Source organism: Pinus tabuliformis, chromosome X (genome assembly GCF_031772625.1).
Source record: "Pinus tabuliformis cultivar Carrire ecotype Pingquan chromosome X, CPIR1, whole genome shotgun sequence".
Taxonomy (NCBI): domain Eukaryota; kingdom Viridiplantae; phylum Streptophyta; class Pinopsida; order Pinales; family Pinaceae; genus Pinus; species Pinus tabuliformis.
Window position 1 is genome coordinate 1,283,073,280 of NC_142308.1, and position 72,089 is coordinate 1,283,145,368.

Consider the following 72,089-nt stretch of genomic DNA (forward strand, 5'->3'; position numbering starts at 1 on the left):
CTACTATGGACAGCACTGCTCTCACGGTTTCCATTCTTGCAACCGGTGCGAAAGTCTCCTCATAATCTCTCCCATACTGCTGCTTGTACCCTTTGACAACCAGCCTTGCTTTATGCCTTTCAATCTTGCCTTCAGCATTGCTCTTGGTCTTGTAGACCCATTTCACACCAATGACTTCTTTGCCTTTCGGTAGCTCAACCAAGTCCCATGTTTTGTTTCTCTCTATGGCATTTATCTCCTCATCCATAGCTTCTACCCATTTCCTATCTTTAATTGCATCCTCGAAATGAATAGGGTCATCAACATGACAATAAAAGGCAAATAAGGAATTCATTCCTTCATCATAAATGTCACTTAGATTTCTAAATTTCTTACCTCGTTCACTTGGTGTGCAAGTGCTTGAAGATGCACTTGAATTTTCTCCTTGTGGTGTGCTTGGAGAAGCACTCTCATTTATCCTCAATGGTGTACCTTGCTGTCCTTGTGTTGTCCTCAATGGTGTCCCTTGCTGTCCTTGTGTTGGCGCTACTGTTTGGGGATTCATTTCAGCCACTTCCTCTTCATCTTCATCATGAGACAAACAGCTCTTGACATTCACTGTTTTCTCTATGCTTCCATCCCAAGCTTCCTCTTCAATGAATTGAACATCCCTGCTGACAAAGAACTTCTTGGTAGATGGGATGTACAGCCTGTAGGCTTTGGATTCATCACTGTATCCAATGAAGATGCATTTCTCCCGTTTGCTGTCCAACTTCCTCCTTAGCTGATCCGGAATGTGTGCATAGGCCACACACCCAAAAACTCTCATGTGGGTGACTCCTTGCTTTCTCCCACTCCATGCCTCTTCTGGCACCTTGTTCATGACTGCTTTTGTAGGACACCTGTTCAATATATAAACTGCACAATGTACAGCTTCAGCCCAATACTCATTTGGCAAATGCTTTGCCTTCAACATGCTCCTTGCCATATCCATGATGGTCCTGTTCTTCCTTTCAGCAACTCCATTTTGCTGTGGGGTGTACCGAGTTGTAAACTGTTTATGAATTCCATTTTCTCTACAAAACTTTAGGAATTCATTTGAGATATACTCACCTCCTCTATCAGTTCTCAATACTTTTATGTGCAGCCCGCTTTGGTTTTCAACAAATGCCTTGAAGTTTTGGAATTTCTCAAACACTTCACTTTTGTTTTTAAGGAAATATATCCAAGTCTTTCTTGTAAAATCATCAATGAATGTCAAGAAATATAGGCTGCCAGCTAATGATGGAGCTTGCATTGGTCCACACAAATCTGAGTGGATAATCTCTAAGGGTGTCTTTGCCCTTATGCTTTTCCCTGATGGAAAATTTTCTCTGTGTTGTTTTCCCAAAATGCAGCCTTCACATAGGCTGTCCGGTTTCTCTATCAATGGTAATCCCTTTACCATTCCCTTTCTGCTCAATAAGTTTAGACCTCCAAAATTGAGATGCCCAAATCTCAAGTGCCACAACCAATTTTCATCTTTTGGCACGCTTTGGAAGGCCTCTTGGGTGACTGCTGTCATTTCCCTTTTGTTCTTCATGTCTGCCCTGATTCGGAGAGGGAACATCATGTTCCTTGTCATCTTCACTTCAGCAATGCATCTTTTGCTGGGTGGTATATCCATGATGGTGCACACATCATTTTCAAAGTAAACATTGTAACCCTTTTGGATAAGTTGTCCAACAATCAATAGGTTACATCTCATTCCGGGGACATAGTAGACATATGTTATAGTTTTCTTTTTTCCTTGTTTTGTAAATATTTTTACCTCCCCTTTACCCATAACAGACACTTTACTATCAGTTCCTAGTGTGACCTCTGACTTCAAGTTTTGATTTAAGGCTGAAAAGAGGGCTATATTCCCTGTCATATGGTTGCTGCAACCTGAGTCTAAAAACCATATGTCCTCACTATGTGTTTCAGCCATGTTACAAGCTAACAGGACATTGTCTTGACTGCTGTTTTCTCTTGTAACATTTGCATTTTGTCTGCTGTTCTTATCATGTTGTTTCTTTCTACAATCACTAGCATAATGTCCATACTTTTTGCAATAATAGCATTGAACATTAGATTTATCATACCTCTGTCCTTGAGCCTGATACTGATCTATTTGTTGGCTGTTGCCTTGACCTTGGTTCTGATTTGGATTGCTGCCTCTTCCTTGTGCATTTGATGGGCTGTTCCTTCCACCTCTGTTCTGGCTTCTGCCTCTTCCTCTCTTGTTTCCTCTGCCTTGACCTCTTCCTCTTCCAAAGGACATCTGGGTCTTGAAGGCTTGCTCAAGAGATGAGTTTTCATTCCTACTCAACCTCTGCTCATGAGTTATCAGTGATGCATGTAGCTCATCAACTGAATAGTTTGAGAGATCCTTTGTCTCTTCAATGGTGGTGACTATGGCATCGAACCTTGAGGGTAAGACCCTCAATATTTTCTCCACAATCCTTCTATCTTCAATTGTTTCTCCATGAGTTCTCATTTGTGTGATTACACCAATCACATGAGTGAAGAATGATTCAATGTTGTCTGACTCCTTCATTTTCAAGTTCTCAAAATCCTTTCTCAGCAATTGTAGTTTTGCTGTCTTCACTCTCTCCATGCCTTGATAGGCTGTCTTAAGAGTTTGCCATGCTTCATTTGATTTTTTAGCTGCTGCTATCCTTGGAAATATACTCTGGTCTACTGCTAGATGCAACAATAAAATGGCCTTTGCATCCTTCTTCCTATTGCTCTTCAGGAGATCTCTCTCTCCCTAAGTTAATGCATTGAACTCAGTTTCATCTGTTGGTTCTTCAAAACCATCTTCAACTATTTCCCATAAGTCTTGAGAGGCAAGCAGGGCTGTCATAGTTATTGACCAGTAGTCATAATTCTTCCCATTAAACTGTGGGAGCTGGGTGTTAAACAAACCCATACCAGTGCTTGTGCTGGCCATTCCTTGTATTTTGATCTATGCCTCTAAATCCTTGACTGTGTGTTTAAACACTGACTGTTTCAATAGCAACACAAAAAAAACTTTGAAATACCTGAATCCTTTGATGTCTGAGTCTTCTGTCTGCCTGAGAAGTTTTGCTGCAGCTACAAACCTTCTCCCTTCAGCTTCTTTGTCACCTTCAAAGAGCCTAACCTGGCTCTGATACCACTGTTGGGTAGTTTTTGATGGGGAAAATACCAAAAACCAAACATTCAAACACACAGAGGCAATGCTCTGTTTCTACCTTTCCAGGATCCTTTTGTGCACAGGAAGACTTAAAAAAAATTCACTGAGAGACAGAGTATTTCACCACCATTAAAACATTCTATTCATTAAAAACTGATACAAACTTCATCCTCTTTTACTGAGAGGGATTTACCACTGTAAAATCATTTTCATATTCACTGCTGTGAAAAACAACTTACTGCTGTAACAAAAGTTTACATGAGTTTACTGCTGTAAAACAAAATTTACATTCACTGGTGTGAAAAACAACTTACGCTCCACCATTTTCTTTATGCACTGCTGTGCAAAACCACACATGGTTTTTTTTGCTACTCCTCCATTCTACGATGGCCAACAACAAAAACCTTATATCCCATGTGCCAAACAAAACAAAGATGCAGAGCACATTTTTCACTGCTCTTCGTTCCTCTTTCTACAATAGTCAATGCACGAGCCCTTTTCATCTTTTGAAAACAAAATAAAAAAACACAATTACTCTTACGTGCCGTAAATAATTTTAACACCCATGCCTTTTTTTAAATGCACCATACCTCCGATACATATAAAAACATTAAAATTTAAATCACCTACCAATACTTCTACGGGCACATTAACTACATTATTATTGGCGGTCAACACAAAATTGAATTCACTCCACGCAAGGCTTTTAATATAGGCTCGTATGCATCTTCAATCAATCAACGGACGAAAATACGGGAGCAGATCCTACGGTGGAGAGTTGATATCGAAAGACCTCACTTGAGTGAACGATAGCTCCCGATATGTCAGAGTTGCTTACGTCAGGTGAGAGCCACGTGACAGCACCAAAACGCATCGGAGGCCAATATACGGAAACAACTTTTCGTGGGAAGGCGGTGCGATATGCCCTGGGCGGTTTGTGGTTTCATGCTGGTGGTTTTGGGTGAGAACGCACGGCTGCGTTGAAATTATAACTTCAACAGTAATGGAGGCAGGAGCAAGGAAGGCTATTGCGTCCAGAAGGCAGGAGCAAGGAAGGCTATTGCGTCCAGAAGTCATGGAAGGCTATTGCGTTCAAAAGTCAGGTGCGTTTAAAAAAACACAAATACAACCCTGGTGTGATGCTGAATTCCGTCCGGTAGTAACTGGTTTCTCTGCCTTTTCTTTCTGGCCTTTGCTTTTTTGCTGAATGCCATCCTGCTTTGCTATTACGATTCATCGACTCAACATATATTCATGACTCTCACAGTTTGCACAGTTTGTCTTTACGTGTATACATTACATTACAGTTTGAGAGCAGTGAACTTTGAAAACTTTTGAAGTCCAACTTAAGTCCAGCTTTATTTGACAGCGTTTGAAGTCCAGCTTTATTTGACAGGTATGGTCGTGAGCCCTGCGAAATTACAAATGATCAAAAAATTTATTTAGCAGGATTGAATTGTACCAATTCTACTTTTTCCTGCAGCTACATTCTCTGTGCAATACATTTTCATTATGTTAATTCAAGGCCTTTATTTAAAGAAATATATAGAAATTGCAATAAGCTGCTCTTTGGTAATGCTAGAAGTGATCTGGATAGGACTGATTTTCCTCCAAAAAGAATACTCTGCCACTTATTGATTGGGATGCCCAAATTTTCTCTTGAAATCTTCTTTGAATATTTCTAACAAAATCCGGTCTCTGTCGAATTTCAATTTTTCCTTTGATGGTTTAAAGTTATTTTAAAATCCAGAATTTCTTTACCATTTGCGTGTCTCTGCCAAAGTTATTTGGCATTCCAAAATGCTTTATCTTTATCCTTTGAATCCTAGGATTTGAATGCCTTTGTAGATAAATCCTTAGTCGACTTGTAGCTACAGTAAACGTTGACAAATAAAATCTCATAAGGCTGGAAAAAATCTTGCTAGGCTCAAAAACAGAGAAAAACACCATGAATTATAAATAAATGGCAATTTCCTTTTTGACTTAGGTAGCTTCCCTCACGGACTTAATCACATTGGGTGGCTATGTTGAAGAAGCTAGTTCCAGCTAACGTAGTAGTCTGGGTTTCACCACGAACTGTTGAAGCACCTGTAGAAGAATCCTAATAAAAAGCAAAGGTAGCAACAAAGCTAGTTCCATAGTGCGTGGCTTCAAATGGGCAAGGTAGTAGTTTGATTTTGAGCCATCCTCCTTTTCCTTTGAGCATTATATAGTAAACTTTGACAAATAAAATCTCATAAGGTTGGAAAAAATCTTGCAAGTCTCAAAAACAGAGAAAAACACCATGAATTAGCTATATATGGCAATTTCCTTTTTCACTTAGGTAGCTTCCCTCACGGACTTAATCACATTGGGTGGCTATGTGTAGGAGATTTATGGTGATATATATGATCGATGCCTCAACTTATGCTGTTTGGCTTATGTGAATGCATTGATGAAATTATTCTAAAGTGCTCGCTATTAGGCATTTGCAGTAGATTTATGTGAATGTATTGATGAAATTATTCTGTGTCTAGGGATTCAATTCTATATAAAGAATTATTGCCTCTACCTTCTACGGCTTACTCCAGTGCTTCCTCTGGGGCCAATGCCTCTGTTGCTTACTCTGGTGCCTCCTCTAGGGCCAATTCTCAACTGTAGCTCCGGCTGCCTATGCCTATCCAACTCTATCTGCGTTCATGTATTCCACCGACCATAACTGACTGCTGGCAACGATTATGATAGCAGACGGCATAGTGAACTGCTTTTAATATTGAATTTATAGGTTAAGGAGAATGAGATATGATGAACGTTGAGCAGAAAAGTGAATGAGAGATGATGAAATTAATGCTTCAATTAGATGGATTGTGTTCTTAATTTAGAGAATATATATGTGATAGAATTATGTTCTTAATTTAGAGAATATATATGTGAGAGAATTAATATTTGGTGGTATAATGTACAAAAATAATCACCAAAAGTTTGCGAATATCTTCCCAGAAAATTCGATTGCTTTGTTTCAACTATGTACAAAGATATCAGACCTTGTAGACTGAGCTTTCTCCAGCGCTAAGCATCCATTTAAGCTGATGTTTATGGCAAAGGCAATATTTTGTGAAATGTCAATAGTTTGGAACCAAGGGTAAACACATTCAACAATCCCTATCTCTAATATGGATGCTTTCTTCAATGTAAGATCTCTTAAAACAGCCACCGATTCTTTGTATATGAAAATTCCAAACGACTCTGTTATTGCTATGTATATGTAATTAATGAATTAAGATCTCATTTTTATACAGCTTTATCTTTTAAGCTCAGATATAACACCATCTAAATCATATTCAACGGGTAGATTATATTCATTCTTAGCCATGGCTGTAATGGTCTGAAATTTATTATTATGCTGTTGTTTATACTTGGCCATTAATTTTTATAATCCTGTTTTATATATTATTTTGGCGCATTGTTTTCCCAAGGATTGTTTGCTTCAGCACTGTATTTTCGCTGAAAATTGTTCAATGAATAATCGCGTGCCTGATATTAGCTATATCTGAGTGAGTGGAGGGGTTGTGTCGCCCTACTAAAGAGTTTACAATGTTGTTGAGGCCTGAAGGTTCAATGGTAAATTTACATGGATCTCATTATAGATGCTTCATTTAATTTTGTTTATTTCTACAGTTGACTGCCATATTAATGAGTTGATTGTCAATTCCCATTTTCTTGAGTTTACAATGTTGTTGAGGCCCGAAGGTTCAATGGTAAATTTACATGGATCTCATTATAGATGCTTCATTTAATTTTGTTTATTTCTACAGTTGACTGCCATATTAATGAGTTGATTGTCAATTCCCATTTTCTTGATTTTCAGTGGGTTGGTATTTGTTTAGGAATTTATTTTTAAACATAGCCTTTGCATTTTAATGCTCATCTAAATATCATATATTCGATGTGTTTCTTTTTGTTGCCATTATAAAAAGCAAATATGAATTTCAGGTTCTATTTTATAAAGAAACTTTTAGTTTCAATTGAACCTACATAGAACAGTGACTCCGTATCAGTGAATGGTTGAAGATAGTTTTAGACTAGAAATAGCAAGCTTGCATTTGGGTCTTCAAAAAAATTTGTTTTTTCCCAAGGTCATGGGCATAAGAACGAACTTTATACCCAGGGACTGTTCATGCTTCTACCACCCCGGCAGGGACTACTGATAGGCTGGTCTGTAGGAGCAACACTGGGATATGCTCAAGCAACCGCCAGAGAAGCGTTTAATATCATGCATTGGTGATGGAAGCTTTCAGGTGCAGATGCAAGGATTTTTATATAAAATTCTGTAATATTTTATTTAATGAATAACAATGAATCTGTATTTCAAATATTAAATTCCTTGGGTTATTTGTTTTGTCCAAAAATCAGTAAGTTTTTATCCCTAAATGTATTCTTCGACCATTTACTTTATTTTAATTCATGCCGTCTCTACATTTAATAAAAATAAATACATGTCGATGCCATTAGAGACATGCTTGACTTTTTCATGGTTTTTAATTAAATATGAGGTGGTTCTAAATGATTTAAGGACCATTTAGAATGATTAAGGAGTAATGGAGCGACCATTTACTTTAAAATGAAATACATATGGATGCCATTAGAGACATGCTTGACTTTTTTTCATGAACTTTAATTAAATATGAGGTGGTTCTATATAATTTGAGGTACATGATTTATGCCCGCAACCAGACCGTCAACGTTAACGACGTGCTCTTTAAAGTTTGGGATATGAACGGTGGCTTGAGTCTCTTTCAGTCCACCTGAAAGAAGCTTCTTTGATCCGGACAGCACATACAACTCATATAATTTGCTTGATGATATGGTAAAAAGCTCTAATACATAATTTCAATATATTATTTTTTGGGATAAAATTGTAAATTTCACTGCTTTAAAAAAAAGCATTCTTTTTAATGCATAAATAATTTTAGCGGGGCCATTTGAATTCTGCGAATTATGGTTGAAACTTAAAATTTCTTCAAATTCTAATTGGAACAAATCAACTAAAATAATTCGCAGTTTTGTTGTTATTGTCAGCTTTTCATCGTTTTTTCTCAGCCCTAGAAAATGCAGGATGCCTAAGTACTCTGTACCAGGTATTTGTTTTGTTATTTAACAGCACCCCTTCTTTCTGTGCAGGTTAAGACGGAAGAAGAGGCTGTAGAGGCTATTAAAACTGCCCTAGGACCCAAAAAGGATTGCTTATGCTTCATTGAAGTTATTGTACACAAGGATGATACAAGCAAAGAGTTGCTTGAGTGGGGTTCCAGAGTCTCGGCAGCAAACAGCAGGCCGCCAAATCCTCAGTAGGGAGGCTTTGAAAAGACTAGCAATTGGAAACACTTTTTTGCGGCTCATGTCTGAGATGTCATTCTTTCTCTGGTCTGGCTTATAGGATCATGTTCGAATTATTTATATCTGAATTTACTTTCTTATATCCGAGGTCAAGTTGTGGTCACAAACATAGGGCTACTTTTTGGTCACTGGTTAGCATGCTTAGTGTTTAGTGTCAAACTTAGTCGGAGCTATTTTTGCAATATAATTAAAATAACAAATGCTAATTTTTCGGTTATATAGGGAGGGTCATTCATGTCTGAGATGTCATTCTTTCTCTGGTCTGGCTTATAGGATCATGTTCGAATTATTTATATCTGAATTTACTTTTTTATATCCGAGGTCAAGTTGTGGTCACAAACATAGGGCTACTTTTTGGTGACTGGTTAGCATGCTTAGTGTTTAGTGTCAAACTTAGTCGGAGCTATTTTTGCAATATAATTAAAATAACAAATGCTAATTTTTCGGTTATATAGGCAGGGACTACCGGCTGCATGCAGCACTTGTTTATTGTGGTTTTACTATATTTGTAATAATGTGTTAACCTATTCTATTTTATTTATAGTTGAATGAAGCTCAAGTGCATCCCAACCACTGTATTATTATTAATATTCTTTGGTTCAGATGTGGTAAAATTCAATTTTGTATTTTTTTTTAGCGGTAAGTTATATCAGTAAGTAGTTTTTTATTGTGTTTCTAATGATATTTATTTTATTTATTGATAAAAAAATGTTTTAGTAATGGAAATGGTATAGCAATAAAAGTAACGAATTCCTTAATTATAAGTTGAAGAGATTTATTTAGTTGTTATGATAAAATTAAGATAAATTCTGATATAGTTAGGTGTTATCAAATAATATAGTTGGGTGTTATGAAATGACATTTTGAATGGTTTAAAGTAATGAATTCCTTACTTATAAGTTAAAGATCATAATTGTGATTTATTTAGTTGTTATGATAAAATTAAGATAAATTGTGATATAGTTAGGTGTTATCAAATGACATGGTTGGGTGTTGTGAAATGACATTTTGAAAGATTTATCTCCGTGTAGGTTTCTCAAGTAACAAGGCTGTGGAAGTTCGTTGGAGGGAGAGGTTATTTGGATAATAAGGAGGTGGAAACAATGCCAACAATGCGTAGATATGGAAGTGGAGTAAATGTTAGAGAATTATAACAGAACAAAGTTAGTTGGTATTCAACTTCTACTGAGTTATTCATTTTCTTTAGTTGTGTTTGAAGTTTTTCAAGTTTATTTATTTTATTTAAAAGTATATTCAGATAAATAAGGTAAGACTATGATTTTAAATATGAATATACTTTCACATATTTTTTAAAACATATTCTAAACTTCTTTAAGGTTATTTTGAACAATTTGAGATTGATATGTTTTTTGGGGTTATTTATTGTGAAATTCTTTCAATGTGAAAGTGTAGAATTGAAGTTTATTTTAATTAAACAATCTCTTTGCTTTTCCCTCTTGCATGTAACATTTTCTATTATATTAAAATGTCAAAAAATAGATACATCATGTCATAGTAGCATATTGTGGTAGATAGGAAAATTCAATGAATCTTTTTCTTATGAGAGTAGTGACTATTAGAATAGAAAGAATTTAGGTAGTGGCAGCTATTTTCATTATTTATATTTTCTAGCATGTGTTCTGAGTTCTTTGAGTATCATGAATGAAGAGACCTCTCTTCATTAGCACACACATAATATCATGTGGGTGTAGTGTAGAAGGGTTGGTTTATGCTTGCAGGAACTCCACCTTATTTGCCACCATCATGTAAATGGGAGGGATTTCATGGCTTGATATTAGCTCCTTTGCTTCTTCGGTAGCATCCCTCTTGACCCAGACTTATTTTGTAAATTAATTGTAATGAAGTTTGTTGATGGCATTGTATTTACTATGTCCAGATGGATGTTACTATTTGCAACTTAAATGTTGGATGAATCCAAGAATGATGTATATGTAATATAAATATTTGTTTAATAAATATGTTGACACTATCAACTGGGAAGATGTCAACTAGGAACATGGAAGCACTGATATAGGCTATGATAACAGTAGTGAGAGAAAGATGAGGGAATTGCAAGAGTTATCTTTCCAAATCATTGCCATAAAATTTTAATTTTAATTTGAGCCTTTTTCTCTCTACCCAAGAAATAAATGATTTTGAAAGACTTTGTAATTGGGTTAGTTTCCCTCACAAATATGAAAGTTGGGTTGGTAGGGACAATATTGCTTTAGAATTTAATTAAAGGAATAGGTTGGGTACATTATTTAGATTTTGTAATTGTTCCATGGATTTCCTATTACAAAGAAGTAAATATGGGACTCTACAACAACAAATTCCATATATTATGGATAAATATGGAAGGGAGTAGATATCCATAGGAGAAGAGACATATGGTTCCCTAAGTAATTAAATTCATGAGTAAAATGTCATTACTATTTAGTGGAATGATTACTTAAGAATTGTTGGTGTGTTTTAGGCTCTCTAAAAATGAATTTTGCGTGGCTATTACTCATCAAAAATCTTTGGAAGTTATTTGAGTAGTGGGGATCATGAATTGAAGCATATTGGGCCAGTATGATAAGAAATGGCAAGGAAATTATTGAGGGAACTATAGGGTACTGACCCATACCTCAAAGACATCTATGACTAGTTGAGACCCTATGCTCAACACAAATAGTTCTTTGATGTTTTTTCTCTTGTTAGCTTCACCCAACCTATTTTTCTATGTATTATTGACAATTTCCCCTTATCGTCTCAGAACCTTGTTAGGGTTTGGCCAGCTATAGAGTATGAAGTTGATGTGAAACTAAGACTACTGTTAGGTGGAAAAACCTCCGCCTAAATCAATTTCCATCTTGAAGATTTTAGTTAAGTGTTTACTTTACTCATTTGTTTATTTTCAATTTTCTCTTAAATAAATATGGAGAAAGTTTTACATTAATTTGCTAACCATGAAAATTTGGATATATATATATATATATATATATATATATAACTTGCATGTGTGTGTTTGAGTTTTTCATCTTTCAACATGAATGAGTGATATCGCCTATTTCTTAAGTTTTGGTGGGCACACATTTACATGTTTACCCCTACCCGTTTATAAATATGCTTATTCAAACATGAATCTATCCATTTTGGTGCGAAGGACTTTCTAGATTATAGTGGGCAACAACTCAAGAGGATAAAGAGCATGGGAAGTTTGAATATGGTGAATTCTAATAATAATCCATTATATGAGTGAAATTTCCTTTAATTCATTACCTATATAGGAATATTTATATGCATAAAGTCACTTACATTCATGATGTTCTTTGGTATGAAAAGAAAGGAATTCCTAGATTTTTACCCAAAAAATGATAATTTGAATCATGATGCAAATCCTATTTTTCATAGATTTTATGGAGCCATAATCCCCTCTAATATCTCATGCAAATCCACTTAGTTTTGTTGTAGAATTTGAACAAATCTACTATAGAGTAAGGAGAACTTGTTAGGTTTTTTTTAGATAAAAATGTTAAATTTAGTAAATGGTTGATGGAATCATGTGGGGTCAACATGAGCTTGACTCCATGGGAAATGGGTGAAATGTTTCCAGTTTTTAAATTTTGGATTTCATGGAAGCAACCTTACACACATTGGAAATTGTTTATATGGGTAATTTATCATTTCAATGGTGGTGTTAATTAAATATATTATATTATGTATTCCTATTATTCAATCTGATATATATGAGCTTAAATGTATTAAATTTATAATTAAAGATTATTTTAATTAAGAATTTTGATGGTGTATATTGAGTTGTGCCCAAATATGCCCAAAAAATTGTCAATTGTGGATTGGAACATTGCTGTTGGGTTTTAGGTTTTCTAAAATTTTATTTTGTAGGTTTATTGGTCAGCTAAGACCTTTGGAACTTATTTGATGAGTGAGGGTCATGAATTGAAGCATTATTGGATTACTATTATAAGCATTGGGCAAGGAAATATCAAAGGGAACTATAGAGCCGTGAAGGGATAGTTGAGAGGCATCCAAGACTTATCTAAATTTGAGACCCTAGGATTAGCATGAAAAAAAAATTGTTTGATGCTTATGTTTTGGTAAAAAAAAAAATTAACTCAAATACAATATACTGTGTGAAGACTTGTTTACTAATAAATATATGACACATAATACATCATAACCATGAATCTGTTATAATTCTACACATAATTTTACCTACATTTATCCATCATCCATCCCATGTAAGCTCCAACAAATACTATTTTCCAATTCAAAGATCTCTACAGATTACATACATGGTCTTCTTCCTCTTGACGCGTACTTGATGCTTATTGAATATTCACTTTGCAAGTGTTAGAGTGATCAATTCTAACAACTCGCATTTACATATTGTGACCAAACTCAAAGGAATCACTATAGTATTTCAGAGTTCTCTCACTAGGAACTCTGAAACGGATAGCTGGAATACTTCATCGTTGCATATTTGTACCTGGTGTAAGTTGTGTGACACTGGACCACGGGAGACTGAATGCTTTGCATGCAGCCTATCGTCAGTCTGATGAAAGACGTTTTACTAATGCTGCTATTCATATTATTTTTATGTATAATATTTCACATGCAAATTTGCCCAGCTCGTCACTGCACATTTGGATTTTCATCTCCTTCACCTCCCATCTAGGAACCAAATCTGATAGGAGTGCATCTCAACCGAACAGGTCTATAAGTATGCTTTTCTTTTACACATACCCGAATCTATGTAGATAATTAGGCACAACTTTCCAAAAGGGACTATTCCACATTGTGCAAGTCAGCCACAGGCATGCACTTATGACGTCTCCATTCATTTATTTGCCATAAATTCTAGCCAGAGTTGAACCCCTAGATCTCTGATCACTAAATTGCACTACGTCGCATCTAATCGCCGAATTACAGTATGTTACACCCCACCAGACGTCACTCTCCATGTCCTTGGGCTCTCCCGTGAGGCAGTCAAGCCAAATGGACCTCTGTCATATACGAGACTTCGTCGTATCATGACCACCGTTTCTCAGTTGCGTATCTGCATGACCCGCAAATCCCCACAGATCACTAGACTGACTCTTGAAAACATATGACACTCTCTTGTAACGTTCTCTTAATAGATCCCAATCAATCACAAAAAACAAAAACAAAATGTTCTCTTAATAGATCCCAATCAATCACAAAAAACAAAAACAAAATGTTCTCTTAATAGATGCCAATCAATCACAAAAAAACAAAAGCAAAAAAACTGATGGACAAACAAACCAAAAAATATGAAGGATTAACTTCACAACACAAAATCATCACACAAACACTATTTGCATATGCCCGTGGACCTCCCACAAGGTAGTCCGCCTAGCGCAGCTTTGATACCATTTTAATTTTACTGATCTTTGATATCAATTTAATTTTACTTATAGCAAATATTTTATTAATAAAATATTGTTATTGTTTCTCTAACCTTATATATAAATACTTGTAATATTTGTAATGTTGTTTTAAAATAAGGAAATTATGGTGGATTTATTCACTTGGTTAAGAGAATATCTCAACCAATATCTAGATCTAAACAAATCGTGAAGAATAGGAACAAACTTCTTAACTTAGAAGACATAACACTTAAGGCAAAAAAGTGAATTATATTTTCTAAGCCTTTCTTCATTATCCTCTAAAACATGAAAATATAGAATGACTCCATCTACTTCTTACTATGTAGGATAATAAATCTATAATCCAAAAGGTCAATAAAAACAAAAAGTAAGATGCAATTACTCATCAAGATCACTAGTTATTCAATTCTTACTCTTATTGAGGACATTGATTGTTTACTTTAACTTTTAAGCCATGCAAATATGCATGCCACAATGAATTTATAGCATAATCCCTATTTCATAGATCTCATGATATTATGAATTATGTTATCTTCTCCATATTTTACATAATAACCTCATTGAAGCATAAAAAATGTTGATCCAAGCATTAAGGTTATAAAGGATGCACCTCCCTACTCTTGGGGTTGCATTAACACAAATGTAAAGATGTAAGGAGAACTCTCAAATATTGGACACAAATTATTGAGAATGTCAATGTTTACCAAAAAAAAAAGAACAAAATGAAAGAGTGTGATAGATAGAGATGCATAAATTTAGGGAAAGAAGAATGAACATAGCAAGGAACTGATGATGCAAAAAATTGAATGAATATATGATTACAATCCTTACTATCGTAATCCCACTTTCTGGTTTTGTGATATTGACAAGGTCTATTTTCTCCAAGTTCATACATAAAATTAATCAAGAAAATACAAGTTATAGCTCATCTTAATAGTGTTTTATTATTCCAAACAAAATTATTGATAACTTTTGTATGAAGAAAAGAAAAATATGCACTATGCTTACGATGAGCTTGACTAAACCTATACAATATTAGCTTTGAGAGATTATATCTAGTGATAGAAAACTAGAAGAAATCCTATGTGGTAGTTATTTGTGTTAAAATGGATAATTTACTAGCATTACTAAATGTATACAAATTTTGGTAGTAGATAAGCATTTCATGAAAACCCTCAAATATTAAAATATTTCTTATCAAGACACTCATTTTCACTCACCTGGTCATCTAAAAATCACATTCCCATACAACAAAAATACCATTATGGTGGGAGGAACTCATCCGGTTATGAACATATCTAATATTGGAATTAATATTTAACACCCCTCTGTTGTATGTAACACCCTATTGTTATCTTGCCAGACCTAAGCTAAGACTGAGTTGTAACATAAAACCTAGGTCTAAGGTGTAACAATTAAAGTAAATACTTTATTATTAAAGAAATAAAGATAATTTAATTGCTTGGAAAATGAGACACCAAGATATGAGATTCTTTCCAAATGAAATCCCATTGCTGAACGAGAATGGATAATTCCTTCATGATAAGGCTTCTCGATCAAATTCTAGATAACCTTAATGAAATGAGAGATAAATATCCATTAAGTTACTTAGATCGAGAAAGATGCTAAGTTCAACGAAAAAATAAAAGCCTTACATGAGAGAAAGGTAAGCTTTTATGGGAAAAGAAATAAAAGCCTTGCAGGAGATAAAGGCAAGCTTTTATGGGAAAAGAGTCGCGAGAGCGAAAGGGGACATTTTATGGGAAATGCCTAGGCAAATGGATAAAAAGGATCCATAAAAGCGGGATGTCGTTAAAGGGGACCATATCATGAAAGAGGGCATTAAATAACCATTGAAGACATCAACAAGGGGCAGTTGATCCATGCAAATAAGTCTTGGCTTGGGGGTAAAGTGGAGGAAGTGAGTTCTAGGTTGGGTGGCAGTCCTCGATTTTCCAAGTGACATTATTTCAGCTAATCTAGTTTTCTTCAATTGCATAGGATGTTCTAGATGTTGAATCCTTACTCTCTATGGTATTGTACCTTTAAGAATAGGAGTATAATTGCATGTGTTATCCTTGTTTATAAGATGATTGAATACTTATGCATGTGACAACTACTAAATATAAATTTAATCGAAGTTAAATTTATTGATTGGAGCATAGTAGGTTGTTTTTAGTATTGTGTTAAGGAGGTATGTGAAAAATGGTACCAGAGCTCTAAGTTCAAAAATTGCAGCCTACGGGCCAACCTACATGTGTAAGATTTCTTATTTACTTGAGATATGATAATATGATTATAGTATAGAATAAATGTTATGTAGGTTTTATCTGTAGATGTGCATAGCTGTTATTTATGGCTATGCATGCAACTTATTAAAGTAAATTAAGGAACATTAAGGTATTCAATCAAACACTTGAATAAGAACTTAGATATATAGGTAACCTGGTGCAGACGATTATTGCCACCATAGTAATCACACATATTAGCTTATATCCACAATCATCTTTACGATAAATAGATAGATTCAAGGGTATGGTAAAGGTTACTGGATTAGTATTATTGTGAACCTACTTGAGCATGGTATAATTCCATTTAATTTTTAAGATATTAGACTCATAATGAATATGAGGGAAGATGGTTGGGTGAAAAGAACTTTTGACTTATAATAAAGACATGACTCATGCGTGTATTTACTCCATAAATCATAGAGATAAACTGAAAATCTATTGGCTCAAACCCAAGAAGGAATTTCAAGGGCATGAGCACCCAGTATATTAAGAATCACTGCAAAAAATACTCGCCTACGAAGGCTAGGATCAGTTACAAATATTCATAATATAAATGCTCCTTTCTTACCAAAGCTTTTAACTAATAGTGAAGAAATTCCCCCATTTAAATCTCGTCAACTAATTTCAACCTATAAAGGACATTAGTGTACTTGGTTGCAGAAATTTACTAAACCCAAAGGATGACAGATTCTTTGCTAAAAATGTGTCACAACGATTATCTAGTATGAATAATGAACATCGTGTTCCTCCCTATAGTCTCAAGACCACAAACTGGTTTAAGTAAATGGATTAAGAGTACTAACAAGTAAAAAAGTGATATACAATCCGAATGGCCCATATATACCATTGGATATTCTCTAGGGTCTACAAAGCCTTAAACACAATTGGTGAATAGAACATTCAGACAACGAGATTTGTTGCGAGCTATTTGGTTAGATGGATATAAACACCATAATTGAAAATGTTGTTGAAGTAGGTGATATACAAGTAGATAAGTTTCCCGCATTAGGAAGTACTCACAATATTTCATGTATGTCTACCTTGTATTATTTGGTAAGCATGTCTAGGTGACTCTAGATTTGGAAAATCGTGAAATAGTATGTTGGTAAGATACAATATGTTTAAAATATATATAGGATGAATGAAATCATTTATCAGTGGAGGTTGCAACCAAATATTAGCTGGTTCAAAATATGTTTAGTAAAAAGAAAACAAATCATTGTTGTTTATATGACACGATCCGTGGAAATTCTTCCATGTGGTTGACCCTGAAATCATACTCTTCTATACAGAGGGTGGCAGGGTTTCGGGACCCATGCAATATGATTTGAATTTTAGCAATGATTGGACGAAAATCAATTTAACATTCACTTCACTCTGTTGTGCTTATTGGCTCAAAGAGGTGTCATTCCACACCAGATCGATTAGCTAAGAAATCATGTGACTCCAGCAAAGACATCCACGACGATGGGGCTACCAACCTATTTCTCTATTTGATAGACATTCATGCCTTCTACAACCATTTCCTCTTCGAAAATTGCTCTCGAACTGAAGTATTGCTGGTCATATACCTCCAGAACCGTATAAAAACCCCACACCATTGAGATTTATGGCAAGCTCTATTATTACCACTTTAGGGAGCATTTTTTATGGGTTAAATTAAAACACAACATTCCCTTTCTGATTTGGTTAACATATAAAATCCCATCTATGACTGTTGTTTCCCTTTCGATCCACACTGCCACCTTTTTACTTGCCTTATCCGTTGATCTGGAGGCGTTCGATTGCTTATTGAGTTTCCGACAAAAGAATTCAGTTGGTATAATGGTTGTCCTTATTGTCACACCCATAAAAGAATTTAATTTTTATAGTTCTTATCCTTACTTGCATGTGGACAAGTCGCATTGAGAATGTATCGTTAATATCATCTTCTCCTTGCGTGGAGGTTACGCGTACATGGTGTTTTCTCGATTGTTTAGCCACTAGATCAATTGGTCTTTATTCGATATAAATACTACTCGTACCCATTGAGTTTCATCTTATTCTGTATTGGAACCATATTGGGGGTCTTCTGCTTTAGAATTCTTCAACGGGTGGCTCATACATACCAAAGCTAAAGCTGGCTATTAGTCCCGCGTTTTTTGAATAGGTAGCCTTGTATACACAACCTCCCATGTAGGTTGTCTGCCTGCATATAGAAATTTGCAATTGCAGGGCAGAGACGAGTAATAAGAAATTTTGTTTCATGACATTTGGCCAATGTCACGCATAATATTGTTGCCAATCATGTTGGCTGTCAGAGCCTCACTACTTTCTCATGCCCTCTCAATTCATAGAGATGGTCATAGATTCAATTCGTCTCCCCTTCTTTCATTCTCATCCACGTCCACTAGAAAACCAAGTTCAAAGGAATTTGCAGCCACGAGTAGGGCCACGAATGATCACACTCCTTCTATGAGGTGAATTTTATGGCACGCCACTGCCACCACCAACGAAACAAACAACACTGTGGCATCCAGCGAGGAGGGAGTGGGACAGGGAGAGGAATCGAGATCAAATCCAACCAAGATGCAAGTAGAGGAGTATGAGGTGGTGGTGGAGAAGCCCATTGGCCTCAAGTTTTACAAGGGCCCTGACCGTGGCACTTACATTGATCTTATTGCTCCTAGCGGCAATGCTGAAAAGACCAAAATGGTTACAGTTGGTGACAAAGTTATTGCTACTAGTGTTGTATTTGAGATAGAAATATGGCTTGCGGCTAGATATGGCCGCACAATGCACACTATTCGCCAATGAATTGGGCATTTACTAATGAGAATACAAAAAAAATATACACTTCTATTATGTTTGGTCCACTGTAGAGGGAGAAATAGTGAGGTGCTTCGGGCTTTTAGTAATGGAAGCTGAGGAAAGTCCCCGGGCCAACCTTAACAAAAAATGCAAGCTCAAAAGAGAAGATCTATGATTTGTAGAACATTTGGTGCTCCCAGTGGGCAAGTCTAAGACACGAGTGGAGCCTCACATTCTAGATGATGCTCGACGAAGCAGCTGGCCATGCTCACAGTGATGCCGTAGGAAACACTCGAGTCACTGGACATGTAGGCTATTTCCATCACCAAAGGTTTTATGAGCCTAGAATTATTTTCTTTTTATGGACACGATTAAATTTTATGAATAGGGATGTATCTATTTCAATCATTCAAAAGCCATCATAGTTCCTCCTTAGGTAAGAAGTCTCTTCTTACAAGTCCAAATTTCAATGATTTTCATTGGTATAACTGGCCGAAACGGTAGGGATAAGGATGCACTAATTAAATTATACATGTGTGTATAATTTTATATAAGCTATTTTTTTATATATACATAAAGCATCCCATTAGAATATGAATACTTTTTGCTATTTTCTCCTCAATGTTGTTTGATTGTCATTAAGCTTTGAAGGTTGCATGTTCATCCTTTCTTGTTTGCATACAAAGAGTGTTCTGGATGAACCAGGATAATGTGCAAACTCATTTGTGTGCTTACATGCATTTATGCTTATTACGTGCTTGCGATGCACTGCATTTGTGTGTTTTCAGGAATGGATAACTAAGATTTTCACTAAATACCATGATTTAAAATTGGTTTAATTTTAGATGGTTATAGTCGAGCTTGATGAATGAAGAAATTTGTAATGTTTTAAGGTATGATTAGTGTATTGAAAGTTTGGATGATGGATTTTAGTTGTGTGGTCATCATGGTTTATAAATATGAATGCAAGTGTTGAAAGGAGTAATGGTGGATAAGGAAAGTTTGAATCCTATGCCATTAGGTCTTTTCTCCTATACTGTCATCGTATTACTTTGCTCATATTAGGATTAAATTATGAGTTGTATGATTGTTATGCATAATCTATCCAAGCACATAGCTTAATGGAATAGATTTTATACTTATAAAGATCTTAAGAAAGTTTGAAATATGAAGGGAAGAAATGTTGAACTCTTATGAGGTAACTAGAAAACACAAATAGATAAAATGATAAGTGCTCTTTCCATAGATCATGGCCAACATGAGGAAATATTAAAATACAAGTATATAAATGGAATCTATATAAATCACTGGAAATAAGTTCATGACATTCTATCAATAGTATCAAAATTTCTTGGTTAATTACTTTGTTTTCATCCTAGAAAAGATTCTAAAGGTTTTCCTTATTTGTATCTCCTCATGAAGTTTTCCATGAAGGACCATTAAACTCATGAAAGATAGGATATTAGACTAGGTATTTTGGTTATTTAAAATTGTCTTTCAATTTATTATTTTGCGTTAATTGGTGCATCTACATGTGATGATGAAGATCATTTTAGATGTGGTTTTTCAACTAGTTGAACCGTTTAATTCACCCTTATTGGGGAAATGTCCCAAATATACAGTGTTGAAGAGAACTAAAACTTACCGGGTCATTATTAAGATATTAAGTAGAAATATGCATATTTAATTTGATATGAATAGTTTGAAACTTATAGGTTTATTTTTGCATAAATAAATATCCTAATAGTTGTAACTGAAATATGCAAGAGACACAAATTATATTTCCAATCTAGACTGAATTTGTGTCATAGTTGTAAAGACTTTAAGAAGCCCCCCTAAATTTATAAATATAATAAATGGGCGAATCTCCATGGTATATAGGAAAAATGGAAGGTGATTTTATGAATAATATAATATGTATATATAATTTTTTGGCGAATCTCTCACCAGGCATGGCGAATATTTTACTTAATTATAAAATCTTGTAAGATCTTGGTATTACCTTATCATAAACCTGGAGCTTAAAAATTACTATTAGTAATTTATAAAAATTAATAAAATTAATAGTTGATTTTTATTTTATTTTTTGTTTTAACCAAGCTAAAATGTTTAACATAAATTAAATTACAACATCCAATTTTACTCTTGATCCACTAGACGGATCAAATATTTTTTCACTCTATGCTAGTTTGCATATCACAATATTTGATAGCTCTCGGAGGTTAGTAGATCCAAAGTAAAGATGGATCTATGCTAGTTTAATTTCCCCATGTAAATAGGCTACATTCCAGGTGAATACCATGTGCCATTTTGGTGAATACCATGGGTCAATACCGTGTGCCATTTTTATTTTTATTAGGGTTAATAATATTTTTTTTGCATGGTATTAATAACAATCTAGTCCATGGTATAGTATTTTGCCCATAGGTTTCACCTAAATATAACGCATTTTTTGAGTGTGCCGTAAATATAAGGTGATTTATGGAGTAAATATAAAAAAATGTTTTATTTGTTTACCATACCTCTCATTTATTTATATTTTTATTAATTTACCATACCTCTTTTACAAATATGGTATTTGGCCCATGGGATTAACTTAAATAAAAACTCTTTGTTGAGCCTTCATAAATAGAACGAGGGTTATGGACTAAATATAAAAAGAGGTTTTATTTATTTACGATACGTCTAGTTTATTTATATTTTTATTTATTTACCATACCTTTTGAGTAAGTATAAAAAGACGTTTTATATTTTTATTTGTTTACACCCTTGCATGTATATAAGGTGACTTATGGAGTAAATATAAAAAATGTTTTATTTATTTACCATACTTCTCACTTAAAATGGACGAATGGAAGGTTGTAACTCCTAATTTCAAGGGCTAAATTTACCTTTTTTACCCTCTCCCTTAAAATAAGGTGGGCTATTTGAGGTGATTTGTAAAAATGTACTATGATACAAAATATTCGCCCACTAAAAATTTAAAACCCCTTAATTTCGCCAAAGGGCGAACATTCGCCCCTAAAATTTTCTATATGTAAAGTGTATAAACACATGTAATACAACTCACTGTATAGAAGTTGGAGAAGACATCATACATTAATAATTTTATGACTCTAATAGATAAACCAATGGGTCTGGCACCCAAAAGTACATCTAGAATAAATACACGATGGGAGTGTAAAAGAAACTCCTAGTGCTTCTCGATTAATAGTAGTAAAACATTATTAAATACAAGCTGAAGGGCACATTCTCAAGTTCACTCAAATTCTAATGTGTCAATTATTACAACCCAAAGTATGCAACCTCAACTCCAAAACCTTGATGTGCATATCAATCCAGATATGGATAGGTTTCTTTTAGTAATATCTCACAAATAGGAACCTTTCAAATCTGCAGCAAGAAGAAGATACTTCCAGTAGAATGATTGCAAATCTTATGAATGTACTTGTAGGAGTTGATAAGACTGAAATGATTTGTATGATTCTAATATATATAAACAAATTATACAGGCTTTATGAGAACTGAAATGAAAGATAGATTAGATATGGTGATGCTGGATGTATTTGAAGCTAGAAATAAAGCAACTCAGAGAATCCTAATGACTAACAATAATTGCACACTAGATTCGGAAGATGACTTGTCTAAATTAATTAACGAATTTTTGTTAAAGCAAAAGGCTTTGTATTATTACAGCTTATGATGGTCTACCGATCTTATTCTAGTAGTAAAATAATGCATGCATCAAGTAAGGTGTAACATATAAAGGTTATAGGTGACGAAGAAACAGGATAACAAACCATGCAACAACTTGTTGTTAAATAAATATGATGCTTCAACGATATTGGATGGCTAGGTGGTATTGGTAATCTTGATTATGGCGCACAATGAAAATTGGTTTCGATAAAATATATCTAGCAAGCTATTCCAATTAATGCACAAGTCTACAATATGGGATGCATATTTTGTATGATTATTTCTTACCAAGCAATATTAGAGAAGCTTATGTGTCAGAGTGCATTGATAATGTTGTCTGGTTGTGAATGTGACAACGTAATATTTTTTGCATAAACTACTTTGGAATTTGTTCCAAGAAATGAATTATACTCTACCAAGTCATGATGTAGTGATAAGGTGGGGTGTCAACATGTAAATGACCCAGGTTCACACCTTGTTACACATAGTGCCTAAAAACATAAAGGGTATGGAATTGAGAACATTGTAACCTTCATTTATGATTTATGTATAGATGTATGTACATACATACTCATTATTTGATAAGGTCACAGTCCAACCAGGCATGGAATAGGGTTAGAAATAGAAAACATGAATTCATGAAAAGAAACCATTGCAAGGGGATGAAATCATCTGGTATAACTCAACTATGGGCAAGGTACTTTTGAATACCAATCAATTATTTTCATGGCGAAAGACAAGGTAAATGTTGTTAGTAAACTTCAAATACAACATGGAAGTCCATACTAGACTAACTATCATAGTCAATAGCTTTCTTTATGATGGGTCGTAGGTCATATTCCGGTGTTATTATGACCTTTTTTGGTGAAAGAGTCAATCCAAAAACCCAAATTTATTGGTATTGTGAAGATGTATTATAAATTTCTTACCTTTGAGTTATCATTTTATCTCATGGATGAAATTTTCTTGCAACCAAAATATTTATGGACCAAATTATCTCAATAAAAGCAGTTAAATACTTTGACATGAATGCTCTGGTTGCAAAAGTTGAACAGGTCCATTAATTATCTATTCTCCAATTGAAAAACTGAGCATGGTTTGACTAGACTTAGTTGAAAGTAGTGTGAATAAATCATTAAAGGAATTTTTGGCATTGACTTGATGCTATATTAATAATAATAACATTTATTGAAAACATTTTTATAATGTACATGTCATGTATATGATGCTATGGACGTTTGGTATTGTGTACACATTGTACAGGTAATACTATGTACATGTGGTACATATGGTACTGGTGTAGACGCAGGTATTGCATGATGTTGGATGACGTGTATAGTTGTATGTGTGTGATGTTCACTATGTGTATGTGCACATGGTTGGGAAGAAGACACTGGGTGGTTGTCTGGTGTCGCAGACTATCCAGAGTGTGTATAGAATAAAGAAAAAGGTGGAATCTAAGGATTGATTAAAGAATAAGTATCAACATTTTATTTCAGTTTTAATATGCATGTGATTTATGATTCTAGTCTATGATGATTGCATGTGATTTATGATTTTTATGGTTATGTTTTGAGCTAACATGATATGATATTTCTATACATGTTAATTTGGTCAAATATGTGAGTCTGACCTGTTGTGACTAATGCAGGGAGACTGCAAGAGGCAATTGTTCAGCAAGAACATAGATGCATTGGAATAACATGCATTTCCTTCTATTATTTAAATACAATGAAATTTAAAATGAGGAATAATAGTTAAATGGCGAGAAACATTAACCCATAGTTACTCAAATAGTAGTATTATGATATTTAGTTATGACATTAACTGTGGTAAACAAAATTGAGCTTTCCAGGGCATCTGAAGTCTCTCAAAAAATTGATTGAAAGAAATGTTGCAGGTATCAATTGAAGGAGATTTGTAGGTAGAACTCCTTTGTAACATATATATCAGAAGATGTCATTAAGGTGGCAAGGCCATGAGAACCTGTAATTTCAGAGAGAGCTACCTGTAAATGAGGAAATCAATTGTAAGATGCAGTAATACACCGAGGAAGATGTAATTTTAAGGGGGGAAGTATGTAACACCCCACCATTGTACGTAACACCTTGTTGCTATCGTGTCAAACCTAAGCTAAGACTAAGTTGTAACATAAAATCTAGGTCTGAGGTCTAACAACGAAAGTAAATTCTTTATTATTAAATAAATAAAGACAATTTAATCGTTTGGAAAATGGAACACCAAGAGATGAGATTATTTCCAAATGAAATCCCATTGTTGAATGGGAATGGATAATTATTTCATGATAATACTTATAGATTAAATTCTAGATAAGCTTAATGGAATGGGAGATAAATATACATTAAGTTATTTAGCTAAGAAATATGGTAAGTTTAATAAAAGATAAAAGCCTTGCAGGAGAAAAAGGAAAGATTTTATGGGAAAAGACATAAAAACCTTGTAGGAGAGAAAGGAAAGCTTTTATGGGAAAATCCTAGCGGGAGAGAAAGACTAGATTTTCTAGGAATAGCCTAGGCAAATGGATAAAAAAGATCCATAAAATCGAGGTACTGCTAAAGGAAACCATACTATGAAAGAGGGCATTAAATACCTATTGAAGAGATCAACAAGGTGTAGTTGAGCCATCGCAAGAACTCTCAGCTTAGGGTGAACTAGAGGAAGTCAGTTCTAGGTTGGGTGGCAATGCTCGATTTTCCAAGGGATAATCTTTCAGCTAATCTGGTTTGCTTCAATTGCATAGGATATTATGTATGTTACCTCCTTACTCTTTATTTGTCGCACCTTTAAGCATATCAATATAATTGCATGTGTTATCCTTGTTTATAATATGATTGAATACTTATGCATGTGAAAACTATTGAATATAAGTTTAATCGAAATTAAATTTAGTGATTGGAGCATGGTAGGTGGTTGTTAGTATTATGTCAAGGAGGTATGTAATAAATATGCTCAGGCCATGAGGAGGGAAAGGAAACCAAAAATCAAGATAGAAGAATTAATCTCAAAGGGCATGTCAAAACAAAAGATAAATGGATTTCAGTATATGAAGTACATAAAATATCACATACCTTTAGTTGGTCTTTTTATCTTTCTTAAACAAAACTTGAAATAAAACAAAATAAAAATACGGTGAATCTCAATTAATATTCTTACATGTAATTCCTTGAAGTTCAATTTTGTAGAGTTAGAGAGGATTTTCATCATTATCCCCTCTCAATATCTCTTCAATTTCCTCAATAATCCTTAAAAACATGTCACATTTTCATTTTGTTAGTTGTCTACAGAAAATAAAGCCATTGGAACTTAGGAATGAACCCTAATAGGAACAAACATGCATTTCTAAGAGTGTGTGTATATTCTTAAGAACACACGCACACTCTTAAGAATGTGTGCACATTCTTATTGTTTGCTTTTATCGTGTTGATGTGGTGTCCAAGATGGTAGTATAGGAGATGCCAAAGCTAGCCACTTAGAAATGTGTGGGTGCTCTCAAGAACATGATGAAACTCCTACATGGGATTATTTGTATTGATCGCACTACTACTTTTGAGGGCATCATCTTCCTGCCATCTCCCAAAAATTTTGCTATATTCTCGGGACCGGACATAACACTTAGCTTCTAGAATGATGACATTATAACTCTATATAGGTGCATTCTGGTCGATGAAGTGTACCATGTCATCAAGAATGAATCATAATATAATTATGATTTATTTAACTTTCATCCTCTCTTGGATACTTTTTTTCATTGGAAGAATAAATATAGAGGCTAATATTTGTTTTGCAGGAAAATGAAGATGGTTTGTAATTCCTACACATGTTGTTCTTTTTTTGACTTTGAATTCTTTGGTATGAATTTCGGAATAATATTGAATCCTTTGAGATGTTGTTTTGATTTGTTTAAACTCTTTAATTTATGCATGAGCTATAATAACAGTGTGCATAATTCTTTCTAGTAACTTTTTTTGAACTTCAACTTCTTTAACTAGTGATTGTTCGAAAGGATATAACATATTGTAATTTATGTTAAGATAGGGATTTAGGTCCATTTCATTATTTCTCATCTCCATAATGTTAGCTTTCCTTCTCTATATGAATTCTCGAAAAATTTATGTCATGAGCAAGTCAAACTTACCTTATTGTGTGCAAGTCTTATATGATGGATCTCTTACGTAATTTTTAAGATATCATATTCATATTCTATAAAGGATTCTCCATTGTGTCCAAAAGTCATTTTAAACTTGAAAACAAAATATAATATTATGAATTCTTTTTATTTGGATTTGATTCTTCTTTTATCATACAAAAAAATTAATGAAATATGTTAATATTATTTATTGCATTATAGTGTTCATTTAGTTCAATAATATTTTATTTGTTGCTTAGAGAGACAAAAAGTGTTATGAGTTTAACAACATTATCATTAATATTGACATAAAAATTTAATAGTTGTGAGTTATTGTAGTACATGTGCATAGAATAAGCAAAATGATAGAAGGAAAAATCTACCACATCTTGATATTTTCTTTTGTTAAAAATAATTGTTGCTTAAGCTACATATTCATTGTTTAATGAGAGCAAAAAATAAAATAATACTAGCTTCATGTTTGTGTCTTTTATGCTACATATTTAACATCAAATGAGCATAACTATAATATTATATAAGTCAATTTAGCATCATTTAAGTACAGGAAATTAGAAACCCTCTCTTTTAACTATTTTGTGGCATAAATTTGCATAGGTTGATGAAACATTAATTAGAGGATAATGTTATATCAAAAGGTGATGTGCAATTGGATTAGGTATTGTTGAAATACACTTTCCTTTTGTCACATGTTGGATATGATTTTAATGTGAATTTGACGCCAGAATCTCGATGCTTATTCGACAAGAGAGAAATTCCTATTCAATTTTTAATTCGCGTGATGAATGGGGATCAAATTTCAACCCCTAATGTAGTAGTGCATTGATTCCCGAACAAAATTAATGTTTAAAGAACCAAATGTGGACACGTCGATAACTGAATCAAGGTTACCTTCATTTCTTTATGGAATTTTAAAGATTAACCTGAAATCCACCCATTTAAACTTCATATAGAATAAATATTCACTCCTCTCAATGTTATTGACTAGGAATACAATACACTTCCTTAATTCTATCACATAAGTCTATCTCTAGATCTTACATTAGTGATTAAAAAAACTAGGGGTAAGCATGGAAAAATAGATCTCACAACATAAGCCAAATTATACATACGTGACTTATAATTCCAAAATGAATGCATAGGATAATAAGTAAAATGGACAACCCATGAGGTGGATACCAGTCAACTTGTGTGGGGTTTAATCCCCACAAGGTCTCAAGTTCAAATCTCATGTGGAGGGGTTGAGGATGGAAGCCACCTTTAGGGGAATTAAACTATCCCAAGGGGCATCCTAGCATGATTGAGCTTTGTACAAAATTGGCGATAACATTCCACTAGTAGGCAAATTGTTTTTCCATTTAATATTGGGGTTGACCCTGACCTAGGCTCAGTGCGGTTACTGATTCACTCTAGTTACAAAAAAAGAAGTGACATGAACAATGTTTTCAAAGACATATCTTCATTCATCTTGATTTATTTGGCTAAGTTGACTAATAAGTTGATTAAAATATTTTACAATAAAGTTATCCTAGAGTTAAACAAGATTCATCAAATCAAATTCCATAAACAAATATCATGGATTTGTAAAACACTGCAGCATTCATTAAATTCAAATTATCTTTATTACTACATAATCCACTCAAAATTAATCGTTTTCTATTAAATTTCTCATCCACTATGTAATAGCCACTTTAAATACTAATAATAAAACGATTATTAACTAAATCATTATTGTCTAATGGACCATTTTCATTAAATTCTTGAACCACTTTATGGAATTCACCTCGTGATGGAGAGAATAGACATGGAAATTATTACACAAAATGTACATGGAAATGTCAACTACGAAAAACGAAAATACACACATTCTTTTATAAATATAAAAGTATAATCAACTTATAAATGGAAACGTCACTAAAAACCAAACAAGAATGATTGCTAAGAAACAAGTTCCTGCTAAGTAGGAACTGCAACTCAACACATGGATAGTGGGAAAAGGGTTTTCATCTGCTAACCTTTGCCTTTGTGCCGAGAAGGAACTGTAATTGATCAAATGGACAGTGTGAAAACAATTTTCAACTTTGTGTGCCGAGAAGGAACTGTAACTCATCAAATGGATAGTGTGAAAAGAATTTTCAACATTGTGTCTGCATAAATTCTTCTGTAATGGGTAGCAATTAAATAGAGCTGTGAGATTTCTAGCAACTTCGTAGAGAAATAATAAATTGAAATATTTGTAACATAGTTCTTTTCTCATTGATTTGAAATCAAGATGTTGTCTATAATTTGTCATATATATATATATACAAAATCAGAAATATTGTCTGTTTCAGCTAAAGTAATTTTTGCTACTGTGAATGAAATAAAATAAGTACGTTGGTGCTTATTTCGAGTATAAGGATGTTGTATTTGAAGGAAATTCCTTGCAATGTTGTTTGATACGAGCTCATCAACTATGTAACACCCTTCTCTTGTGTACTACATTATTGTAAACCTACGGTAAGTTAAAGCTAGGTGTGATATCCTCTGTTGTGTGTTAATGTTGTAAACCTAAGTTGAGGAAAGTTAGGGTTGATACCCTCCCTTATGAGTTAAATGATTCAAAATCTAAGCTGACGAAAGCTAGGTGATATGTAATATGAAAAGCAAATGTGTTTTAAAGTAAATTAATAAAATAAATCACTTGGAGGGTGGAGCACCAAGAGAGAGGAGATGCTTGCCAAATCCCATGAGGGATGGGATAGAGTTAAAGTTTTCATTATAAGCTTCTAAATCTGATTCTAGATAAGCTTGGATGGATTAGATATCCATCAGATGGATGGGAGATAAAGATCCATCGGACATAAAAGTTTTGCGGGAGATAAAGGAAAGATTTTATAAGGAAAAGCATCGTGGGAGATAAAGACGAGCTTTTCCAGATAAGACCTAATCAAATGGAAAAAATCTATAAAGTGGGATGCCGCTAATGGTAACTAAATCATGAAAGAGGGTATTAAATTCCTATTGAATCGATTAATTGAGGACAATTTATCGTTGGCAATATCTTTGGCTCGAGGGGAATCAAAGGTGATTCATGGCTGGGTGGTGGTGCTCCTCCCTCCAAGTGAGGTTTAGTTTGTGTGAGATGCATGGAATGTGTGTATGATGATTCTTACTCTCTCTCTGTTATTGTTCCAATTGTTTATGAGAAGAGTTCCTAAATTTCTTCTTCATGAGAATATTTGATGAATAAAATATGCTTTTGATGTTTCCCTCTAATCTAATGAGATTCACTTTTCATGGTATGTGTTTTTTTACATGTTATGATATAAAATCATTTACCAAAGATATAAGGATGGTTAAATTTTTCTCTGCTATGGAAAGGATGTATTTCTTATGCATGTTGTATTCTAGTGCGAAGTTAACTGTAGAAGCATGTTCAGTGGATAATAGTTCTAGGACCCATTCCTAGTAGAATTCGCATATGACAAATATTCATAACTAAATTACCGATGTTAATGTTTTCTTATGTAATGACTGTAGCTATTATGGGCTTGAGGTGCATGTCAGTAATCCTTTGACCATACTTACGAAATCAGAAAATGATAACTATAGCATGTGATGTTAATAATTTCCTTAATGTCTCCTCGAAGTTATTATTTTGAAATGGTCATAAATAGTGTTAAGATAGTTGTTACATTTAACATCAAGTGATAAATCTGGTGCATGTGGGACACTTAAGATATCATGTTTCTAATTGCATAAGTAGAGGAATTGCTTCAGAGAAGAATAGTTTAATTAGTTAGTTATGCATGTTGAACGAAGGGTTGGTGAGATTACCTCAATGATGCTTAATTATATTAGTGATGCATGCTTAATGTCGGATAATACTCCATTAATGCGAGTGTGTATTAAACAAAAGATTATATAGGTTGCATGCCATGTGTATTCCTTCATGCTCAATGACGATTCTGCTATATATAAGTTGTTTATATGAATCTAAGGGTTCCCATTACGGATCCGATAAAGCATAAAAGAATGATGCAATATTATGAGATTGTTTAAATTGTTAAGAAATGAGTATAGTAATAGGAATAATACTTGTTCATGCCACGATAAGTATGTTACGTAAGACTATAGTTAGATCTTAGCCATAAAAACAAAGAAAATTTTACAGAATTGGGAGCCTAATAAGCTATTATTCCGGGATAGGCCAAAGGGGTACGTTAAAAATTGTATCAGATTATCAAGTTCAAACCTTGTAGACTATGGACTCATTTATCTCCGTAAAGTTTCGTTGACTGATTTTATTATAAAATTAGAAAAGTAGAGTTTAATCTTGGTAATTAAAGGGTTGAATTTCATATTTATTTCTCACCATCAAGGGAAACTAGGATTCTTTGTGAATGAATCCAAATATTAACATGGTTAGTGAAGAGTCAATAAAAAAAAATCACTTTATATCTAACACGTTATTATATATAAGGGAAATGTTAGAAGCAGTGACATTCATATATGTTAATCCACTCTGACGATATTAAATCACATAAAGACCGGAGGGTACTATGCCTAAATAGAAGAGTGGTCCTTATCCAAAGGGAGATTAATGATGCTAAGGATCTGTCCTTATTTAAAAAAAAAATTAATTGGCTTTGTAAGGCTCTAAGATTAGGGTGATAAATCTAGAATACGTTCTACTACAAACGATCAACGATAAAAGGATTAATGGAGCCTTAATCCCCTCTGATTGAATAATGGTTCTTTTTTAGGCATACAAATGTGGTGGGTATGTTTTTGGTGGCGTAATTCTCCCTCTACCTCTCGTACTATGTTATTGAAGAACTGAGAATTTCTAGAACTTCACACTCCAAATCACGACCTCCACCAAAAGTTCTTCATGCTATTCAGCTTAGAGTTGAACGGTACAAATTATAAATTTCCATCTGCCATGATGATGGAAAAATTTAGTACTTAGCCTAAATGTTGGATTCTTAGTGAGTGGTTAATGAGCCATTCATTTTCAACTGCGTTTTAGAATAGGAAATGAATTTTTTCCCTCACGGAAGAAGTATACCACCGTAGATACAACTGCAATCTCTTCTCTCCCATAGATTGAAAGGGTTGGTTAATTCATTATCCAATCCAATTAGAGGATGCGGTGTTGGATAGTTTCGGGCGCTACTACATCATTCAATTTGGACATCTCAAAGCCACACCGCCACCAGTATGGGGGGTGTAGATCTGAATGGATGGTCAACAAGGTAGGAAGGTTGAATGACATAATACTACGCGACATCGGTTTTTGGGGCCGTTTTAAAATTTAGTTAATTAACAAAATAAAGCAACAACATTACAATGACACCCCCTCTAATCGTTGCACTAGTTGCGGATAATATTACCTCCAGAGAAGAAATAACAAATCATCGTAAGAATTCTATTTTTTCGTCTAAGTCACCCTATGTTTGTGAAACTGTTAACTGAAGGCTATACATTGATAATCCCAGATGGATTAACCACTTGATTCCAGAAAAAAAAAACAAAACAAAAAAACAAAAAAAAAACAAAACAAAAAAAAAACAAAAAAACAAAAACAAAAACAAAAATGATAATTCCAGATGGACTCACGATAGATTTAACCATATCCATGGCTTTGGAAACATCCATGAGAGCTCGACCTTATCTCGTGATCGAGAGAGGTGGAAAATTTCTTGATCCCAAATGTCTGGCGAATTAGATAAGTTCAATCACATGTATGCGTGATTTTTCCCCAAAGTAAACTCCCGCCTTACATTGGATGCATTATCCTTATACCTTGATCGTCATACACTACTATTTCCTTATATGGCCGATGTTTCTCTTTTAGGTTTCATTCAGATTTCTATATCTTTTTCCACTGAAGGATCAAAGAAAACACCACAACACTGCAATTTCCACTCTCATGTTTGCTTTACTATCAACTAGAAAGTATGTAATATTGTTTCCTTGGAGGGATAGTAGAAAAGATGAAACTTGGCTTGTTTTCTTTTTTCGACTATCCGTTGAAGGGAAGGTGTTGGATAAGGACTATCCTCATGTGCTTCATCGGCTTAGCTGGGTAAGGGTTATTTGTAAATCACACAATGTTCAGCCTTATCCTTGCGATGAATTTAGATAAAAGAAAGCCTAAAAATAATGTTTGTTCCAACTTTTAAATTTGTGCTCTACCATCAATGCAAAATGCGAGCAAGCTCGGTTCTATGTAGACCTCGATATACTCTAGCATGGCTACCATCACGTTGCTATTTTTATCCTAGTGAAGGGACTCACAATGGCTCAATGGGCAGAGGTAGCCCTGCGGTGGCGAATTCAGATGGAAAGAGTGCATAAAGGCACTGAAGCCAGAAGCGTGCAATGTTTGTTGAGAGGAATGGATGGTGCACGTAGGCACTAAAAATCCTTTGTGTTAGCATTGGAGGCAACATTGTTCAAATACAACATCGATGTTAAATATCATTCATTTTGTTTTGGTTACACATGGATAATCAGCGGTGACCATTTTTAACATAAAAATTCTATCAGTTGGATAACATGAACATATAAACTGATAGAGACTGATCGAGGTTATAAAATATGCTTTATAAAAGTAGGGTTGAAGCTGACAATATGTTTTTGGTTTCAATATTTAATTCGATTCACCCATTTAGATATAACTGGAAGTCTCTAATTCATTAACTGTTTGAGAGAAAAAAGGAATGGAGAAGAAATCGCCTAGTGTAGATGCATTTCTAGTTGGAAAATGTGGAGAGAAAATGGATTTTTTTTCTCTGGCAATGGTGACGCTTGAATCGTTATTTCTGGGATTAGTTGCAAACCTTTTCACATTTTCACAATGGCTTTGTTGGTTGATAATGGAGAAGCTAGGGTAAAATTTTGGGCGAGCTGATGGATATAGATTTTAGAAGTCAATAAATTTGTCCATTGAGGACATGGGCCAGACTATATTATATACTCTGGTTTGGACTATATGCATGATGTGGCACTCTAGTAACACTCTTTACATGAGGAGAATAAAACGTCTCTGTTGACTACAAGGGAGCCTTGATGTTCCTCCACTATGACCCGACCAATTTTTCCTAGTCTCGTTTGCGCTGAGGACTCACGTAACTATGCAACAATTGATATTATTTCATGCCACTTTCTCCACTGGCACGAACTATTTCCACCTAACCTCGACTTCCTAGAGCACAAACAATGTGTGGGATGAGAACGAGGATCGGGATCACCGACGAAGAAGAAGAATAGTCAGTCAGGTCTGTAGAATGGAGGGAGCAATGGGGCAAAGGGCGATGGAGGTTTTGGTTCCTTCATGGGGGAAGTTTAATATTTCCTTAGCTGCAATGCTTCTTATCATATATCTATACACTATGTTTCATACACTTTCTTCGAACATCCAGACGAGACTTTCTCCTTTACCCGAAATTCATCCTTCTCACCTGATGTCAGCTTTGCTCCTCCCTAGCGATGAGATGGTTTCAACCAAAGTGGAATGTCACAACTCATTTGCATATATGATAAGGCTAGAACTGCTGGCAACAACATAAATGGTACATCGGATCCTTATGCTGTCATCACTTGTGGCTAATAGAAACGTTTTAGTTCCATGGTTCATGGCTCAAGGAATCCAATATGGGGAGAAGCATTTGATTTTTAAGTTGAAAAGCTTCCTGTGTAGCTACCAACATGCTTCTCTTGTCCTCTTGGTGGAGGAAATCGCAACGGCCCAAGGGACAGAGGTATCTCGCACACAGTGTGTTGGATGGAAAAAGTACACTGCAATGTTTGCTGAGAGGATGGGTTGGTGTAACATCAATAGGCTTTGGAGCTGACCTATTTAAATGCAATTGAAGAGAGAAACATGACTCTAATAGAATCAGACATTAACATTTTGGTGAAAGGCCATTATGTGTTGACTGTGATATATTTATTTCTTTTGATACATATAGGTTCAACAAGGTCATTCTAATTAGCTATGAGAAACATAGTAGGTAAATAAATAAGGTAATTGAATTAATAATGGGAATCGATTCAGGACAATAAGTGGATAAATACCATTCAAATACCATTGGTATATATATGTATATATAATTAAATGTGATTGTAAGGATTTGCATGAATAATAATAATTAGGACTACATGCAAGTGCATTGGATTGAAAAATTTAATCTTATTAAAGTCACCCGGAATATTCTTGCAGAAAATTAAAGTTGGGAATGAAATAACTTATTCTAAGAGGTGGATAGCATGGATGAAGTTAATAATATAGTCATCATGTTTTCACAACTATAATACAAATAAATGGACACCACTACAAGTGATATAAAGGGAATTGACTAAAAAAAAAAAAGATAATTGTATAAAAGAAGAAATGTTAAACCCCAGTAAGGTTATGCAATGAAAAAGGCTTTCGTTAACAATGATAAGAATATAAAGAACATGCATCTCTATTGTATCAAATAGTAGAGTTAGTGGTACGTCGGATAGTAGGTAGCTATTATTTATTGGGCCATAGAGCTATCCCACTCATTAGGGCTATCTCACTCATGATAGCATCTGCATGGATGATGACGTATAAGAATAAATACTTATATTTTGAACATATATAGATGGGTGAGACCTCTTTTTCAAAACTTGACCATTACTATGTTTAGTATGGGACATAGTATGCCTCTAACACTAACTAGATAAATATTTATACATTAAATCCATATGTATAATGATTTCCGTAAATAAGCAAAGCCAATTCTAGTTTATCTTAGTAGGATGATTTTCATGTAAATATCCAAATTAGTCATATTTGAGCATGTGGATTGTAGTTTCTGAAGTAAAGGTGAAATACATAAATGAATGATAGAAACTAGAGGAAAACTTGGGCAAAATTGGTATTATAAATGTTGAAGAGAAATTAGAATGTCTTTAACCTCTAACACAAACCATAACATGTACCGGTTGAGGAACTGTGCAAAAAACTATATTAGATAAGAGATTTTAATAAGGATTGGAAAATAAAAACAAATCTCACATAACACATGAAAGGAGGATTAGATAACGGAGGAAGTCCATGGTTGTGTCTGGACTTAATTGTTACATATTATCCTATGCCTTGTCATGAATAGTTTTACATGTTGTTACCATAGTGTGGTTAAGTAGTCATTAAGATAAACATGTTGAAGAAGAACATGCTTAATATCCATGCATATTAATGAGTTATATGAATTTACCATGCAAGCACATGTGTGTGCAATATTATAGACTTGTAAGAATAATGTATTTATCAAATGGTTAATGGTGGGATGGTCTTGATGTTATGCATCCATATAAGAAAGAGTCTTGAGTCTAAATCAAGCTATATATGCATATGTTGTTATGTGCCAATAGTAAATAGGAAAAGTATGCATGACTATGTTAAAAGTCAGGTTGGACTATAAAAACAACTTATAAATGGTATAATTGCTATAAAAGTATTATACCAAAGTAAAGGATGGTGAGAGCATGTTATAGTATAAAGACTATATAAATGTACAAATTATGGACAAATTAATCCTTTAATTAATGCATCTTCTTACAATGTGACTTGTTCTTCGGTTGGAAGAAATTATGGTTAAAGGGGAAATTTAACTTAAATCGATTTCCAGGACATATGCATCTTTTGAAGGATATGTATAATAGAACCTATAAGTATCCTTGAGTGAAAATCATAGTAATTGGTGAAGTAGCACAAATAGCATGAACCCCTGGCTCAATTAAATAGATTGATATCATAATTTGTATCAAGAAATTTTGAGAGGATCTCTTATCATATTGAATTGATAAGGTGTCTGAACAACATAAGGAAATGTTGTGTGGTTCAAACAAGAATTCATAAATAGATAACTCAGCTTTTGGTAAAGGGTGATTTAATGTTAAGAATGAGCTAGCATGTAAATACCATGAGATCATAAACACTTACAACTACAAGGAGTGTAGGATTGTAAGTAGTAAAAACTTTCATGTATAACTACACAAAATTATGCATGGTCAATAGGTTGTTGAAGCATAAATAGGGCAACAATAAAACATACAAGGTGAATTAATGATCTCATGAATATTAAACTTCAACGTCTATGAGTTAATAATATTCTTGAGAACATTAAGCAGAAGGTATGATTAAGAGGAAAATATGCATGAATCCAATAATATGTGATTGATATTATCACCACATGACATCTCGAATTGATTAACACATGACATAAAAATTGTTAGGCCCCTATACTACTAGTGTAACCCCTTATTGTTATTAGTATAACCCACTTATTATATGTAATGTAAAGGAGGTTGCCCCCTAAAAGAGGCTGAATTCTAAGGCGTTGATCTATCTTTTCTATCTTTTCTTGATCTGGTTACATAACATTTGGTATCAGAGCTTTGGATTCTAGGGTTTCGCTGCTCCAAACAAGTCATCGTGGCATTTTCGCTATAACTTTTTTCTGTGACATTTCAGAAGTCGCAAAAAAAAACCCATTTGAGAAGAAATCACGTTGAACATTGGGTCCAAATTTCAGAGCTTTTCGTACAATATTTGCAGAGATGTGATCTGAGGAAGTTGGTCTTTTTCCAGACTCCTGAATTACATTCAAAACAGGTGACCTGGCGAAAATCGTCATAACTTTCTCTCTGGGGATCGGATTGAAATTTCGTAAGAAGTTACAGAAAGAGGACAGACTGTAGTTTCTTGTATGCAAAGGTTGAAACAGTGAGTCGTGGCACATCATACAAGTTCGTTCTACTGAAGTAGTATATAATCAGGTCATCTTGGGAGATTGTGCATAACTCTTTCTTGGAGAATCCAATTTGGATCAGACTGGTGGAATTGGAAAGAAGGCACAGAGGGCTACTACAGGTCACAATTTCATAACTTAAAGATCTGAAAGTACAGAGTTACAGTTGTTTCAAGGTAGAGCTCCCAAAATCAAGAAAAAGCAAGATGAGGATGTTTGATGGCAAGGATCCGATAAATTAGATACTTCAGATGGAGCAATATTTTGATATACATGGTGTACAACTATTACAAAAGGTATGTATTGCATCTTCATATTTAGAACCAGATCAATTTTTATGGTACAAAGGGCTTTGTTCTCGTAAACAACTTGTTACGTGGTCAATTTTCACGGAGGAAATGATAGCACATTGTGAGGATACAAAGAGCAACACCACAAAAATTGGAAAGAGTAAAAGGGCTTTGTGACATAGTGGAAAGCAAAATTATGGAAACCGGGAAGTGTACCCCTCACAACTATAAATTTGGAAGTGTTGTTTCTCCTAGCCTTCCACAACCTACAAGGGTTACACCACAACAATTGGAAGAAAAAAGAGAAAAAGGGCTGTGTTACAATTGTGATAGCAAATGCACTAAAGGTCATAAGTGGGATGAGAAGAAATTATTTTACATAGAATATGAAGAGGAGGAAGAAAAGGATCAAGAAACAACAAAAGAAGAAGAGATACGCCAGGACCCCACCCCAGAGAAAGAAGAAATGAATCAGACCATATCTTGTAAAGCAATGGCAGGAATTACCACTCCTCAAACTCTTAAGATAGAAGGACATATCAAGAATAAAAGGGTGCAAGAAGTGAAAGATCACATCGACAAAGAAGAAATGAATCCAACCATATCTTGTAATTCATTGTTCGAAATTACCACTCCTCAAACTATCAAGATAGAATGACATATAAAGAAGAAAAATGTTCAAGAAGTGAAAGATCACATCGAGCATCAAGAAATAAATCCGACCATATCTTGTAAAGGATTGGAAGAAATTACCACTCCTCAAACTCTAGAGATAGAAGGACATATCAAGAAGAAAAAGGTTCAAGCAGTGAAAGATCACATCAAGCATCAACAACAAGTTCTCCAACTTTTAAAGGATAACGCCACTTTGGTGCAAAATCAAACGAAACAACAGGCACTTAAAAAATGGCGACCTTACCGAATGGGAAGACTCTTCAAGGATGAGGATGTGGAAGCATTGTTTTGTGCTATTTATATTATCCAACGAGATTGGATAAATGAAGCAAGTGATGAATGGAAGAAGGACGAAGAAGTATGGCCACTTATTCAAAAGTTGCAAAAGATCCCAATTCAAACAATATTGCCAAAAATTAAAGAGGAAGGAAAAATCATATTGGAACCTGGAGCAGTCACAGAAACAAGAACCCGACAGCTACCAAATCGATCAATTTCAGAGTATCTCATCAAGTGGAAGAACTTACCCGCTGAATATTCGACATGGGAGGACAAGAGTTTTATACAGAAGCATCAAGAACTACTCAAGCGTTGAGGACAATGCTTTTTGAAGGAGAGGGGCATGTTAGGCCCCTATACTACTAGTGTAACCCCTTATTGTTTTTAGTATAACCCACTTATTATATGTAATGTAAAGGAGGTTTCCCCCTCAAAGAGGCTGAATTCTAAGGCGTTGATCTATCTTTTCTATCTTTTCTTGAGCTAGTTACATAACAAAAACTTTCTTAATTACATAGATGAACCATGAAAAATTAATGTTGGTATGATAATAACATGGTGGGAAAATATGTGGATAAATTTTATGTCATGCATGTGATACCATGACGATGGTATTATAGGTTGTACCACAACGAGACTATGTACAATAGTACATATGGGACCATATGACTACATATGCTACAAGGTTGAAAATGAAATGTGTATTGGTATGTATAACATACCTCGTGTGCAGGGTATGCAATAGTCATTGAATGGATCCTTGGCTAGGTAAACAAACCTGGAGATTGCCCAAAATAAGGAAATTAAGTTTGGTATAAGCAACTATGGTTAATCACAGTTTGGCATATATACAATTACAATGAAAATATGTATATGAATATATATTGTGATGTGAAATAATCTGTCATGACCTTACAGGCATATTAATGTGGAAAATATGCTAACTCATGTATTGTATATAGAGAGAATGCAAGAAGAAGGTGTTCGACAAGAACAGTAAGGCTTGAAAGAATGCAAGCAGAGGACATGCATTCTTCAGATAAAATAAACGATAAGCAATAGCTGCTTTAATACTATTAAGTAACAGATTATGATATTTATCATAGTTAAACTTTGCATTGATAGATTCTCACAAATGGTTAGAAAAAAAATGTGTGACAGGTAGTTATGGAAGGAGAGATGTTGGGAGCACTCCTTGTGACCGATGTACATCAGAGTAAAAAATTGCATCAGATGGCAAAGCCATGAGAGCTATTGATTCAGAAACCAGCTACCTTTGAATGAGAAACATAATGCAGTGATACACCGAGGATGGTGTAAAATTTAAGGGGTGGAGTATGTAACACCCCTCCCTTGTGTACTACATTATTGTAAACCTACACTAAGTTAAATCTATGTGTGATATCCTCCCTTGTGTGTTAATGTTGTAAACCTAAGCTGAGGAAAGCTACGGTTGATAACCTCGTTTGTGGGTTAAACTATTCAAAACCTAAGCTGAGGAAAGTTAGGTGATATGTAATATGAAAAGAAAATGTGTTTTTAAATAGATTAATAAAATAAATCACTTGGAGGGTGGACCACCAAGAGAGAGGAGATGCTTGCCAAATCCCATGAGGAATGGAATAGAGATGAATATTTCATGATAAGCTTCGAGATGTGATTCTAGATAAGCTTTGATGGATTGGATATCCATCGGATAGATGGGAGATAAAGATCCATCATACATAAAAGCTTTGCAGGAGATAAAGGCAAGCTTTTATGTGGAAAAGCATTGTGGGAGTTAAAGACAAGATTTTCCGAATAAGACCAAGGCAAATGGAAAAAATCCATAAAGCGGGACGCCGCTAATGGTAACTAAATCATGAAAGAGGGTATTAAATACCCACTGCATCGATCAATTGAGGACAGTTGATCCTTTGAAAGATATTTGGCTTGGGGGGGATCAAAGGTGATTCATGGCTGGGTGGTGGTGCTCCTCCCTCCAAGTGAGGTTTAGTTTGTGTTAGATGCGTGGAATGTGTGTATGACGATTTTTACTCTCTCTATTTGTTATTGTTCTAGTTGTTTGTGATAAGAGTTCCTAAATTATTCTTCATGAGAATGTTTGATGAATAAAATATGCTTATGATGTTTCCCTCTAACTTGATGAGATTCACTTGCATGGTATGTGTTTCCTTACATGTTATGAGATTAAAATCATTTAGCAAAGATATAACGATGGTTAAATTTATCTCTGCTATGTAAAGGATGGCTTTCTTATGCATGTTGTATTCTAGTGTGAAGTTAAGTGTAGAAGGATGTTTAGTGGATAACAGTTCTAGGATCCATTCCTAGTAGAATTCGCATATAAAAAATGTTCATAACTAAATTATCGATGTTAATGTTTTCTTATGTAATGACTGTAGCTATTATGGGCTTGAGGTGCATGTCAGTAATCCTTTGACCATACTTAAGGAATCAGAAAATGATAATTATAGTGTGTGATGTTAATAATTTCCGTAATGTCTCCTTGAAGTTATTATTCTGAAATGGTCATAAATAGTGTTAAGATAGTTGTTACATTTAACATCAAGTGGTAACTTTGGTGCATGTGGGACACTTAAGGTATCATGCTTCTAATTGCATAAGTAGAGGAACTGCTTCAGATAAGAATAGTTTAATTAGTTAGTTATGCATGTTGAACCAAGGGTTGGTGAGATTACCTTGATGATGCTTAATTATATTAGTGATGCAGGGTCAATGTCGGATAATACTCCATTAATTTCGGTTTGTAGTTTTCCCTTGAAATCTTTATACCTTGAATCATATAGCAACACCCAATCTCCTTCCTGGAATTGTTTCTCTTTGAGGTGTCTATCATGCCATATTTTCCTTTGAAGCTGGACTACCTCTGAGTGGAGAAGGGCCTGCAATATTTGTTCATCCAATCAATTTAGCTGGAGTAACCTTTCCTTTTGTGCATGGCTGAGATCTAGGTCTAGCTGAGCTGCCATCCTTAGTGTGTTATATTCAAATTCTATTGAAAACAAAGCCTTCTTGCCATAGACCAACTCATAGGGTGTGAACCCTGCGATGGTCTTCTAGGTGGTGTTATATGCCTAGGTGGCCTCAACCAATCGATCTGATCAATCTTTTATGCTGCTACTCACTACCTTGGTCAAAATCCCTTCCAAAACTCTGTTAGTGACTTCCACCCGTCAATTTGCTTGCGGATCGTAAGGGGTGGAAGTTCTATGCTTAATTTTGTGATGTGTGAGTAGTTCTTCAATCAGATTGGAGGTAAACTGACTCCCTTGATCTGTGACTAATTCTCTTGGATATCCAAACTTATAAAATATAGTCTCTCTTAAAAGTTCAGCTACTTTTTCTTCTGTTGCTGCCTTGATCGCCTTTGTTTTTGCCCATTTTGTTAGATAATCTGTGCACACAATGATGTAATATTTCTGCTTTGAAGGAGTGTTTATAGGACCCACAAAGTTCATGCCACACTTCTCAAATGGCTCAAAACTCACTTGAGGTTGCAGGGGCATCTCATCCCTTGGATTAGGTTTCCCCATCCTTTGACACCAGTCACATTGGCTGATATATCACCTTACATCTTGATGAAGAGTGGACCAATAGTACCCAGCTTGTAGAATTTTGAAGGTAGTCCTCTTTGCTGAAAAATGGCCCCCATAGGGTCCATCATGACATGTTAGGAGAATGTCAAAAACTTCCTCTTCCCTAACACATCTCCTCAAAACCTGACCTGGGCCATGTTTGAAGAGATTGCCCCCAATCCAAGTGAAAGGAGCACTTTTCCTCACGATCTTGCTCTTTTCTTTTGAGGACAGGTGTGGCGAGAACTGTGCGGAAACCAAGTAATTTGCTATATCGGCAAACCATGGAGAGAGTACTGAGATAAAAAATAGGTGTTCATCTAGCATTTGATCATCCACCATTCCTTCTTCACCTACAGGCAGATCTATTCTAGACAAAAATCACCAACAACATTTTCCTTACCAGGCTTATCAAAAATGGATAAATCAAATTGCTGCAATAAAAGCAACCATCTAGCAATGCGAGCATTTACAACTAGTTTGTTCATTAAATACCTAATTGCAGCATGATCAGTGTGTACAAATTTTTGATAGCCGGTGACGTAGTGTCTGAATTTATTTAGGGAATGGACTACAGCTAGGAGCTCCTTTTCGGTTACAGTGTAGTTTAATTCTGCCTTTGACAATTTTTTACTTACAAAATATATGGCATAAGTCAACTTCTCATCAACTTGCCCTAAGGCTGCTCCTATTGCTTTGTTCGAGACATCTGTATGAATGTGGAAAGGTAGGGCCCAGTTTGGACCTCTCAAAATTGGGGCAGTCACCAGTTTACTTTTCAAGGTACCCAGAGCTTCTTGACAGTTGTCAGTCCATATGAACTTAGCATCTTTTCCCAAAAGACCAAACAATGGAGAGGCTAGCTTACTGAAATCCTTAATGAATCTTCTATAATACCTTGCTAAACCTAGGAAACTTTGAACATCTCTTACCTTTTGAGAAGGTGGGACCCTTTGGATGATGGCAATTTTGTTGGGGTCCACCTGTAATCCTTGCTGAGAGATTGCATGACCTAGCACAGTCCCTTCAGTCATCAAGAATTCACATTTTTTAGGACTGAGGGACAAGTTCATTTCAATACACTTGTCCAAAACTTTTCCCAGGTTAGAAAAATCTTCTTGGGAGTTAGAACCATAAGGGGTAAAGTCATCCACATAGATTTCCACTGCATCATGAACCAGTTTAGCAAATATACTCAATACTGCTATTTGGAAAGTGGCGGGAGCATTGCACAATCCAAAGGGAAGGACCTGATATGCAAAGGTACCGTTAGGACAAGAGAAAGTGGTCTTATCTTGGTCTTTTGGGCTTATTTGGATTTGGTTGTACCCGCTAAAACTATCTAAGAAGGTTAAAAACTTCTTCCCTGCCAGGCCATCTAACACTTGATCTATGAAAGGCAAAGGAAAATGGTCCTTCTTGGTGGCCTTGATTAGTTCCTGATAATCGACAGATATTCTCCATTTCTCATTTTTCTTTGGCACTACCACCAAAGGAGATACCCATTTGCTGTCAGAGATAGGGTAGATGAATCCTGCATCCAGTAACTTTTGCAGTTCTTCTTTGACAATGTCCTTAAGGGCTGGATTCATCCTCCTTTGAGGCTACCTAACTGGTTTTCAATCTTCCTTAATGTAAATGTGATGAGTACAAACTGAAGGGTGCACTCCCTTCATCTCCTTATAGCTCCAAGCAAAAGCATCCAAGTGGTTTTTTAATAAGCTACACAATTCTTTCTCCTGGGAGGTGGATAGAGATGAGTTGATTTTCAAGGTTCTTTCCAGGCCGAATTCCATATTCTTAACTCGGAGACAGGTCGGGTTAGCCACACAGAGATCAAATAAAGGATTGGCTTGGGTTTATTCCACCAGCTCTTCTAATGGCAACACGCTAGGGGGTGGATTCTAAATCAATTTTTCAATCTATCATCCTCGGTTTATGGTTCCCCCCCATGGTAGCTTCCACTGCACACAGTGGTGCGGAATAGACTTCATCCTCATCTTCCTCCTCCAACAAGAGAGGTAATTCATGTTCTAACAAAGGTTGGGCAGGAGGATATAGGATTAGCTGCTTGGACATATGCCCATTCTTGATTGTCATGTTCCCAGCTCGACAATTGATGTAGGCATCTATAGTAGCCAACCAGGGTCTTCCCAGGATGAGAGGATACCTAGTGAGATTTGCCTTTGGTTGGAGAACCAGGAAATCAGTAGGGTACTCCCAAGAATCGATGGAGATCATTACATCTTCGACAATCCCTTCAGGGGTCACGGTGGAGCGGTCTGCTAACTGTAGTATTGTTGTGGTCTTTCTCAGGGAGCCCTGAAGGTTGAGCTTGAGCATAGTGTCCTTGGTCATTACATTAATGGCAGCCCCTAGATCAATTAGGGCATGGGGGATTATGGTGCCATTGATGTGGACATTGGCTACAATGCTTCCAGGGTCTAGATATTTCAAACAGATTACCTGCCCCAACATCAGGTCAGATAGTTTTCCTATGACATTGATAGTTGTGGTATCTCTCCTGCGCCTGCCTGGATGCCTGAAGCACTTCTCCTTGATCATCTTGTTGTATATAGGCACATCCTTTATGGCTTGGAGAAGTGGTATCTGTACACATAATTGTTTCAATTCTCTCAGAAGTTCAGCTCTTCTGGGGTAGGTTGTGTTGTTCCAAATAATCTCTCAGGAAAGGGTGGAATGGCTTTTTGTTCACTTTCTTCCTCATCCTCCTTAGGGGGAGGCTGGTTATCTTGGAGAACCTTCCCAGATTATAGGTTAATCTTCAGAATCTCCACTACATAGGTTGGGCATGATGGTTCCCCACTATATACCTATTGGGCCTGTGTGTTATTCAGGTCCAGGTTCGGTTGAGCAGGTATTTGGGGTTGCCTTGGTGGAGCAGGAGGCAATGGTTGAGGTTGAGCAGGTGGTGGAGGCAAAAGAGTGGGACGAGAGTTGTACTGGGACCTCCACCCTTGATGAGGAGCATTCAACTGAGGCTGTGGCTAACCATAAGAGTGAAATGACTGAGTAGCTGGTTGAGCATGGTATTGAGATGGATATGACCAAGGAGGGGCTGTGGACCAGGAAGGATGAGCAGGGGGACCAAAAGAAGTCATGGAATTGGCTTGATTGGGGTTGTAATATGTCTCGGATGTCCCTTGCATTCCCTGCTAGTAAGGTCTGGGTCCATGTGGCCTCCTTTGGTTCATGAAATAGAGTGGTTCAGTGGTTCCTTCGGCCCCCTGGTATGCCTCTTTAAGTCTGGGCAAGGAAGCGCACTGATTTGTAGAATGGTCTTCTTCATAGACTGAACACACTTCTATAGAATTCAATAGACATTCATTCCTAGGATGCCTTCTAATGCACCTAGGACAAAAAATGGCCAAGGCCCTTTCTGCTTCTTCTTATTTCCTTTTGATATGCAAGGTATAGATTTGCATGGCAAGAGTCTGCATCATCTCTCTCTTGAAATCTTCCAGCAGATTTCTAAATTCACCTCTAAGGGATGAACTGGGTGAGGATGTATTGGCTAGGGGTTGACTTCCCCTACCTCTCTTTCTAGCTGCCCTAGAATGGTTTCTAAACACAGTCTTTATGTCTTCATAGGGTAGTTGGTAGATGTTCCCCCCAGCCAACAAATGGAGGGTATCTTGAAGGTCTTCCAGGACTCCTCTGAGCAAGACCAACTTTAGAGATTTAGGGTCAAGTGTGCACCTGGCCCTTTTATAACTGAGCTGAAACCTCTCTTGATAATCTTCCAAGGATTCATCACTTCCCATGGTCATTCGGAAGAATTCTTCCTTCGTATCCTTTGACCTATGGTAGTCCCGGTATTTGTTATTAAAGGCTTACTGCATCTGAGCCCAATTTGTGATGATGTTGCCAGGTAACCCCATGAACCAGCATAATGCTGCATTCTTGAGGGTAGAAGGAAATAGTTTCAACTTCTGCTCATCTTCTACATAGTCATAGGTTCGACAAATAACAACAAATTCAAACAAAAAGGTATCAGGATCTTCGGTAGTCAACCCATGGAAGTGAGGTAAGGCTAAAGGACTTATGTTCTTCATTTTAGTGTCTCCATTCGTCTCTCGAATGGGAAAGGTAAGTTTTACTCTTCTCCATTCCATCTAACATTTATGTTTCCAGCCATGGTCTCAGGAGGGATGGTTTCTTCCTTTTTTTCTGCTATAGGATCTTCGTATATCTCTGGTTGTTCACCTATAGGTTCTTCTAGATCACTGCCACTGAAGAAGAGAGAAGGGTGACTTTTTGATTTGGTGGGGGTGTTGGGCAAGAATTTCCCTAAATTATCTCTATTCCTACGACGCATGAAAGGAAATCTCTTTTTGGGCGATTTTTGTTTTTTCTGCTGGTATCCGCAAAACTGAGATTGATTGAACAAACAAATTGCAACTAACTGAAATGAACTTGTTGAAATGAAATTGTAGAACTGAAATGAAAGTAAGGAAATGACTAATCTACTTTTGCTGGAATGGAAATTGGAGAATTGAAATGAAAGCAAGGAAATGACTAAATTACCTTTTCTGAAATGGAAATTGCAGAATTGAAATGAAAGCAGAGAAATGACTAATCTACTTTTGCTGAAATGGAAATTGTGGAATTGAAATGAAATCAGGGAAATGACTAATCTATTTTTACTGAAATGGAAATTGTAGAATTGAAATGAAAGCAAGGAAGTGCAAAAATTGAAAGAAACAACTACTCTACTTTTGCTGAAATAAACTACTTAGCATAATGTTGTAGTAGAAAATAGAAGAAAGCACTAATCACAAAATACTCTGACTCTTCCCCGGCAATGGCACCAAAGAGTGGTGAGCACCAGTATTGTAGCAATAATGCTACAACTCTTGGGGCTTCTTACTTTACTTTTATCAACCTGGTAGTTTGTAACAAACTTGGAAGCGATGGTGCTGCATGCACAAGTACTAGCTCTTACTGCAGGCTATCACTTGGTCAGCCGGCGCAAAATCACTGGGATCTTAAGCAAACTTCTATGAATTCTTAGAAGAAGTTTTTAACTGTGGTGAAAGAAAGCTAACTCTACGAAGGCTATCATATTTGCAGAAAGAGAAGGAAGACTGAAATGTAACGCAAACCCTAGCAAACCCTAATTTTTCAACTAACCCGAATTTTGCAGAAAAAGAGATGGAAATTGATGAAATAAGTTCCATTAACTACTAAAAAGGTGAATCACATCTACTTAAGCTATTCCTAGAAGAAAATAATAAAAGAACATCCTTTTGTAATTTTTTGAGTGTTTTTATGTGAAATTATTATGCTTGCAATTTATTGGATTGTAGTTGTGCAGAGGTTTGGTAGCAAAGGTAGATGGAATTGGCTTTTGCAGAGGCAAAGGAAGGTGTGGAGAGGTCCTAAGAAGCCCCTAGTACCCTTCTGAAGACTTCCATTGCAATCAGGTTTCGAGAAACCACTTACAGGGAATTCTACAGGAGGCTGCAGGGGATCTACAGGAGGATCTACAGGAGGATCTACAGGAGGAGGCCAAGAACTATTTTTGGAGGTTTTGAAGGTGGAAAAATGACTGGAAAGGGTAACTGAAGACTAGATGAAGGTGTTGAGGTTTCTGGAGCTTGTCAAGGAAGATCAAGAGGGAACATGATGGTTGGATTTGTTCAAATGGCAAGAGGGAAGCTTATGGAGAAAAATGCAGAAATTAGGGCAGATTGGTGAAATGTTGCGAATGACTTGAGAAATCTATGAGAAGTGAGCTAATGTTGGCTTCTTTATGGATATATGGTGAGCTGAGGTGCCCTGCAAGAGATCTGGACATCTACTTACGAAAAATGATCAAAGAAAGGACTAACTATACCATGAAAACAAAACTTTTTCTAGCTTGACCTAATTTCTAACCTACAAACAGAAAATGTTGAATAGTAACCTTTGAATAGAAAAGCATGCAAAGAGATCTATTGTAAAAGAACAAGAAATTATCTAGGCAATTGAATCTGAGGCAATACATTAATCTTTCTAAATCAAGTCATCACACTAAAAATTGCATGGGAGAGCAAAACTGTGTTTTTGGTGGCAGTAGTAGTGCCTTGATCTCGAATCATAGTCCCAGAAAACGAGAAAGGAGATCAGGTCCTACTATTGGCCTTTTTGAATCTTAGCTTGTCACTGCATTAACTTACTTGAGAAACTGAAACAAAAATAGCTATGCAAACCATCAAAACCTATTCTAAACAAGTTAAAATGAATCTATCTAACATAAATTAACTCATGAACTAAAGAAAAAACATATAAGTACAAAGCAAGAGGTTCTGGGCAGTTTGGGTTGGTCCCTAACCCAAGAGCTTCAGCCCTATGAAAGAGATCAGCATTGGCTCAGGAAATATTTCATCTTCATTATCAAAAATAATAGTCATGTTACATGAACTGTCCACAAAAAGAAGCTCGAAAATGAGCTGATCAAAAGCTGCACAAAAGTGCGAAAATTATACTAATAACTAGCTAACTTATTGAGGCTCTAAGCCCCCCTATCTATACAAATGGATTCCTCCAATAGTCCTCCTAAAATCAAGGATCTCGGCTTCCCAAAATTGGAAATAAACAACAATCCTTCTTTACTTGCTCGGCTGCCCCTTGGATGCATAAATGTGGACCTTTGTGCTCTGAGTTGCTGATGGAGAATTCGAGGAAAGGGTCATAAATGAAGGAGACACCCCCTCTACAAATCCTCTTCCCTATTTTCCTCGAGTATTTTGTGCCATTTGCTCATAAATCCCTTGACTTTGTCCAAAATTGACCAAAAAATTTGCATAAAGCACACATTAGACTACATGGAAAAATGACTAACCCAGTTCACTTTATTAGCATAAATATATTTAAAAACATGAAATAAACTAATGAGAATGGTGGATTAAGTCGAATTAAGAGGCAAAATGAGCCCATATAATTACCTATTTATGGGGCTCATCAGATTGTAGGTTTGAAAATTCTAAAAAAGCTGAATGCAAAAAGGATATCAGTCTATGGAGATTTAGAGCTGATAATCAACCAAGTCAAGGGAGAATATCAAGCTAAACAACCATGGATGAGAGCCTACGAAAATGAAGTTTTAGATATCTTATGAATTTTTCCAGACTATACCTTGACAACAATACCTCTTGCTCAAAATGTTATTGCAGATTCACTCACCACTGCTACAAGTAAGTTGAAGATTCAAATGAATTCCAACAACAAGTTTGAGATCCATGTCAAACACCACCCTACTGTTTCGGACAATTTGAGGTATTGGTAGGCGTTTTGGGATGATAAGGAGATCAATACCTTTTCGCAGAATGAGGGAAACTACAAGGATTCTTTCATAGATGTTGACTATGATACTGATGCACTGGAAATTGAGGTGAATCAAATGGAAATATTGCAGCTGAAAGACACCACTATTCCTAAACGTATCATACCTTTAGAAGAAATTTTCGACCAAGATGATGTGGCTAGAAAGCCAAGCTTGGTGCCTACAGATAAAGGTGTTGAGGATGTTAATCTTGGAACAGCAGATAAGCCCAAGTTTGTGAAATTGTCCAAAACATTGTCTCTCGAGGTAAAGTTTAAATATGTTAAATTGTTATCTGAATTTTTTGATGTGGTTTCCTGGGATTATTCAGATCTGAAGGTGTATGACAAAGATAAAATTCAGCACACTATTCCCATCAAGCCAAATCAGAATCCGTTCATACAGAAGCTGAAAAGAATCAATCCGAAGTTGCTGCCTTCCACTGAAAAAGAGGTAAACAGGTTAAAGAAAGCTGGTATAATTGTCCCAATCAGATTTTTTGATTCGATTTCGAATCTTGTTCTAGTACGCAAGAAGACCAGGGAAATCAGATTGTGTATCAATTTCCAGAACCTTAATAAGGTAACATTAAAGGACAACTACCCACTGCCACATATGGATCATATCCTCCAAAGAGTGGTTGGAGCATCGCGTATGTAACTACTGGATGGATATTCAGGGTATAATCAAATCCTAATGCATGAATATGACCGAGATAAGACTGCATTTACCACCCCTTGGGGTACTTTTCATTATGCTAAAATTCCATTTGGTTTGAAAAATGTTGGAGCCATATTTCAGCATGCAATGGACATCCCTTTTGCCAATGAAAAGGATGTATTTTTGGTTGTATATTTAGATGATTTGAAAATGTTTTCAAGTTCTGATGATGAGCATCTTCACCATTTAAGGATTGTGTTTCAGCGATGTAGGAAATTTGGGATATCATTCAATCCGAAGAAAAGTCTCTTTGCCATGGATGAAGGGAAGCTACTTGGTCATATTATTTCAAAAGAAGGAATTTGCATTGATCCTTCAAGGGTGGAAGCAATTCAGCAGATATATTTTCCGAGGAAAAAAAAAGAGATACAAGCTTTTAATGGTAAGATGAATTTCTTACGTAGATTTGTACCCAATCCAGATGAGCATTTAAGAGAAATTACTAATATTTTAAAGAAGGGCAACGTGGTTAAATGGACGAAGGATGCTATGAAGTCATTTAATTTGGTAAAGTATGCTTTATGTACAGCTCCAGTTTTGATTAGTCTCGATTATACACAAGATTTCATATTATTCTCATTTGCATCTAAGCATACCATGGCAACAGTTTTGATGCAAAAAAGAGATCAGTTAGAAAAGCTCATTGCATTTTTTAGCAGGACCATTAGAGATGTTACTTTGAGGTACAACATAATTGAAAAACAATCTCTTGCTCTTGTCAAAGCTTTGAAGGATTTCAGAGTATATATTTTGCACTTGCACATCACAGCATATGTTCCTAATGCAACGGTAAAGGATGTACTGATACAAACCGATCCAGAAGGAAGGCGGGGAAAAATGGATTGCAGCAATGTTGGAATATGATCTAGAGATCAAGGCTACAAAGCTAATCAAAGGACAAGGCCTAGAAAGGTTAATGGCGGAACCAAATCTGCATGCTTTAGATATAAATCTTATCGCAGTCATGTCAGAAAATGAAGAAGAAGGCTCTCTGATTCAAGTGTTTGAAATGTTCCTTCAGTCACCATGGTATTCAGACATAGTGTATGTCCTTCAGAACCTCTCACCACCTTCAGGGATGACAAAGAACAAAAGTAGATCTCTCAAACTTAAATCTGCCAAATTCTACATTTTGAATAATGCCCTTTATTGGAAGGATCCAGGAGATGTTTTACTGAACTATTTAATTGAAGATGAAGCCCAACAGGTGATGAGTAACTTTCACAAGGGTGATTGTGGTGGTCACTTGTTCTGGACGACAACAGCGAACAAAGTTTTGAGAGCAAGCTATTACTCGCCGACTCTATTTTCCGATGTTTACAAAACATTCATGAGTTGTCATGAATGTCAGGTCTTTCAAGGGAAAAGAAAATTGTTGCCTCTTCCTCTGAAACTGGTTCAAGTCAATGAACCATTTTAGTAGTGGGGACTCAATTTTATTGGGGAAATCCATCCAACATCGTCAGCATAGCACAAATGGATCCTAACAGCAACCGACTACTTTACCAAGTGGATTAAATCAATTCCAACTAGACAAGCCACATATACGATAATCATTCAATTTTTGGAATCAAATATTTTATCTCGTTTCAGCTGTCCTAGTAAAATCATCATAGATAATGCAGATGCATTCAAATCAAAGAACATGATCAACTTTTGTAGCAAGTATAAAATCACTTTGGGTCATTCTACAGCATATTACCCATAGGGAAATGGTCTGGCTGAATCATGCAATAAGCCATTGGTGAACATCATCAAGAAAATGTTGGAAACAAATAAGAAAGGTTGGCACATAAAGTTAGTTAATGCCTTGTGGGCTGATAGAGTGAGCCAGAAGAAGTCCATAGGTATGTCTCCATTTGAATTAGTTTATGGTATTGACACAGTTTTTCCAACATCTCTTGTAGTTCTGGTTGTGAAACTTTTACAGGAGGCTGGCAATGAGGAGGATGACTTTCATAGAAGAATAAATCAGTTGATTCATTTACAACAAACAAGGGAGGAAGTTTTCCAAAGCACTTTCAAATAACAGGAAAGGATCAAAAAGATCTATGACCAGAAAACAAAAGCAGATAAATTCCATCTTGAGGATGTAGTGTTGCAGTGGGATGCTAGTAATGAAGAAAAAAGCAAGCATGGTAAGTTTGATAACTTATGGAAAGGACCCTATAAGATTGCTGCATACAAAAGACAAAATGCATTTTTGCTAAAGGAAACGTATGGACAGGATTGTTTAGGAGGGCTAGTCAATGGTAGGCTCCTAAAGCGCTACTTCTTCTAAGGTGATTTCTGAAATCATGATATGATCATTGTATATACCATTTTCCTTTTCATTGCAAGATTTCAAAGGTACACAGTCATTTCAGCTTGGGACCCAAAGTGAATTCTATAAAGTTGAGTGATTTGTGTCAGTTGGTGTGTTTAATTCAGTTTCTAGTCACAGTTTGAGTCTTGACTCAGTTTTCATAGTGTCAGTTTCAGTGTTTGAAGTGTCTTGACCCCATTGCCCACTGGATAAGGTTACTAGGTCTACAGTGTTCTTGGCACCTCCAAGCAACTACCATCCCCATTGGAGCCAATGTTAATGTCAGTGTCTTCACACTGCCATCAGTGATAAAAAATTACTCTTTTGCATCTCAAGGTAGGAGTCCCATACTATTGACTCATTCCATTAGGTCATGGATCTACCGATGGTAGGGTTTACTTCAGTTTTTCTCTCATGATATGTACTTTCTAATCTTCTTTCATACCTTTTAGTCATGATTCATGTTCATTTTGTAGTCCATTTCATCAATACATAGGGTTTGGTCTCATTAGGTTTTAGGGTTTCCTCCATGGTCGAATTCAGTGATTATATGTTAATAAGGTTCAGCAAGCAGATGAGGAGGTCAATAATCATTATTAAAATCATAATTTATCAAGTTGAGAAGTTGAATGTAGTTCTCACCTCAAAACTTGTTTTGATGTGAAAATAGAGTATTATGTTTTTATCCTTCATAATGATGTAATTTCATTGTTTCTATATGTAATATTTGTTCCCGAGCTCCTCCTAAAACATGTGTTGCTGCCAAGTACCTGCCACTACAAAATCAAATGGTTCTGAGCATCAGTCCACCTACCAAAGCAAAGAAAGCAAGCATGAAAAACATAGCATTGTAAAAGACATATAGACATTATAAAAGTGGGTTTTCATAAACAAAAAATCAAAAAGGTGAAGCTATATAAAGGCATCCTCCTATTTTTCATTCCATTGTGTTATTGTTGAAGATCAAAGTGCGATAAGGAGATCAATGGTCGAGTTTCAAGTGTCATTGAGCAGAAACAGTGAATTTGCTACCTTTTTTCAAGATTTTAGTTGGCGCTACGCATCTGAGGAAGTTGTTGAACTTTCAAGGTGGCGTTGCGCTTCTAGCAGCATTTCCCAATGCCAAAATACATAGGCATTGCGCTTTTCCCAACAGAGCCTCAAATCACTCCAAATTGCCAATTCACCTCAAATCATCCAATTTTCCTCTCTTGCAAGTAAGTATATCAGTCAACTCTTGTGGTGTGGTTTAGGGTTTTACTTGTTAAGTTTTGTTGTTTTTCACTCCCAAATTAAAAACCCTAGTTTTCCTATCTTATCCATTTTCTATTCTTCTATAAACCACATTCCTACATATATTTTTCCCTAAATCCCTTTACCACATACAATTTCCCAAACCCTACACTCTCTCCCCTACTGACATCCCTAAGCCATACTCACACCCCTAAACCCTGTTCACACATACATTTTCACACTCCCTCCTCCATACACTCTGCCCATTCCATTCCTCCACCCTATTTCCACACTATTATCGACAAACCATCCATATACAACCACATTGTTCAAAACCAAAGGAAAAAAATGGAAGGAGACAATGATTATGAATATGAGGAAGAGATATTTAGTGACAGCACTAGGGAGTGAAACATACAACAAAGGAAGCCTCATAAAGGAGGAAAAATTATCAGAGAGGAGCCCACTAGTTTGAGAGAGTTACAAGCTTGTGCTCTTGCAATTTCTTGTTTTAGACACCAGGCATGCTATGAATTTTGTGAATTGGTAGAGAGATTTTAGTTTCACCATGAGCTGGCCAGACTTTTTGTGACTCATTTGCATAACAATAAGGTGACACTTTCTGGAGTAACCTTCACAATTTCATCAGCTATCATTTAAGAGGCCACTAGAATCCCTAATGTGGGTGAAAAATGGTACAAGGGTCATGATATTGATTAGGATTATTATGAGCCTTATATCAAGGCTAAATACAGAAATCAAGTGAAGAAGTTATTCCCCTTTAAGTTTTTGGAAAACAGGTATGTGCCTTTGGTGAGGATTATTATCAAGTACTTCACTTTTGAAGGTAGGTTCTCTCGGTTGTATGCCTTTCATATTAGACTCTTCATGCATTTTAGTAGAGTAAAGATGTTGAATCTCTCTTACTTCATATTTAGAAACATTGAGAAAATGACACACATTGTATAGAGAAAATCATACCCTCAATAGTTGAACAACATATACCATTACTCTTTGATTAAAATCATTGTTCTACACCAGCTTAGCCTTCTTAAGATTCCATAGGAGACTTTCATTGCTCATAAGATGTTCAAAGGTCCACAGATCCCTTCACCAATGCATCAAGAAGAAGGTGGGCCTTCTAGCCATGGAGAAACAAAGGAAGAGGCCAAGGAAAACAAAACTACTAAGGTGCCAGTGTATGTAACATATTAGAGAAGCACAAGGAGACTTTTTGGAGCTATGAGGCAAGTGCTTGCTCCACAAAATGTGGAAGGGGCCTTGCCTTTCCATAGGAAAATGTTTGCTCTGCAAGGTGTGGAAGGGGCCTTGCCTTCGTCATCAGTCCACAGGCAAATGTTTGCTCTAGAAAGTGTGGAAGGGGCTTTGCCTTCACCATCAACAAAACAGGTGCAGGCTGAGCATTTGAGAAAAGGAAAGGAAAAGGTGCAAGAGGAGGATCTTGATGATGAGGAGGAAAGAGATTTTGATCTCATTGAGCATGAGCAGCCACAACAACACTATACTCATCATGGAGTTAACATTATTGACTTGGAAGCTCAGAATCAGGAAACTGTCAAAGACATTATCATAAAGGAACAAGAAGCTATAATACGATCCTTGGTGGATAACTTAGAGAGAGCCAAGTTCATCATCAGATATTTATAGCAAGAAAACAAACAATTGAGTGACAAGCAAGTCCTCATGGAGCTGCAAATGATCAAAGAAAATAGGCAAATGGCTAAAGAAGCTCATGTCACGTTTACTCCTATTGAGCAAGAGATTGAGAATGATAAGGAAACATGGCTTGAGAGGGTCAACATACATCTTGAAGGGCTGATTTAGAAGGCCAACAAGAGTAAGAAGATGCTTTGCCACATGGCCTACCATTACATGACCCACAACAAGATCTGTAACATAAGGATCGGGAAGCTTAAAGCTAGGCTGAGGAAGGCTTTAAAGAGAAAAAAGGAGCAAGATAAGTTGTAGATATTAGCTGAAGCCTCACTAGTCCATCAAAGAAGCTAGTGTTGTTGTCCCATGCCAAATTTGGGCAAGTTTTGAAGATTTTTTTGCATTTTTCAAAGTTTGAAATTTTCAACACAGAGAACTGGCCTAAAAGCGCAGTGCCACTGACATTACGCTTTTCCCTGGAGCATCAGATGAACAAAAGGTTTGCATATTTCAATTTAGGAGGATGAGAACATGCACCCTAGAAGTTTTTATAAGTTTTGAAGCAAATCTAGGTCACCAAAAGGTCCAAAAACTACCAAAAAATGACCTCTCTGCCTCATTTTGGACACAAAGAAGCAGTCTTACGAGTTTACAGGTTCGAGGGGGGAAATGACCTCCAAATTCAAACATTCGAGTTGTTCCAGAAACGATACTTGAAGACCTTTCCAATGAGCTATATTGGGCTCAATTTGGTTAAGGGGAAGGCCTCCAAAAGTATGTGGAAAGCGGCAATGCGCTTTTGACCAATGGCGCTATGCTTTCGACCAATTTGCCTAGAAAATCAAAGTTTTGCCTGTTTTCACTATGAATTCACTTTCTCTCTCCTCATGGTTGTTTTTATGATGTAATTGATGACATGAAATGTAATTGTGATGGTAAAATAGTGTTAGAGGGTAGATTCATTAGTTAGAGGTGGTTTTGAGGCTAATGAATCGGTTTCCATGTGTATAGAGGCAAGTAGTTTGATTATCTATATTTCTAGTCCATGTTTGGAAACGGTTGTAACAACCCATTTTCTCATGGATTTGACCTTTGATGGTCAATATAAGTGGTCTTGTTGTCTATATTATGTATTTTCTTTCTCATTTGGAGGGGTTGGATACACTTGGATGCTCTGAACAATATTGTACATCATTGTAAGCATTTTGGCAAGGAAATTAATAAGAGTTGCAGCTATTTTTATGGGATACTTGCGGTATGGTGATTTTGCATAGTTTTTTCTTCTGTTATCAATTTTTCACATGTTTTATATATTCCACAATCTACTTTATTGCTTCTAACTAGATTATATTAAGATAGATAGGTACAATTCATTGTTTGCAGTGCTCTGCCTTGGGAAGCCATTCAGTATTCTATGTTTTCTACTGTTTGAGAAGGATACATGATCTTTACATGCCCTCCTTATCTCCTCACAAGTCTTAGACATCTCACCTCACTCAATTTCATGTGTAAAATCCTATACCTACCTTGCACCATAGAACACCCTGCAATCTAACCTAATTTCCTAGACTCAAATTACCTAGCTCCATATGATCCAGCATAAAGAACTACAAATTCAATCAAAATCCCCTGAGCTACTATACCTAGCCTAAAATCCGTATCTGATCCAGTCACCTTGACTGAGATCCTAAAGGAGAGAGCCCTCTCCCAACCTGGTAGGGCTAGCTACTAGGTTAAGCTTGGTTTGTGGTTATCCTAGGATTTCCTTCCTTTAGCCTGAGGTCAATCTAGGCTCTAACATATATAACATGTGTTCCCTTGAAATATTACATCATAACCATGTTCCATCAGTTTTCCTACACTAATGAGGTTATGCTTCAGATTTGGAACATAATAAACATCACGAATGTATTTCTGATGATTTTTCTTAGTAAGAATAGGAACAATACCTTTTCCTTCATCTTTAATGCATGAACGATCTCCAAGAGTAATTTTTGATGTTATGGAGGCATCAAATAAGAAAGAAAATTTTTGTTACCTCCCATATGATTGCGGCAGCAACTGTCCAACAACCAAAGATCCTCGTTGTGAGTGTCTTCAAAAATATTGCATCAAAGAAACAATATTTCAGAGGATTCTCCTTCATTGTTGGAGAGATTCATTCATTTTCATAATGTCCAAATTTCTTGTAGTAATAACACTGGACATTATATTTACTCCAAGGTTTGCTTCTTTGAGTTGGATTTTGTGGAGGTATCAACTTCTCTGCTACATGATGATGTTCTGATCTACCTCTGGTTCGACCTCTGCCTCGCTTATTTCCACCTCTATATCCTCTACCTCTACCTCTTCCAAAAGAGAGTTGTGCATTGAAAGCTTGATCCATGGAATCTTCTGCCAAGTTGAGTCTTGTTTCGTGTGGTAAAATCGATCAGTTAACTGTTCTACTAAGAAAGATGTAAGATATTTGGATTCCAGTATGGATGTTACAATCATGTCATATTTCTTGGGCAGACTTTGAAGGAATTTCTGATCAACTTTCTCATGTGAAATGGTTTCACCAATGAGCTTGATCTGATTTACTATTCCCACAACTCTAGTCACGAACTGATCCACATTTTCTATGTTAGTCATCTTTAGTGTTTCGAACTGTGATCTAAATGTCTGTAATTTCACTCTCTTCACTGTATCATTACCTTGATACACAACTTTCAAGATTTCCCAAGATTCATTTGTTGTGGATGCACCTGTTACCTTGTCGAAAATAGAGTTGTCTACTGAGTTTTGAATCCAACATTTGGCTCTGTGTTCCTTTGATTATTAGTCATGTCCATCTATGCTTCTTTAGTCGACTCTACATATGCAATCTAAAGTGTATCCCAACACTCTTGGGCTTGCAGGAATGTCGTCATTCTCAAAAACCAAAACTCAATTTTTTTGCCAAACAAAGCTGGGGTCTGTGGCAAAGCACTAGAGAAAGCCATTTCTTTGAATGAAAAATATCTGCCTTTTCTTTTAAATCTCCTTTAAAAATCCTTTTCCTTTCCAAGTTTTTATAAAAAGAACTTTAAAAAATTCTTACATTTACTTTAGAAGTTAAAAAAACCTTTTTAATTAAAAAAAAGAATTAAAAATAATAATAAACCCTTTCCTTTTTTTTAAAATAAGCTCTTTAAAAAAAAGAACTTTTCAACTTTATGAATATCTCGTATTCTCACAAGGACATATCTCCTTTTAAAGTATTAAGACCTTCCTTTTTCAAATCATACGGTATAACAAAAATTCATTAAACGTATCAACACAATTTGAAAATAGTACCGAGTACCTTTCTTAAGATTTGTGAAGATTGACCTTTTGAAAACTCTTGACTCATGCCTTTTGATATTTTCGGCGACTCCTTTTGCTATCTATGAGGCACTGGCTGATAGCATTGAGTTTTTCTATGAGCTATAATGCAACTACATGTGCCACTATCCTGTGTGCTAAAGCCATTGTCGAGACTGAAAGCCGACGTTAGTGCAGTAACACACTATTCATCAGTACCAGCCCGGGCCAATTTTAAATCGATGCAAGGAACCCTCAATTAATGCACTTTCTCTTCTGGCTGCTCAACATTGTTACTAACACACTAGTTTTAACGAATGGAAAGTGTTAATCTCCCAAAAGCAATTTTTCAATGTGTTTCACCTTTGTCTTGCCACAGTTGGCTTCTTGGTTTTCTTGCTGCTTCTTCATAGGGTTCCTCAAACCTCTGATGCTCTCTTAAAGAAGCTTACGCTAAACTTCTTCACTCACTTTGCTGCTCTCTCACAGAATCTTATGCAAACTTGTCTCTCTTTGTTTCTCTCAAGGAGTATTACACAGGCTGAGCTCTCATACCATGACAAAGATTTAAACTCAAAAGTGGAGCAGAGATTGCTCTTCTCAATATTCTGAAAGACTAAATAGGTTACATTGTAAACATCAATAATAAATAACTGAAGTAAAACTCGACACCTATGGAGTAGAACTCAAGTAAGATTGAATTGCTTATAACACCTAGTAGACAAAAAATCAATTAAGATGACACCTAACCAACAACTAACTAACAATGAAATTAATATCTCAACATATAGAACCAACGCACTTACTCCTTGACACCATAGTTTATGTTATGGTCTTTTCAGCTTGCGTGTTGTTTTTTTGGCGGGTGAATTTGTGTATGCTTCTAGAGAATTGGTATCTATATAAAACCATCCCTTGCTTGCTCATTTTCATTCATAGTTTGAAACCTTCGTAGCAAGCGAATAATAATAGTTTTTTTTTTCATAATAGCTTCTGATATATGGTAGGAGATTGTGCCTTGACCTAGTAGAGGAATCCGAGCAGGAGCGAGGAACATGCACACGTTTTATTTTAGCAATGTATAATCATGTCCACATATACACCAGAGTTTGCGTATTGATAAGGATAATGTTTGAATTATTATGCAAAATTAAACGAACATTATAAGACTAAATGACATAATGGCATTTCATGTGAAAGAAAACTGCAACATAAGAGTATATAAGTTATCGTTTCCATGCACCAAAAAAAAGGAGGAAAAGTGGAAAGATACCCAACAATTAACATGTTATTAATGTTAATAATTTACTTGTATTGTGTCCCCTCATAGATGAGGGGCTTAAATTTTTTATTTGTTATATATTGTGAAAGTTTTCAAAATTTAAGCTATGGTTAAACTCTCATATGAGGACAAAATTACTTTATATTATCATTGAAAAATTATACTTGCAAATATTCATAACAGAGCGGGATAATTAAGCAATTGGTAATTATGGTAAAGCATGGCCATCATATTAATGCAATATTATATCTTGATAACAAGTAATGCATCTATAAGAAGAATATGAGTACTTGAGTTGCACAAGCACATGTATTACTTGCATGAAGGACTCATTATGGGGTTATAATGAGCGGCATAGATATGCTTGAATATGAGTACTTGAGTTGCACAAGTACATGTATGAGTTGCATGAAGGACTCATTGTGGGGTTACAGTCAGCAGCATGGATATGCTTTCATATGTGAAAGAATCACAATTCTCACAAACTGAATTATAAGAAAACCAAAGGGGAATTTACAATGCATGTAGAAATTATGTGGTGTACTTGATTCTGGTTAGATACCATGAAGGTCAAATATCAAACTACGCTGCTCTTAAAAATCATTAAACAAATTTCTAGGTGAGTATATATGTATATGAGAAAAGTGGAATTTAATCACTACACCTATGTTAAAAGTATGTTCATCATATCATTTTAGTCATATTTAAAATTATATTCTGAGACTGCATGTTTGTTATGCAAGTGAAAAACTTAATAAAATTCCAACTAATACGTGAAGGGATATACCACTCAAGGACATAACTTAGTGGAATAAAGTTTAGAAATCCTAAGAAAGGATAAGTATATAAAAGGGAAGTTATATACCTCATCAGAAGTTGAGGGTTAATTAAGAATAAGTTCTAAGGTGTTATGGAAGGATATCTAATGGTAAAAGTTTCCATGGAATAATGTTAAGTTCATAAAGGGCATAACTATGTAATAATACAAATTTTGTTTTAAATTAAACTTTTGATGAGTGCATCTATATATAATGATGCAATTCATATTGGAATATGACTTACTCTTCGGCTAAGCGAACTTAAACCTATGGGGTTCGAGTTGAGTAATGAAATATCGTAACTTAGAAATGCAAGAGGCATAAAGTACATGTCAATATAACCTAAACTAGGGATGAGATGGTGAAGTGTGTCCATAAATGTAATACAACATACTGTATACATGTTAAAAAATACATCATTCATTAATAATGGTATGATGAGAACGTCAATGGACTAACACCAAAAGTACATCTAGTGTAAATACATAATGAGATTGTAAAAGAAACTCTTGATTCTTTTGGGCTAAAGGTAGAAAGATAATGTTAAGCTTAAAAGCATCTTCCCAATAGTTCACTCAAATTATAGGGTGTGAAACTTTGCAACTTAAGGTGTACCTCAAAGTACAAGGTGTTGGAAGAAGTAAACCATATGACATGATTGTTTAAGTATGGAATATTTTTTAAGTACCAACCAAATTTGTTCTTGGTTAAAGACAAGCTAAGATGGTTATTAGACTTCAAATATCTATGATAGACTGAGTATCATAGTAGGTAGTCCTCTTCATGATTAAGCGGAAGGTATATTCCAATGTTTTCAAAACCTTGTATAGGTGAAAGATTAATCCCAAAACTAAAAGTTATAGGTATGATAAAGTTGTAGTATGCATTAGTACTTTATGATACTATTTTGTTGATATTTTTTTGCAACCACATGGAATAGGAAAACGATTTTCTAAATAAAAGCACTTGAAAACTATGACATAAACCTTTCATTGGTTGCAGAAATGGAACAGGTCCATGAAATTCCTTATTCTCCTAGCAATAAACTGAGGACAGTTTGTTCCACTAACCTAAAGGTAATATAAATAAATGTAGGAATTTTGGTATAATACTAACATGGTTAGAAACATGTGCATGAAGAATATGTCATGCAGGTGAGGCTATGGACATTGGTATGGAGTACGAATGTACAGATGGTACTATGGACAAAAAGTATATATGGTAACAATATGAATACATGTATTGCATAATAATAATATATGGCATGTAAAACTCTATGTGTAAGACACAATATGTATAGGTATGCATGAAGGCACTAGCGGGTTGTCTGGCATGGCAATTGACCTGGAGTGTGCACTGAAGAAGGAAGCTAAGAAGTGATTTAAGGATAAGTAACAATGGTTTATTTTCAGTTTGTATATGTGTGATTATGATTCTGATGAGAACATATGATTTTGATGGTTATGTGTGAGATAACCTGTTATGTTATTTTGTACATATTGATTTGGAAAAGTAATAGTTGGCTTGTTGTATGCAGAGAAACTGGATGAAGCAAGTGTTCGGCAAGGACACAAAGGTTTGGAAGAATGCAGCGGAAGAACATGAATTTCTTCAAACACAATAAATTGATGGGAAATATAAGTTGTAGCTACTCAAATAGTAGTATTGTATTTCAAATTACGATACTGATTGTGGTAAACATAGTTGAGTTTCTGCATCTAAAAACTCTCACAAAAAATGATTGAAACCAATTTTACAAGTAGCAATGGAAGGAGATGTGTGGGGAGAACTCCTTAGTAACCAATATGTTTCTATCAGAAGATCTGCATCAGATGGCTAGGCCATGGGAGCCTGTGAATTCAGAGACATCTACATCTGAACGAGGAAATAATATTGTAAATGTAGTAATACACTAAGGAGAGTGTAAATTTAAGGGGGGAGTAAGTAACACCCCTCCCTTGTGTGTCATAATTTGCAAACCTAAGCTGAGAAAAGCTAGGATTAATCTGTAACAAGAAAAGTAAATACTTCATTATTAAATAAATAAAATAAATTAATCACTTGGAAATGTGAGACATCAAGAGATGAGATTCTTGCCAAAATCCCATTGGCGAATGGGAAAGGATAGTTTTTTCATGATAAATCTTCTAGATTCAAATCTAGATAAGCTGGAGGGATTGGAGATAAATATACATCGAGAAAAAAAAACTTGTGTACGAGAGAAAGGCAAGCTTTTATGAGGAAAAGCCTTGCAAGAGGGAAAGGCGATATTTTCTGCAATAAGCCTAGGCAGATGGATAAAAAGGATCCATAAAAGCGGGAAACTGCTAATGGAAACGATATCATGAAAGAGGGTATTAAATACCCATTACATAAATCAATTGGACGCAGTTGATCTATGGCAAGAACATCGGCTTCGGGGTGAACTAGAAGAGTCAGTTCTAGGTTGGGTGGTGGTGCTCCATTTTCCAAGTGTGTTATCTTTCTGATCTAATTGGATTCACTTGCGTGGGATGTTTTGTATGTTGGTTTCTTACCCTTTATGTTGTAATTCATTTAGAATAAGAGAGAATTTGCTTGAGTTTTCCTCACTATGAGAATGTTTAAATGAATTCCACGTGACTATAATAAATGAACCGATTTATCTGTGTTAATGGTGTGTATGATATGATTTGTGGAAGCAAGTTACAAGTATCGCACAACAATGAAATTCTAGTTAAGGTTATTAAAGAAACATAAAATGTAGATCTTATGTAGTATTGTTGTTATCCTGTATTTTGCTAAGGTAGCGAATAATAGTGCTTGAGCCACTATGCAAATTTTTAATGGTGGTTAACGATCAACTGTAGAAACTATGGTGCAGATTATTTATGCAATGCATCCAATGTTGCCTTGCTGACTAATGGTGCTTAATCCTTAAGATACACATATTAACATTACATGCAATTGTGGCAGTAGGATTATTGATTGTGAATGAAGAATGATTTTGGTTTAAAATGGTAGAGAAAGTGGCTTAGAGTATTTAATATTTGCCTTATCCACCCTCAGATGAATTGCTTCCATTAAGGGTCATTTTAGTTATTTATTCATATTGCATAGGTTATATGTTAGTGTTACTTGACTATCGAAATTTGACTATGAACATGATATGGCCAAGATATTTATGGTGTATGGATGACATTTTCTTCAGTAATGTTGGTGTTAAATCCTCAAGGTAGGGAAACTTAAATTGCAATATATTGAAAGATCATGATTGCTTCTCCCTTGTGATTTTATGTATTCATTGGTAGAATTGACGGTGTTAACTTGTATGAGGTAATTATGTATGAATGCACGTGACAACTATTACATATAAACTTATTTCAAGTTAAATTTAGTGAAGAAACATCATATTGGATTTTTAATATTGCATCTAGGAGGCATCTTCCAGTGATATGTGGTTTCTAATATGGTGTCGAAAGAAGTATGTTACAACTACAATGATGGAATAATAATGATGATATAATGAAGAGATAACTGCAACAGTGACAATAATTGAATCTTAACTGTAACCAAAGAATATCTACAAGAATGAGAGGTTAGTAGATAATTTCTAGAGTAGGCTCACGGGGTCAGTTACAAACAATATACAATTAAAAGTAAAGAATTGCTTAATTATAAGTTGAAGATCATAATTGTGATATACCCAACTGTTATGATGCCAAGAAGATCACAATTGTGATATAGTTCACTGTTATGAAATGACATTTGGAATGACATATTTCTTTTTAGGTTCCTCAAGTAACTAGATGGGGTGGTTCCTTGGAGGGAGATGTTCTTTGTATAATAAGGAGGCAGAAACAATGCCAACAATAGATAGATATGGAAATGGAGTAAATGTCAAAGAACAAAGTTAGTATGCTATTGGACTTGTATTGAAGAAGACAATATTGTTTAGTTATGTTTGATGTTTCTCAAGTTTACCTATTTTCTTTAAAAATATATTCATATAGAAAAGTTAAGAATATTTTTTTCCTCTGGAAAAAGTCGTAATTTTCATTAAAGGAGAAAATTACATTTTGTATATGTTGAGCATTACTTAAGTAGGGCATTTCTTGTTCAGATAAAGAGTTAAAAAAATTTGTGCATTCCTCTGGGTAGGGAGCGAGCTAATTATAGAGCAGCAAAAACGTAGAGCTTCTGGCCTCTTCGCAGAGAGGATATGGTGCCATAACATAAGTTCTGTATAAATATTTATAATATAAGCCAAAAAAACTAATATAAAAAAAAACATCAGTCCCTTGTAATGATTCTTCAAATAGATTCTGGGTCTATGAAAGGTCTGTGATAGTGCTGGTAAGCAGCACCATCCTTTTCCTTGCATATCAACTAGGTATCATCATCCCTGAGCGCTACTTCCTTGGATAAGTGATTGTGAGCTGAGTTCTGCTCCCTGTAAATATGATGACAAGTGAAAAAGTCAAAAGGAAAAATAAGTCTATGAGTCTTGTCCATAATATTCTTCAATGAATATGAATTGTAGATGTATTTGTTGTTGATCCAGATGACAATTAGTTTTGAGTCCCCATATAGTTGAAGGTTTGTTCATTGTTTATATAAAGCATATTGAATGAGGTATTTTGCAGTTATAAGCTCAGCATAGTTGTTTGTTCCTCTGCCCAAACCCATTTGTATTTTGTAAGTATGAGAACTTGATAAGTGTAATATAGCACCTCCCCCACAACTCATTTCCTGAGCCGATCCATCGAAATAAGCCCATGGTATGGAGGTGTTGATCACTTTTGGCTCAATATTCCTGTGTTGATGTTGCGAGTGTCATTAGAAGTTGAATGATAATCAACGAAGGTTCTGTTCAGAATGGAAGGCCATAAGGGGGACTTTTTATAAAATATAATTGGATTCCTAGCTATCCATAATGCCTAGCAAATGAGCAGAGGGATATTCCTTTCCTTACCTGTAGTATATTTGAACAAGTTATTCCATGCATCCTTTGTGTTGTTTTCGTGCCACTAATTGTGAATGGAGAGTGTTGATGTAAAAATATTCCATAGCTCTTGTGAAATAGGGCAATTCAGAAAAAGGTGGTTTGTATCTTCATTTCCATTCTTACACTGGTAGCACCAAAAAGGCCTTGGGAAGGATCATTTCATTAGGTTTGCTCCTGTCAGAACTTTATTGTTCAGTATAGATCACAAAAGCAGCCTCATTCTTGGGGCAAATTTTAACTTCCATATGAGGTTCCACCAAGGCTCAGAGGCTAGTGGTTTGTAAGGAACCATGAGAACCATATATCCTATCTTGGGGACATAAGAGCCATGTTTGGCTAGTGCCCATATGAGCTCATCGTCCCCCTCTGTGATCCTGATATGGGCCTCTATTAATGCAGTGATGTAGTCTCTCCAGTCTTGTTGCCAGGGTGGGGGGATGTTTAGTACCAATGCTATTTTCCAAGCCTGTTGTGTCAGAGGGGATCAGCCATTATCAGCTATTGTGACAGTTGTGTGTTAAACCTTGATCAACAAGGGTGTGTTTCTAGCTCCTCGGGAAGTCTGTGTGCATTGCCACAGCCGACCCAGGGGTCTTCTCCTATATGCACCAGGGAGCCAGATCAGATTCTCCAAGTCAATCCATTTCTCATCAGATCCATAGCTTTTGTTACTGCCTTCTAGAATATAGATATGTTCCCACTGGGTCGGTGGGCTTGTCTAATCCAATCAAGTGGATTTTAAGGGGAGATATATTTAGTTACAACAACCTTCATCCATAAACTTTGGTTATTGAGTAGCTGCTAACCCAACTTTGCTGCAAGTGCTTTGGAGAAGGTGTCCAATATTTTAATCCCCCATCCTCCCCATCATTTAGGCAGTGCCAGAGATTCCCATCTTGTCCAAGCAAAAATTTTCCCTGTCTATTTCCCCTTCCATAGAAAGAGACAACAAATGTTTTGCAGTCTATCCAGTATACCCCTAGGAATCTAGGCCAGAGTCATCCAATATATAGGCGTTGCTTCTAAAAATGCTTTGATTAATATTAGCCTGCTTGCCCTTAACATATATTTGTGGTACCATAAGTTCAAATGCTTTTCTACCTTAGTAATTAGCTAGAGCCAGTCAGTAATTTTGTAACCAAACAGAATCAGGCGATAGCCAAGGTACCTCAAACCTTCCTCTATAGGTTGGGTAGAAAAGGGGAATCTCCTTAGGGTGAATTGTAGTTTGTTTTGGGTGGATCCTGAAGCTATAATGGTGGATTTAGATTCATTCAGCACCATACCCATGGCTTTTTGAAAGGTGTCCATAGATTGATGTAGAGAAATAAGGTCACCCATGCCCCCGTTGAGGAATATGAGAACATCATCAACAAAGAGAAAATGATTCTATATACATGAGTCAGTGATTTTAATACCCCTAAGTCGCCCCTGTCTGTGGTCTTCTGCTATAATTCTACTTAGTCCCTCCATGATGAGTAGGAACAGAAGGGGGGATAGAGGACATCCCTGCATGAGGCCCCACTCAACATGAAAAAATGGAGATGTCGATCCATTAATGAGAACACTGTAAGGGACATTGGTGATATATCTCATGATCCACTTAATGAAGGTAAAAGGAAAAACCAGTTGAGTTAATAGGATCCAGAGGTATAGCCAATTGACTCTGTCGAAAGCTTTAGATAGGTCTATGTTTAGAATCATTCCTTTAAGTTTCTTGAGCTAAACAGAGTGCAGCAGTTCTTGTGTAGTGTCAATTGCCTCATGTATTTGCCTATTATGTAAAAAGGTAAATTGTTCATGGGAGATGTGAAGAGACATGATATGCTTTATTCGATTGACAATTATCTTGGCTATGATTTTATATATGAAATTTCATAGGGATATGGGCCTGAAGTCATCAAAGGAGGAGGGCTTGTTAGCTTTGGGTATAAGAGCAATGAAAGTGGATTTAAGGCCACTCGTTAACCTTCCACTCCTTTTGCTCTCTTCTATGATTCACAGAAGGTCTGTTCCTAAGACTTTGAAGAAGGAAATATAAAATTCCACAGTCCATCCATCCAGTCCCGAGATTTTGTCCTTCTTGAGCCATTTCAAAGTAGTCTCTAGCTCTTCAAGTGAGACTTCTTGTGAGAGTTCCTTTTTTGCCTCCTGGTCAAAAAATTTGGGAAAGAGTTGTGCGATTCAGATCACTTCAGCCAGAGTAGCAATGGGAGGTGCCTTGTAGATGTCTTTGAAGTGTGCACTCACCAGTGCTGTTAGCCCATGGAAATATTGAACAGTTTGTCCATGAGTATCTTTAAGCTCCCAAATTGTGTTAATTTCCTTCCTCCCATTGGCATGTTTGTGATAAAATTTAGTGTTTTCGTCCCCCTCCTTAAGCCAGATGGCCCAGCTCCGAAGTCTCCACCACTCTTCTCTATCTTTTAGTATTTGTTTCCTCTTCTGCAGTGATGCGATGAATTTTTCTCCTCAGAGGCTTCGTGAGAATATTTGCAACCTACTCATATGTATTAATATGTTGGAGTCTAAATTCTCCTCGTTGTACCATATCTCAGATAAAGTGGTACTTGATATCAATGCACTTGGAGTTACTGTGGGAAACAAGATTCTCTAATATACAAATCCCAATGTGGATGTTGCAAAAGATCACGGTCGTATCTATCATGTTCTCAAATCAATAACTAAAGAGCTTCCTCAACCAAAATGCTTCACAACAAGTCATACTTGAAGCAATGTATTCATCCTCGGTGGTGCTTAGTGCAACCAAATTCATCTTCCTTCTCATCCAAGATACAAAATAAAATTCCAACAAGAAGAAACATCAAGACGTGCTCTTACGATCCACCACAATGCTGGCTCTATCAGTATCTGTATATTCATGTAGTCTCAAATCCCTGATAGTGTATCTCAGTCCATAGTGGATTATGACCCGGAGACATCTCAAGAGATTCTTGGCACCAACCCAATGAATGTGATGAGGCTCGACTATATATTGAATTAATGTGTTGACAACGAAGCATATGTTAGAACGGGAGTTGACCAAGAACATTAGTGCACCTACAAGTTAACGATACTTGGTAGGGTTCTCCAATTCAGGCCCAACAACACTTCCACATAGCTTCTTAAAGTTGAGTTCCATCGGAGTAGTCACATACTTGTAGTCCACCATCCCACATCTCTTAAGTAGCTTCACAACATATTTTCCCTGAGAAAGGAAAATCTCACCTGACTTTTGCCAGACCTCCAACCCTAGTAAATAATGCATTAGTCCTAGGTCCTTCATATCAAACTCGGAAGGCAATTCCCTCTTGCATTTATGAATGAGGTGGTCATCACCTATCAGAAATAGATCATCCACATAAAGGACCATAATCCACTTCTTGTCAATTCTAGCTTCATAATATAGCTATCAATCCTCTCATACTAATCCCTAGGGGCTTGACTCAACCCATGGAGGGATTTCTTCAACCTGCATGCATGTATTTCATGATATTCAACCTCAACCCCCTCAATTTGTTCCACATATACCTCCTTCTTAAGCGAACAATGCAAAAAGGTAGTTTTGAAATCCATTTGATGAAGGTTCCATCCATTCAAGGAAGCAAGGGAAATTGTGGTATATTGTGTAAATGGTGCAAATATCTCATCATATTCTACTCCTTCCTTTTGAGAGAAGCCTCGAGCTACAAATCTAGCCTTGAATTTCTTAGCAATCCCACCAGGTCCATGTTTGATTTTGTAGAGGAATTTCGAAGTGACGATATACTTATCCTTGGGTATAGGAACCACATCCAAGACATCATTATTCATGATTGATTCATACTTTTCATTCATTACATCCTTCAAAACCTATTTCTTCACGAATTCTTTGAATTTACAAGGCTCAAATTGTACAATGGTACTCATGGTGACTAAGTACCCTTGATACCTATTCAACTACTTGCTTTCAAGAAATTTCTGCCTCAATGGAATGTGTTTCTTGGCATCTTCAGGAGTATCTTTAAGCCACAAAGGCCTCTTTCTTGTAGTGAAGCGCTCACTAGGAGTAGGATTGATGGGATCCATTGGACCTTAAACATCGGTCATCGATTCATCAGACAAAGATTCAACCTTATTTTATGCACCAACATCATTATTGGCCTTGCTTGGAATAGGAAGATCTCAAATATTTATAAGTGAGGAATCTTCATCAAAAGTCACATCATGACTTAATTCCACTTCCCTTTGACTAAGAGCATAGATTCTATATGGCTTTGAAGTTTCACTGTAGCCCATGAATGTTCCTTTCTTCCTATATGCATCTAGTTTTTTCTTTTCTCTTTCCGCACATCAAAGCAAATGGGACAACCAAAGATTATAAACTAAGAAACATTAGGTTTCTTACCGGTGAGTACTTCTTCGGGTGATGTGGATATCTGTTTTGGATATACTCAACGGTGTTGGAAACTTCTCCCCATAAGAACTTTGGAAGACCTTGATCATGAAGCATATTCTTAGTGGATTCTATAATAGTACTATTCTTCCTTTCGACAACACCATTTTTTCAAGAGTATATGTGGTGGTAGTCTCCCTCTTAATTCCAACTTCTCTACAGTGGTATTTGAGTTCATTAGACTCATGTTCGGTCCCATTATTAGTCCTCAATATTTTCATCTTCTTCCTTGTTTGATTCTCAACCAAAGATTTGAAGGAGAGGAACCATTTGAATATTTTGTTCTGCTTCTTTAAGAAATATATCCATATCTCATGAGAGAAGGCATCCATAAAAAAATATCATAATATAAATATCCACCCAAACATGTCACAAAAAACATACCTGATAGATCAGAATGGACCAATTGAATAATATTGGTATTTTGAGTTTCACTTGGGGGGAATGGCTCCCTTGTATGTTTTCTAACCTCACATCCCTAAAAAACACCTTCATGATTTAAGTTCAATTAGGGCATCCTTATGACAATCTTCTGTACATCGGGTAAGGCTTTGAAATGAAGATGAAAAAAAACTTCAGTGCCATAAATTGAATTGAAGAGAGGTGCCAAAAATAATTTCTCCCAATGGACTTCCTCTAACCTGATAGAGACCTTCAACCCTGAATCCTAGAGTGAATGGATATCTTGGATTCCTTTCCTAAAGAAAAACCTTTGTACCAATGAATGCCACCTTAAAACCTTTGTCTTCAATCACGAAAATTGGAAAAAAAATTATTTTCCAAGTTAGATACATATAGCACTTCTTGTAGGTGAAGTATTTTACCTTGATTTAAGTGATGAGTAACAATCCCAATTCCTTTCATGGGATAAGTGGCAATATCCCAAACTATAATCTCCATATTTGTCTTCTTTTCAACCAATTTTGAGAGAGATTCCCTTTATCGAGTGAAGTGCCTTGAAGCACCACTATCAATCAACCAATGGTTCAATATATCCAGAGGAGAGGAAGTGGAGAGGGTGGAAATAAGATAAAATTGTTTTTTATTTATAATTTTAGCTTCATCATACCTGGAGCTTGTTGACTTCTTGGGAGGTGACCACCTCCATTTTGAGGAGTAGGAACATTTCTCTTTCCTTTGTTATTGAACATGTTGTTCCTTCGGTTTCCATTTTCCTTGAAGTTGTTGTTATTATTTTTATCATCATGTCTTGGAGTGTCCTTCTTGTGAGGAAGATCTCTAGAAAGGTGGTGAAACATGTTACAATTGTAGCACCTTCCTTTTCTTCCTTCCTTGAACCCGGACTTGAACCCTTGTCCTTGATTCCTTGGGCCATCATTGTTCCTTCTTCTAGAATGAGTGGATAAGGAAGTAGGATTGTTTCCATTTGAGGGAACCATTTTTATCTAAAATTAACATGGTATTGGAGATGAGGTGAAGGAAAAGCCCAAGAAAGAGT

The 72,089-nt window shown here is 35.7% G+C and overlaps 1 protein-coding gene and 1 pseudogene across 5 annotated transcripts; both read left to right on the forward strand.

Moving 5' to 3' along the window:
* The first annotated feature begins 4,180 nt into the window (after positions 1-4,180).
* On the forward strand, positions 4,181-8,771 carry LOC149144734 (pyruvate decarboxylase 2-like). Of its 5 annotated transcripts, none has more exons than XM_089448057.1 (4): positions 4,181-4,281; positions 4,486-4,574; positions 7,326-7,455; positions 8,339-8,771. In XM_089448057.1, exons 3-4 carry the CDS (start codon positions 7,396-7,398, stop codon positions 8,507-8,509), a joined length of 231 nt encoding a protein of 76 aa, XP_089304183.1. In that variant the 5' UTR covers positions 4,181-4,281; positions 4,486-4,574; positions 7,326-7,395; the 3' UTR covers positions 8,510-8,771. The 5 variants fall into 5 exon arrangements, 3 of the variants coding, with proteins under 3 accessions (XP_089304183.1, XP_089304184.1, XP_089304185.1); XM_089448058.1 differs by having other exon boundaries at positions 4,187-4,281; positions 4,455-4,574; XM_089448059.1 differs by lacking the exon at positions 4,486-4,574 and having other exon boundaries at positions 4,191-4,281.
* Positions 8,772-18,545: 9,774 nt separating this feature from the next.
* LOC149144735 (phosphoglucan phosphatase LSF1, chloroplastic-like) lies at positions 18,546-19,166 on the forward strand (annotated as a pseudogene).
* The last annotated feature ends 52,923 nt before the right edge of the window (positions 19,167-72,089 follow it).

What these genes read in the sequence shown, in the direction of transcription:
- LOC149144734 (XM_089448057.1), top strand. Translation starts at nt 7,396, where the DNA reads ATGCTCAAGCAACCGCCAGAGAAGCGTTTAATATCATGCATTGGTGAT. An exon ending in TTGGTGATGGAAGCTTTCAG is followed by an intron (nt 7,456 to 8,338) that starts GTGCAGATGCAA and finishes CTTTCTGTGCAG; the next exon opens with GTTAAGACGGAAGAAGAGGC.